This window comes from Phacochoerus africanus, chromosome 8, assembly GCF_016906955.1.
Source record: "Phacochoerus africanus isolate WHEZ1 chromosome 8, ROS_Pafr_v1, whole genome shotgun sequence".
In the NCBI taxonomy this organism is placed as follows: Eukaryota; Metazoa; Chordata; class Mammalia; order Artiodactyla; family Suidae; genus Phacochoerus; species Phacochoerus africanus.
In genome coordinates, this window is record NC_062551.1 from 37,801,879 (window position 1) to 37,873,967 (window position 72,089).

Sequence of the window (72,089 nt, forward strand, 5' to 3'; positions counted from 1 at the left end):
GAAGATACACAAATAGCCATAAGTGCCCAGAAAGATCGTCAACAGCATTAGCCATCAGAGAAATGCAAACCAAAACCACAATGGGATACCACTTTACACTCACCAGAATGGCTATAGAAAAAAAAAAAGATGTACAATAACATGGTATGGCAAGGATTGGGAGAAAACATACCTCATACACTGCTGGTAGGAATGCAAGATAGTGCAGTCACTTTGGAAACAATTTTCCAGTTCTTTAAATGGTTAAACAGAGTTACAATGTGATCTAGCAATTCCACTCCAAGGTATATATCCAAGAAAAATGAAAATATGTTTCTACACAAAAATTTGGTCATAAATGTTCATAGCAGCGTTATTCATGATAGCCAGAAGTGGAAAAAATCCAAATGTTTATTAATCAATGAACAGATACACAAAATGTGGTGTATTCATACAGTGGAGTATTATTCAGCCATAAAAAGCACTGAAGTGCTGTTACATACCATAATGTGGATGAACCTTGAAGACATGTTATGTGAAAGAAGCCAGTCACAAAGGACCACATACAGTCTGGTTGGATTTTTTTTTTTTTTTTCTATTTCTTAGGCCGCTCCCACGGCATATGGAGGTTCCCAGGCTAGGGGTCCAGTCGGAGCTGTAGCCAGCAGCCTATGGCCAGAGCCACAGCAACGCGGGATCCGAGCTGTGTCTGTGACTTACACCATAGCTCACAGCAACAGTGGATCCTTAACCCACTGAGCAAGAGCAGGGACCGAACCCACAACCTCATGGTTCCCAGTCGGATTCGTTAACCACTGCGCCACGACGGGAACTCCCAGTCTGGTTAGTTTTATATGAAATGTTAAAAATAGGTCAATCTGTAGAAAAAGAAGGTAAATTAGTGGTTTCCTGAGGATGGAGAAGATGGGTTGGGAATTAGAGTGGTAACGGTCAACAGATGTAGCGTTTCTTTTTGAAGTAATGATTTTTTTCTAAAATTGTGATGATGGAAGAATGACCCTGTTAATACACTAGCGGTCACTAGACTATACGCTTTAAATGGGTGAATTGCATGACAGATGAATTATATTTCAATAAAGCTGTTAAAAATACAAAAAAATGGCAAAAGACCTTAATGCATACCTCACAAAAGAGGATATACAAATAGTCAATATGTACATGATACAATGTTCAATATAATTATCAAGGAAATGCAAATTTAAGGCTTAATGAGATAGCACAATATACCTCCTAAAGTGCCCCCCAGAAAAACCCAACAACAGTAAAAAACAAGTGTTGATAAGGATGTGGAACAACCAGAACTCTCATTTATTGTTGGTAGTAATGGAAAATGGAATAGCTGCTGTATTTGAGTTCTCCAGAAAAACAGAAATTCACACACACACACACACATCCCACGATCTGCAGGGTGAGTCAGCAAGCTGGAGACCTATAAGTGCCCACTGTAGTTCCACAGTTTGCGTCCAGAGGTCTGAGAACCACGCGAGCTGATGGTATACTTTCAGACCAAAGGCCAGCAGGATCAAGACCCAGGACCATCCAATGTTTCAGATCAAGTCTGAAGGCAGAAAAAAGCTATTGTCCCAATTTGAAGGTCATCAGGCAGGAGGAATTTTCTCTTACTTGAGGGAGAGTCAGTCCTTTTTGTTCTCAAGCCTTCAACTGACTGGACGAAGCCCACCCACAGGGAGGACAATCTGCTTTACTCAGTCCATTAATTTAAATGTTAATCTCAACCTAAAACACCCTCACAGAAACACTGAGAATAATGTTTGATCAAATGGACACCCCAATAAATTTGATACATAAAATTAACCATCATGCCACTTAAGGAAATAATTTGGCAGTTTCTTCAAAAGTTAAGAACCTGCTTATATAGCCCAGATATCCAATTATCAGGTATTAAAAAGGATGAAAACATATGACCACAAAGTGATTTATACTCAAATAGTCATTTAAAGTTTATTCATAATAGTCAAAATATTGAAACAACATAAATATCCACAAATAAGTGAGTAGTTAAATAAATTGTGTGGGCAAAACTCCTATATACTGGGAATAAAAATGATGAACCACTGTTGCATGCAATAACATGGGTGAGCTTAAAAAACATTATCCTAAGTGACAGAAATCAAAAGCAAAAAAAGTACACACTGTATGATTTTATTTATATGAAACCGAGAAAAGGTAAACCTACAGTGGCAGCAGATCTATAGTTGCTAATGGCTGAAAGCAGCAGTTTGAGGGGACAGGTGACTAGGAAGAGGCATAGGAGAACCTTGGAGGGTGAAGAAAAAATTCGATATCTTTATTATAGAGGTGATTATACAACTGCATACACGGTCAAACTTATAGAACTGTATACATTAAACAGGTACTCAATTTACTTATGTAAATTATAACAATAAAATTAAGGTGAAAAAAGAAATGAATACTTTGGCTTCTCAGGTTGCCCTGTTTTCTCCATTGGTAACATTAACAAAACTATAACACAGAACATATTCTACCAGGATATTGACATTGGTACAGTCCACTGACCTCATCAGACCTCGATCAGATTTCCACAGTTTTACTTGTGCTCATTGGGTGTGTGTGTGTGTGTGTGTGTGTGTAAGTTCTACATAACTTTATCACCTAGGTTGATACATCCAACACCACCTTAAGACAGTGACCAGCTGCAACATCACAAGGGTCTCTCCTGTTGTACTTTTATAACCAGACTCTCCCCCTTCCTACTGGCTTCCCTTCACTCCTTACTTCTCCCCGATCCTTAACTCCTGGCTACCACTAATTACACCTCCATTTCTAAAATGTTGTCATTTCAAAAATGTTATACAGGCGTTCCCGTTGTGGCGCAGTGGTTGGTGAATCCGACTAAGAACGATGGGGTTGCAGGTTCAGTCCCTGCCCTTGCTCAGTGGGTTAAGGATCCGGCGTTGCCGTGAGCTGTGGTGTAGGTTGCAGACGCGGCTCGGATCCTGAGTTGCTGTGGCTGTGGTGTAGGCCGGTGGCTACAGCTCTGATTGGACCCCTAGCCTGGGAACCTCCATATGCCGTGGGAGCGGCCCAAGAAATAGCAAAAAGACAGAAAAAAAAAAGTTATACAAATGGAAGTGTACAAAATGTAACCTGTTGTGATTGGATTTTTTTTTTTTTTCACTTAGCGAAATTCTCTGGAGAGTTATCCAAGTTGTTATGTGGATCAGTTGCTCACCCCTTTATATACTGAGTCGTGTATGGTGTGGTGATTAGTTCCATGTGTCAACATGGCTAGACTATACAGCCCAGTTATCCAATCTAACAGTAGTTTAGGTATTGCAGTGAAGGTATTTTTAGATGTGGTTAACATTTACAATCAACTTTAACTAAAAGAGAATAACCTTGATAATGTGGGTGAGCCTCAACCAATCAGTGGACCTCCTTAAGAACAAAAACTGAGGTTTCTCAGAGAAGAAATTCTGGGAGTTCTTGCTGTGGTGCAACGGGATCAGCAGCATCTCTGGAGTGCAGGGACATAGGTTTCATCCTCAGCCCAGCACGTGGGTTAAGGATCCAGTGTTAAGTGGGTTAAGCAACTGTGGCTCAGATCTGATCCCTGGCCTGGGAACTCCATATGCTTCAGAGTGGCCAAAAAAAAAAAGGAAAAAGGAAAGAAAAATTCTGCCTCAAGACTGCTGCATTGGGAGTTCCTGTTGTGGCTCAGCAGAAACGAATTTGACTAGCATCCTTGAAGAGGCAGGTTCAATCCCTGGCCTTGCTCAATGGGTTAAGGATCCGGCATTACTGTGAGCTGTGGTGCAGGTCACAGACATGGTTTGGATCTGGTGTGGCTGTGGCTGGCAGCCACAGCTCCAATTAGACCCCTAGCCTGGGAACCTCCATATGCTGCAGGTGCATCCCTAAAAAGACCAAAAAAAAAAAAAAAAAGACTGCTGCATCAGGTCCTACCCGCGTTTTCCAAGATATTTGTCCCCCCCCCCCCCCCGCAAATTTTGGACTTACCATCATTCACAATCATGTGAACAAATTCCTTAATAAAAATCTTTCCCTCTCTCAATAAAGCATGTATATGTTTTCTGAAGAACTCTGGCTGATATACATGGCATAGTGGTATCACTGTTTGCTTGACTGTTCACCTGTTGAAGGATATCTGGGTTTTTTCTAGTTTTTGGCAATTGTGAATAAAGCTGCTTCAAAAGTTTGCATACAGGTTATTAGGGGAACACAGTTTTCACTCCTCAGGAATAAAGCCCAGGAATGGAGTTGCAGGTCATAAGGTAGTTCCATGTTTAGTTTTTTAAAAGAAACTGCTAAACTGTTTTCCAGAGTACCTGTAATATTTTACGTTCTTACCAGAATGTTTGAGTGAACCAGTTTCTGGACATCCTCACCAGCATTTGGTGTTTTCACTATTTTTTATTTCAGCAATTTAAATAAGTGTCAGCAATATCTCATTCTGGTTTTTAATTGACATTTCCCTAGTGGCTAATGATATTGAACTTTTTTTCCCCCTGATGCTTGTTTGTCACCCCTCCATCCTCTTCAGTGAAATGTCTGTTCATTTCTCTTCCCCAGTTTCTAATTGGATTGCTTGGCTTTTTCCTGTGGAGTTTTGAGAGTTCTTTATATATTCTAGACACTTGTCCTTTGAGGAGACTCCTCTCCAGCTGATCTGAACCCAAATATCCTCTGGGCCTGTGTGCGCTGTGGAACTTGTTTAACTTACGTCTTCGTTGCCTCCTGGAGTCTCAGCCTCTGCATGTGTTGCTCAGCACCCCGGAACAGGCTAGAGCAGAGCCCTGGGCCAATTTCTAGAGCTCTTTTTGTGATCGGGTCTTTCTCCTGGTCCTCCTTCCTTAAGGGAGGGCTTCTATCTCTCCAAATTCTGATCTGTTTCCTGAGCTCACTGACATGCTGTGATCTGCTGAAATTCTCCTCCGTGGAGTGTAGCCTGGGAGCTGCCTCCAGGCAGGAAGCCAGGGTGATGACAGGACCCATGCCATTTGTTTCCCTTTGCTCAGAGATCACAGTCCTGAAAACTGGTGTCTCCTGGTTTTCTAGTTGTTTATGGTGAGAAGATAAGTTTAGTCCCAGTTACTCACCCATCACAGGTGAAAGCATCAGTGTTGACTTGTGTACTTACAGCTGGTTAAGAACAGGGGAAGCACTGGGTTGTGCAGGTCTGGGGGTGTCTAAAGGTTTAGTGAGAAGGTGGATGAGTGGTACTAGCTTTCTCCCCCTCTTCAGAGCTCTTTGGAAAACCAACTGGATCATGTCTGCCACAAAAATGTGAAAAATATCAAGGATCAGAGCTGAAGATGCAGATTTTATCTGGGCATGCTGGTCTTGCAGCAGAGAGGAGAGAGATTGCAAGGGCATGGCAAGACTCTTAAAGCCTCTGTTTTCAAGTGGTACATATCACTGTATACCCACATTTCATTAGCCAAAACAAGTGACATGGGGTTAGGGTATATAATCTCCCATAGGTGAACCTGGTAGGGAGGAGAAGCAAATATTTTCATAATGAACAGTCTGCTGCACCAGTTCCCCAATCCCTTTTGTGGTTTGTGCTTTTTATGCCCTGTTGAAATAGTTCTCTAACTAAATGTCATAAAAATATTCTAGGTAGGGAGTTCCCTGGTGGCTCAGCAGGTTAAGGAACTGGTGTTGTCACTGCTATGGCTCAAGTTGCTGCTGTGGCACAGGTTTGATCCCTGGCCCAGGAACTTCTGCATGCCATAGGGCAGGCCAAAAAAAAAAAAAATTCTCCTATATGTTTTTTGGAAGACAATATTTATATTTGTAAAAAAATTTTTTTCAGTTCTGTCCTGTACTTGTTCCCTAGACTATGTGTGTCCAGACATATGGAGAGTTAAAAGCCTGACTTGCTCTCTGCAGGATTTTGAAGATCAGGATATGGGCATTGCTTTTAGTTGTTATGTGTAGACAAACAAATGCATAAATAAATAAAATGCAGTTATAAATATATTTATATTTATCTACACATATCAAGTCACATACATTTGAGCCAGATGGCTAAAGTCAAAATTAAAAAGCCCTGGGAGTTCCCATCGTGGATCAGCGGAAACAAATCTCACTAGCATCCATGAGGATGCTGGTTTGCTCCCTGGCCTTGCTGAGTGGGTTAAGGATCAGGCATGGCCGTGAGCTGTGGTGTAGGTTGCAGATGTGGCTTGGATCTGGCATTGCTGTGTCTGAGGCATAGGCCAGTGGCTACAGCTCCGATTTGACCTCTAGCCTCGGAACTTCCATATGCCTAAGGTGTGGCCCTAAAGAGACAAAAAAGATAGAAAGAAAGAAAGAAGGAAAGAAAGAAAGAAACAAGAAAGAAAGAAAAAAGCAAGCAAGCAAGAAAGATGCAGGAAAGAAAGAACGGAAAGAAAAATTAAAAAGTCTTGAAGGGAAGTCCAGCAGATCTTGGCGACAATCCAGACTCCCCCTTTTACTGATCCCTCTGAGTTTTGGCAAAAACTCATGAGAACTTTCCTCTGGGAAAACATCTCATAGTAAAGTTGGGGAAAGGGAAGGAAAGGCGGAGGGGAGGCCTGAGGATCAAATGAAGTCCCTTTTGTAAATTGGACAGCACAGTGCAAAGGTGGAGGTCCTATGGATTTCACACGATTTCTGTGGGCAGGAGGCAGATGTACCCAAATTCCAAAGTCCCTCTGAGATGCCTTCTCCACACGGCAGCCAGAACACTTTTGCAAGAGTGTCCGTCAAAGCACATCTTCTTCCTTGAAGCTCATCCGTGACATCTCATCATGTGTTGAATAAAATCTGAACTTTTCATGAAGGATGGACTTCGAGGCCTTGTTCCACCTAGAGCCTCATCTCCAGACACTGCCCCCTTCACACTTTGTGCTGAAGCCTCAAGGACATTTTCTGTTTCTCAAACACCCCAAACTCTCCCCTGTCTCGGAGCTTCTAGAGCTGGGCACCCTTTTTCTTGGATCACCCCACTCTTCTTTCTGAACTGTGTCCACCTCCTGCCCATGACTGCTTCTGTCTTAGCCTGAAGGTTTTAGCCCAATACCCTCTCCTCTGTAAGGTCTTCTCACAGCCTCCCCTGCAAGGTCTCGGCCTCGGATTCTCTCTCCTTTTTTTTGCCTTTTCTTGGGCCGCTCCCGCGGCATATGGAGGTTCCCAGGCTAGGGGTCCAATCGGAGCTGTAGCCTCCAGCCTGCACCAGAGCCACAGCAACGTGGGATCCGAGCCACGTCTGCGACCTACACCACAGCTCAAGGCAACGCCAGATCCTTAACCCACTGAGCAAGGCCAGGGAACGAACCCGCAACCTCATGGTTCCTAGTCAGATTCCTTAACCGCTGAGCCAGGATGGGAACTCCTCTCTCCTTTTTTTTTTCCTTTGGCTGGGCCCACAGCATGTGGAATTTTCAGGGTAGGGATTGAACCCACGCTGGAGCAGTAATCAGAGCCATAGCAGTGACAACGCTGAATCCTTAACCCAATGAGCCACCAAGGAACTCCTGGATTCCCTTCCTTGATGGCATTTATTCCAGGTATCCACTCCCCAGGTATTCTCTCGCCTAATATGTCTCTCCTCTGCCGGACCGTGAGCTCCATGAGCTAAGACCTAAGTGTGTGTGTGTTCCCTTCCAATCCCCAGAACCTCCTGCAGGACGTGAAGTTGCAAAAGGAAATTTTCTGATGTCTTTGGATGTTTTACCAAGTGCCAAAGTTTATTTAGTTTTAAAGGTTTAAGCTGCCCTCTAGTGGAGAATAGAAGCCAAAATTCAGGCCAGGCTTTTGTTCTCTGTTTCTGTCATTGGGAGCCCCAGACTCTCAGCTCAGAGAAGCGGGGACCTAGCATCTCTCCTCTCCCTGCCGTGGAGTGGATGTCGCGGGCTACCTGCCCACCAGGCCCACATGGAGATCCCCACAACGGCGGAAGGAGGGACCCGCCTCCCCCACGGGGATGCCTCCCAGGATCTGGGGCCCTCCCCACCCTTCTCCAATGTTCAGAATTTGCAGTCTGTCCTCAGAAACCCATTCACACAAATGTGCAGACACAGTCTAGTGTGGGACAGGGGGGCCACGCTGGGCTTCTGTCCCTCAAGGGTCAACAGCCTGAGCTGCACACTTTACAGTGTTTCTGTCCTAAGGGAACAGGTGGGCTGGTTTGAGTGGGGCAAAGGGCCCCCAGTACAGGCAGTGTTGATCCTAATTAGGTGACAGTATCAGTGATGAATCTGTGGCTCTGGGTCGCAGCGGGGGGCATGGGGGAGGTGTCCTCTGGGCAGCAGCAGCGGAAATAACCCAGACCCCGGCCACTTGACTCTAAACTTCAGCCTTTGGCTAATGGTATCATAATATTATATTTGTCCCTTTACTAAGCAACGTTTAGTAGAAGGTGCTAGCAACACAAAGACAAACATGACCAGGCACTTGCCTTCAAAGAACCCCAGACTCTGAGGCAACATCACGAGTAGAGTCAGCCTCCCTGAAATTGCAAACTGGTGGCTTACAGACGCATTTTATCTGGCTGACACAGTGCCTAAGTTTTTTTTTTTTTTTTTTTGTCTTTTTGCCATTTCTTGGGCCGCTCCCGCTGTATGTGGAGGTTCCCAGGCAAGGGGTCCAATCGGAGCTGTAGCCACCGGCCTACACCACAGCCACAGCAACGCGGGATCCGAGCAGCGTCTGCAACCTACACTACAGCTCACGGCAACGCCGGATCCTTAACCCACTGAGCAAGGGCAGGGACCGAACCCGCAACCTCATGGTTCCTAGTCGGATTCGTTAACCACTTCGCCATGATGGGAACTCCACAGTGTCTAAGTTTTTAAAAAGTAGTTGCCAACCTTTTAATATGGGAGATTTCTTATAAAAATCTAAATCTCTGGCTTCGCTTGGAAAAAACGTGACAACATGGGGTCCATTCCGATCACTTTCCATGGGACTTGCACTAATGTCCACTTCTCTTTGATTTTTATTTTTATTTTTTTGGTCTTTTGTCTGTTACCAGGAGAGTGAGGGCCCAGAAGCCAAGGGAGGAAAGACTGTGGTTGGTGTGTGTGTGTGTGTGTGTGTGTGTGCGCGCGCGCGCGCCTGCGGGTGCGCATGCTAGGCTGTCAATGTTGCAGCAGGTGCAGGGTGATGGAAGCCCAGTAGCAAACCACCGGCTCTTAAGAGAGGAGAGGAAAGCCGCTACCCCAGCACAGTTTGGCACTATCCAGAAAGTGTGGAGGCGGCATCTCAAAATTGCAACTAAGCTTTGGGAAATTTTTAGGGAAGGGCAATGATTTTGAGTCCCTGTGTAGACAGCATATAAGGACCTAATGGTGATAAAGAGAGTGGACCCATTACTAGCACTGAGTCAGACCAGATATGTCAGTTGATCTTGAGTTCCTAGCCAGGGATCCATTCCCTGGAAGATATGAGGGGAGATTCCATGGCCTCTACAAAGGATCCTATTCTGTTCCAGTTATGGGGATGTAGTTTCCCTTTTTTTTTTTTTTTAAATGCTGCAGCCACAGCAACACCAGATCCGAGCTGTGTCTGAGACGTAACACCACAAATCAGGGCAGTGGTGGATTCTGAACTCACTGAGTGGGGTCAGAGATTGAACCAGCATCCTCATGGATGCTAGGTGGGTTCGTTCCTGCTGAGCCACCATGGGAACTCCTTTTCCATCTTTTTTTTACATGACCATTTTAAACAGTTCACTTGTCAACTACAGCTATATGTCCATCACTGTGATGAATACCATTATGACCACAAAGTCAATAGAAGACACTCTCTAATGTTGAGGAGTTTAATGTCTAGTAGGTAATTCCTATAGAAAGCAAACAAACAAGCAAAAAAACTAGAAACCAAAATAAGGGTGCATGATCATGTTATAGATTGTGTACAAATGTACCACATGGGACATTGAAGTATAAAGAAAAGTTTTCCGAACCTTGGATTTCTCATATGTAGAAGGAGGAATTAATCCTCACTTCACAAATCTGTTATGAAGATTAAAGGTTATAACTATTGTTACAGCAAAGAGCCAGGTACATTATATACTCTTAATAAATGTTAGTCAAAATATTAAAAAAAAAAAGAGTGGAGATACAAAAAAGACTGGGAATAATGGATGCCACCCCACCTTAGGGCAGGTGGAAAGGAAGGCTGTGATGGGCTGCAAGTGAAGGGATTGGAAAGGAAGAATTAAAAAGCCCTTTCCAGAGTTCCCTGTGGCTCAGTGGGTTAAGGATCCAGCCCGGGTTGCTGCTGTGGCACAGGTTGGATCCCTGGCCCAGGGAACTTCCACATGCTGTGGGTGTGGCCAAAACCAACCAACCAACCAACCAACCAACCAACCAACCAACCAACCAACCAAAATCTTCTCCTTAGGATTAGGGGGAGGGCGCAGGGAAAGCAAACTCCCAAGATGTGTGCTCCTAAAAGGTCTCCACTTAGGGGAAAACTCTAAAACTTTCAATATAATCCATGCAAATATAAGTTTGGAAATGTAGCCTGTGTAATAAATGATTTGTCCTTAATAGAATTTGCAGCAGCACAGGTGTTTTTTTCTCTGACCCTGTGCTGCATGTTCTTTTCCAAGACTTTTCCAGAAGCATTGGTTTGGGAATTCTCTTGATGACTGAGGAAATATTCTATAATTGAACTACTGAAGAGCTATGCTGTCTTCAAGGCCAGGGAAGAGGGCTGAGGAGAAATCCTGCCCCTTGTGGGGTTTGCAGGTGGAAAGGTTAAATGGAGAATTATAAGAAAGTACCAATGCTAGTCTTGATTTTATTGTTGCGTGTGTTTTCACCTCCTGGTGCTCAACAAATATTTGTTCAGTGAACCAATAACCATAAGGTCAGACATTGTACTTGAGAGACAAAGAAATCTTGTTTCCTGGAGAAGCCAGCTGAATTAACTGCAGGTTTCTACAATCACCTCTCCTGGCTCCATTTTGTTTCAGCTGTGGGGGCATGAGAGACGCTAGTCCAAAGTTTTCCTTCAAGGCAGCAAGTGGAAATGTCTTCCCCGTGACAAATCTGTTATGACCATGCTCTTGGCTTTTGGTGGGACTCAAACCACCATGTTCTGGTAGCCTCCGCTGTCCCTGGCCACCTCAGCTCCTACTACTCATGGCCTGACAGAGGCATTAAAGGGTAGATGCAAGAATATGACTGGTTTCTAATACAAGTTGTGCTGGGTTAAATTGGGCATTGCTTAATTGATTGGCGGTTCCATTTGTTCATCTGTAGACTGGTAATAATTATATTTCCTGTCTCATCGGATGGCTTTTGAAGGTTGATTAAGATAAAGCAGATACAATATGCAGGAAAGTATCTTGAACATAGTACTCAATAAATGTTACCCATTATTACTGGAATTATAGTTATCTTTGATTAATAAGCATGGATAAAACATGCTTTTTATTTATTTTGCTTTTTAGGACTGTACCCGAGGCATACCAGAGCTTCAGCTGGTGGCATATGCCACAGCCACAGCCACAGCCACAGCAACTTGGGCTCCCCGCCAAGTCTTTGACCTACATCACAACTCATGGCAACGCCAGATCCTTAACCCACGTAGTGAGGTCAGGGATCAAACCTTCATCCTCATGGATCTTAGTCAGGTTCATTACCACTGAGCCATGACAGGAACTCCAAAACATACCTTTACATACTAGATATAACTTGACATTCTTTAAAAATATCTTCTATGTATAGGCAGTGAATGAAAGAGGGGAAGAGAGAGAAAAAACGAGAGAGAGGTTGATTTCTTTTTTTTTTTTAGGGCTGCACCCACAACATATGGAGGTTCCCAGGCTAGGTTAATCGGAGCTGTTGCAGCTGGCCTACGGCAGAGCCATGGCAATGCCAGATCCAAGCCGCATCTGCAACCTACACCACAGTTCACAGCAACGCCAGATCCTTAACCCACTGAGTGAGGCCAGGGATTGAACCTGCAACTTCATGGTTCCTAGTCGGATTTGTTTCTGCTGCGTCACGACAGGAACTCCCAAGAGATTGATTTTTGATGGTGAAAAGTTTGGAGCTGTCTAGTTCTGCTGTTAGAACTGCAGATGATCTGTGAGGTGAAGTGACTTGCTCAAGTTAACACCAGTAATAATGGCAGAAACAAGTCTAAACAGTGTTTTTTGACTCTCAAGTCAGTGCCTTTTCCGCTCTACTCCATTTCCAGGTATGGCTTGTTAGGTTTTCTCAAAACATCCCTAATTATGTCCTAATTCAACTTTGTGCAAGTGCCTTCCGCTCATCAAGAGCTTGGACCAGAATAGCAGTCCACCCGGCCAGTAGATGGCGCCAAGGCACTGTCACTGGGGTGGGTGGAGGCTGAAGGGGGCGGGGCTAGTATGGAAAGAGGACCACGCAAACTTTCTTTTAATTGGTCCAAGAGCCTCGGCACATTGTCCAATCGGAAGCGCCTGCGTCACCACCTTACCCGGCTGGGCGGCCGCCCGCGGAAATTTGAAATGGGTGACGGGTTGCTGGCCGGTGGTGACCTGGGGTCGGAGGCGATGGCGCCCGAGCGCACCGGCTGGTCAGCGGAGGAGCATCCGGCGCCTCTCGAGAAAGGTAAGCACCCACCGAGTCAGGCCAGAGGAGCCGCTGCCTTCAGCGGACCGTGTCAGCGGCGGCCGGGGGGTGGTGTCCGGACCCTCCGAGGGCGCTTGGGGCGTAGGCCTTCCGGACCCGGCTGGCTTGGGTGGCGGCGGTGGCTGGGCGAGGCCCCGACTCACTCTCTGGACGTCGAAGTCGGAGGGTACCCTTGGGCAGCTCCTGTCCTCCCTGCCCAATCTGGCCTCAGCTTCCTGAGGACCGGAGGGGGTTGGGTGGGGTTGCGAATTCCTACTCTGGCTGCCTGGGTGGGCCTCCTCGGCGAGTTTGTCTGTGCAGAATGGGCGCGTCTTTTTATTTGCATCCTAAAGGAGATTGTGAACTACACTCCCCTTTGGCGAAAGAGGAGAAATTTGTACGCTTGGCCTAGAACAGCTGCACTCTTACTTTAAGGGCAGATGACAGGCCTAGGGAGGGGAGCCAATTTGGGACAGTGTCTAAAGATAGAACCCAGGTCTGATTGTCACCTCTTACCTCTTCACGGAGATTCCACCCCACCCTCCACCCCCGATATTTTAAGCTCGTTCAGGTTTTGCTTCAGTATTTTCAGTTGTGTTGGTAGTGGAAAGAGTCCTGGAGAAAGAAAATATAAATGACTTGGAAAATTCCTCTACTAATCCCTCTTGTGAACTATCAAAAGTCACTTGGCTTCAGTTTTCCCATCTGGAAAACAGGCAATGGTGCTATGGAGTGGTAAAGATGAAGTGAGATAATGTGTGAAAAGTGATACTTTCAAATTGGCTCTAAAGGATTGTGCTGTAGTAAGATATTTTTGTTGTTGTTAAGATACACATAACATAAAATTTACCATTTTAACTCTTTTTTAAGTGTACAGTTCATTGGTATTAAATACATCCAGATTGTTATGCAGCCATTACCACCATCCAGTCCCATAACTCTTTTCATCTTGTAAACTGAAACTATTCCTATTGAAAAATAACGCTCCAATCTCCCCTCCTCCCAGTCCCTGGCAACCACCTTTGTACTTTGTTTTTATGATTTTGGCTATTCTAAGTACCTCAGTCAATGGAATTACAGAATATTTTTCTTTCGGTGTCTGGATTATTTCCCCCAGCACAATGTTCATGCATATTCTAGCACTTGTCATAACTTCCTTTTTTTAAGGCTAAATAATTTTTCATCATATGTATATACCACATTTTACTTACCCATTCATCCATCAGTTACTTCTATGTGTTAGCTATTGTGGATAATGCTGCTGTGAACATGGATGTACAAATATCTCTTGGAGACTCTGTTTACAATCCTTTTGGGTATATACCCAGAAGGAGAATTGTTGGGTCATATGGTAATTGTATTTTTAAATTGCTAAGGAACCACCATACCGTTTTCCACAGCGGTAATACCATTTTACCTGCATACCAACAGTGCATAAGTGTTCCTATTTCTCTACATCCTAGCCAACACTTGTTTTCCTGGTAGTTTTTCTTGTTTTTTTTTTGGGGGGGGGGTGGGGATAATAACCACCTAATGGGTGTGAAGTGAAAGTATTATTTCTTTAACAAACATATCTGTATGTTATATGAGGGGTATTGTTGTGGTTAACAACTGATTTGTTTAATTCACTTGATTGAAGTAGACATACAATTCTCACCTTCCCTTTTTAAAGGAGGTAACTGAGGCACAGAGATTGTCACACAGTAAGTAAGTAAGGTACTGATATCCTTGGAGGCTCAGGTGCATTGGTGTCTGTGAGCAGGAGACCCTTGTACACTTTGGTCATCTGTGGGGTCACATGATTCTGGTGGCCTGAACTGGGGCAAAGAATTGGAAGGAGGGAGAAAAGGAAAGAGAAATTAAAGGGGTGAGGAAAATGAAAGACTGCTGCTAATAACAGCCTCAGACACCCTTCCTGGAACCGCTGGAAAGGACTTTGCCAGTCTAAATGCCACCCTCAGCATTGTTTATTTAATGGTCGTTTTGTCTATTAAAAACATCTTATTCCACAGAATTAGATATGCCACTGGCCAAATAATGCCTTGTGAAACATAATTACATATAGCCCAGACCTAACACGATTAGCATTTTCTAATCCCTCCTTTAGCCACAGGCTTTGAAATTAGTGAGGAGGAACCTAGTAGCTTTGGTGAAGTAAGCCTTATGCATTATTAAGACTCATGCATGTTTATTCAGGGGCAGTGACACGCTGATCTTATAGAAAATAAAGGGGGGGGGTTCAGTTTGAAAGGGAGTGTAGGAAATCACCTCCTTATTTTAATGCAGATTTATGAAATTGTTTGGGGAGAGAAAATGACTGAAAGATATTTGACCATTGTAAGTTCTAGTAAGAATCATGGCTGAGTGATTTTCACTGAATTGAAAAACAACCCTCTTTCTTTGCCTCCCTGAGAAACCACATAGAACGGCAACAAAAACCTGACCCATGAAGGATTTTAAGTTCATATTGTTTTGAAGTAGAAGTTGGATTTTGAGACATTTTCAAATTTGGAAAACTGTTCTTTCCTGACAATGTAAAAAAAAAAAAAGGGAAGTAAAGCATCATGCCCAAATATTAGTTTATATTTTGTTTGGGATCTCTTTTTTAAAATTTTTTTTTTTTTGTCTTTTTGCTATTTCTTGGGCTGCTCCCGCGGCATATGGAGGTTCCCAGGCTAGGGGTCAAATCGGAGCTGTGGCCACTGGCCTGCGCCAGAGCCACAGCAACGCAGGATCCCAGTCGCGTCTGCAACCTACACCACAGCTCACGGCAACGCCGGATCCTTAACCCACTGAGCAAGCGCAGGGATCGAACCCGCAACCTCATGGTTCCTAGTCGGATTCGTTAACCACTGCGCCACGACGGGAACTCCTAAAATTTTTATTTTAAATTTTAATTTTTATTGTCTTTTTAGGGCTGCACCTGCAGCATATGGAAGTTCCCAGGCTAGAGGTCAGATCAGAGCTGCAGCTGCTGGCCTACACCACAGCCACTGCAATGCTGGATCCAAGCTGCATCTGCAACCTACAACGCAGCTTTCAGCAATGCTGGATCCTTATCCCACTGAGCAAGACCAGGGATCAAACCCTCATTCTCAGGGATACTCCTCAGGTTCTTAACCCGCTGAGCCACAAATGGGAACTCCCTTGTTTGGGATTTCTATGCAAGGATGTAAAAATAAAAGTAGTTGATAAGCATTGGAAGTGTCTGGGATAGTCGAGCCTGCCTGTTTTGTTATTTTTCTTAGGTTTGTTACAAGATGACGATTCATGCAGTGATTGCAGCAGTCACGATAAACCAGGTAGTAGTTTACAAAGTTTCGTGCCAGAAGGAAAAATTCATTTCCCAGAAATGTTCCAGACAAGTCACCTTTTGTTCTATGAGCGATTCAGAGCTTATCAAGATTATATTTTAGGTGAGTAGGTCCTCTTTTTTTGCTGCTTCTGTCTTTTACCAGTAGATTGTTTCAGTTCCTCAGACTGCCATTTGTTGGTTCTGAGAAAGTAGATTTAGGTGAATTTATTAACTTTATGCTGTCTGCTTTATGCAGTCCCAATTCTTACTGTGTTTAATTTGTTTATAGCTGACTGCAAGGCCTCTGAGGTAAGAGAATTCACAGCTGAGTTCTTAGAGAAGGTCCTTGAACCATCTGGATGGCGGGCAGTCTGGCACACTAATGTGTTCGAGGTGCTGGTTGAGGTAAATTTAATTCTGTTACTAAGACATTTGTCTTTGGCTAGAAACACTTTCTTTCGGACTATGATAGCCAAAGTGCTTATTTTTAATTAAGGTTTATGAGCTGATTGAAAAGAGCATGTTTTTCACATCTAATTGCCATGGTGTATGAAGAAGTATTCCCCACAAATTTTAAAGGCAGCTAAGGGGCTGCCAGGGAATTGAGGTGGTTTGTTTCATTGTCCATTTTCAAGGGGAAATGGATTATAAACCTGTGATGTGGGGGAGGTATTTGAGACCATTTGAAAAACAAAGAGGCTTAATTATAAAGTAGGTAAGGTTTGAATTAATTTTTTGCCTTCTTAGTTGTAGCTCATTAAAGTAGCTCAAACCAGACAGGCATTTAAAAACTAGCCTATTTTTTGCCCAACAAGTTTGTAGGTATGTGGTACCTCTTAATAGTGTGTCCCATAGCAGAAAGTAAACGCAATCTTATTCTTCAACAGACTGGGCCTTTTACATTAAATTTGCACTCCTAATTACAGCTGTGAATTTTTCTCAGTGTTTGTTAATTGGACCACAAAACCCCCTGTTAAACTAAAATGTAAACCAGAGAGTATGAATACAAGTTGCGGCTGTAGCTCCTTTAGGAAATGACATCACATCCTGCAGTGATTATGTACAAGGGCATGGTTTGCAAGCAGCCATGGATTTAAAATTTCGGGGTTGTGCTAGTATCTTTGGTTGCACTTCAGGCCTATTATTTTGGTTATGACAGTACCTGCCACTCCCCCACCTCAATTCTCTAAAAGCCGTCAAAGTCATTGTTTTAAAAGAGAAGTGTGCCATTCCTCTGCTTAAAACCTCTAATGCATCGCATTTACCAAAGACCTGGTGTTGGCTTGATGGCTTCTCATAGCACTAGTCACGCGTGAAAGCTGGGCTCCTTCCCAACAGTCCTGGTCTCCTTGCTCTTCCTCTCACCTGACCTCCTGCAGCCCCCACCTCATTTCCTTCCTTTGGCAAGAAACACTGCCTCTCTGTGCCTCCAACGTCCAGGCTTGTCTCTGCCTCAGTTCTTTTCCATCTTTCCTGATCTTCAGATAGCTGCTTCCTTTTCATCCTTTTCATTGCAGTGCAGAAGTGACTTCCCCTGACCCTCCCACTGAAGCCGGACCACCACCCCTGCTCATCATTCTCTGTCCCATACTTATTGCCATTTTGTTTGTTACAGTGTTAGCTCCATATGGGAACAAGCTACGCCTGCCTTGTTTATCCTTTACATTATGGAAGAAGGCACCTCACTCCCACTTCCTGCTTTAAAAAATTAAGCCTATGGAGTTCCTGTTGTGACTCAGTGGTCATGAACCTGACTAATATCCACGACGATGTGGGTTCAATCCCTGGCCTTGCTCAGTGGGATAAGTATCCAGTGTAGCCAAGAGCTGTGGTGTAGATTGCAGACACGGTTCAGATCCTACATTGCTGTGACTGTGGTGTAGGCTAGCTGCTGTAGCTCTGATTTGACTCCTAGCCTGGGAACTTCCAAATGCTGGACATGTGGCCATTAAAAGCAAAAAAATAAAATAAAATAAAATATAAAATAAATTTAATAAGCAGCCTGTAAGTAGTGTTTTCGATGTGTCTGAATTTTTATTTCCATATGTTAAGTCACACTATTTTAAATTTCAGGTCACAGATGTGGACTTTGCGGCCTTGAAAGCGGTGGTGAGGCTTGCTGACCCGTACCTCTGTGAATCTCAAGTGAGCACTTTTACCTTAGAGTGTATGAAAGAGCTCCTGGATTTGAAGGAATACCGGTTGCCCCTGCAGGAGCTGTGGGTGGTATTTGATGATTCTGGAATATTCGACCAGACAGCACTTGCAATTGAACATGTCAGGTAGGAAGAGAGGTTGCTAAAAATAACCTTGTGGCCAAAAGCTTTGGATGAAATGCAGTAATTCTGGTCTGTGTCATACCTGAATTTAAAACTCAAACTGTAAGAGTTCCCATTGTGGTGCAGTGGAAACAAATCTGATCAGGAACCGTGAGGTTGTGGGTTTGATCCCTGGTCTCACTCAGTGGGTAAGGGGTCTGGCATTGCCGGAAGCTGTGGTGTAGGTCGAAGACGCGAATCAGGTCCTTTGTTGCTGTGGCTGTGGTGTAGGCCAGCAGCTGTAGCTCCGATTTGACCCTGGGAACCTCCGTATGCCGTGAGTGCGGCCCTAAAAAGCAGTAAGACCACAAAACTCAAACTGTAAACTTGGTCACTGCAATATATTAAAATATTCAAAGATGGGGGAGTCTTTTTAAATTAGAAATTTTTTAAAAAATAGTAAAAAAAATTTCAGTTTCTGTTGGGGCTCAGTGGTAATGAACCTGACTAGGATCCATGAGGATTCGGGTTCGATCCCTGACCTCGCTCAAAGGGTTAAGGATCTGACGTTGCCGTGAACTGTGGTGTAGGTTGCAGACACAGCTTGAATCCCGAGTTGCTGTGGCTGTGGTGTAGGCTGGCAGCTGTAGCTCTGATTCGACCCTTAGCCTGGGAACTTCTGTATGCTTCGGGTGATGCCCTAAAAAGCAAAAATAAATAAATAAAATATATATATATTAAATTTTCATTTTGAGATAATTTCAGATGTAGATAAAAGTAGTACAAGGGATTTCTGTATAGCTTTCTCTCGGGGTCCCTAAATGTTAACAAAAGTTAGGGGTTTCTTATTTTGGTTTGCATATGTTTAGGAACTGTCAGAAGTTCTGGATGCTAAGGCTATAGTTGGATATACTTGAGTATAAGAGGAAAGGAAAGAAAGTGAAGAAGGTGGCATAGCACCGCCTGGGCACTGGTAAGACTGGCACACAGTGTTTTCAGGGAGGTGTCTGGCCAAGGAAGGCTTTTTCTCAGGCCATTTCCAGGACCCTTATGGGCTGTGAACATGCCTTTCAGCCGTCTTGGGTAGAGCTGTTTGCACTCGCACAGGCACATGCCTTGTCCCTTCAGTGGGAAGGAAAGCCCATGCCTGGATTAATAAGGTATACTTCTTTTCGTTTTTCAGATAAATTTTTTTTTTTGTTAGATAGCTCCTAATATAGATAGTTCTTTTGAATCTTCTTTTTATATTTACTAAGGAAGGCTTATTTTTGACCATTTAAAAATGGACTTATATTCGACTATGAACTGGAAGACTGGAGAATATAGTGGTCGTATTAATAATGTTGCTTGGTGTTTTGTAGTTCAAAAGGTATTTTCCAATTTCTATACCGTTAGTGACCCGGTTTTGCTGAGCTTACTATGATACTCTACCAAGAAGCAGAGTGTCTTAGGCTCTGATTCTGACATCTCATGGAAAATTTCTAATTGGGTAAAGGTATTTAACCATAGGTATCCAGTATTAGGTCAAACAATATAAATCTAAAGAACTGGCTTATATCCAGAACTAAAATAACTCCGTTATGTTTCTCTTACTTTAAAATCTGTTCCCCCGCAAAAAACGAGTTCTCTGGTGCCCTAGTTGTTAAGGAGTTGGCATTGTTACTGCAGTGGCTCGGGTTATTGTTCTGGCTTGGGTTTGATCCCTGGCCTGGGAACTTCTACATGCTGGGAAGGGGGGGGGAATCTGTCAACTGAAGCATGTGAAGGTAAAGGGATAATTGATGAGTTTAGGAAATGAGGAATCAGCTAATCACTTATGGGTATAGAAGTTGATAGAAAGACAAGTATCTGGAATTAGTAATGATATTATTTAAAGGAGAGCCTGGCTAAATTTTTTAGATTCTGGTTAGTGTCCAGAAAAGGTCAAATTATGAGAAGTTTTATTCAACAAATATTTGTGTCAGGTCCTGAGTCAAGGATGAGATTTGACTGGCACCCTAAACAGACACAGTAACATCACCAGGGAGCTATCAGTCTAAAGGTGGATGGTGAACCTTTATGAAATAATCACGTAAAGATATGTATGCAATTGGAAATTGCAGTGAGAGCTGTGAGGGATTACGGAGTGTTCTAAGACTAGGTCAGGTTGCTGTAATACGGTTATTTCCTGAGGAAGTGGTATTTGAACTTGCGTCTGAAGAGTTGGCTAGGTGAAAGTGGTTGTGGCAGAGTGGAGGTGGGGAACAGGCTCAGGAACTCAGTTTAAGGAGCTGAAAGGCCAGCGTGGTTGGAACAGAGTAATAGAAGAGACCTAGGAAGCCAGCTTAGAGATTATAGGAGTCAGAAGATACAGGGCTTTGTCAGCCAGTGAATCAAGAGCAGTGGCAAACCTTTGAAGGCTTGTCTTTTTAGTGATCTTGGCCACTCTTCCTCTCATGCCAAAGCTTTAGAATGTTCCTATTACCCAGAATCAGATCAGGCTGTCTACTTTTCTGTTTCTCTCTCTTCTCTCTCTCTCTCTCTCTCATTAGCTTTGGAAGCATATTAGAATCTCCTGGGAATTTTCTTTATAAGAGTATTCCAACTAATATATGAAGAATGAAGTATTTTGCAGCACATAATAAAACAGAGGTTCTAGGCATGATTATCAATGGCTGCTACAACCATTGGTGAGACTCTGATGGAGAACTTTGCAGCAGATGGATCAGACTGACTGTTGATCATTCTTGACCTCATCATCATAAGAGATGAGCAGGTATCTTGTGCTTCCTGATGAAAGTACACTATACCTACCTTGAAGTATTGCCAAAAAGTCTTTCCTAAAGATGATCAAGTCTAGCTCTTGCTATCAGTTTGCTAGAAATAAAGGAAACAGAAGAACATGTGAAAGGATTCCATGGGGATGCAATCAGTAAAATTCAAGTGTGGCAAACTGTTAAATTGCAGGAGTTCCCTTTGTGGCTCAGCAAGTTAAGGACCTGATGTTGTCTCTGTGAGGGTCTGGGTTTGTGTTCCATCCTGGCCTTGCTCCGTGGGTTAAGGATCTGGTGTTGCTGCAGACTGTGGTGTAGGTCGCAGATGCTTCTCCAATTCAATCCCTAGCCTGGGAATTTCCATATGCTGCAGGTTCGGCTGTAAAAGGGGGGAAAAATTGCAGGATGAAAGAGAGGGAAGGATAATCTGTAGAGTAAAAGTGATTTGATTAAATTCCATGTCTGACCCTTGTTTGAATCCTGATTTGAACAACCTGACTGTAAAACAACAACAACAAAAGAGATAATTGGGGAAAATTGAACACTGACTGGATACTTGGATATCAAGAAATTAAAACTTTAGATTTATTTTAGAGGTACATAGTAAAAGTTAATGAGTGGTACGTCAGAAATTTGCTTTAAAATAATCCAGTGTCAGGATGGTGGGGATAGGAAAACAGAGAGGTAAGTGGGTAGGGTAGAGATAAATAAGCTTCCCATGAGTTGATAATTGTTGAAGCTGGGTGATTGGTACATGGAGTTCATGATGCTACTTGCTCTTGTGTATGTTTGAAATTTTCCATGATAAAAAATTTGTTAAATCACTTGGGGAGCTTTATAAAGGTCTGGATCCTGTACACTCTCTACGCCTTTCCCCACCCAAAAGAGTCTGATTTAATGGTCTGGGATAGCTTGCAAATCCATTTTTAACAGCTTTGCAGGGGACTCTAACGTGCAGCCCGTGTTGAGAACTACTGCTTTATATTATGTCCCAGGATGATCTCATCTTTTGCTTCAGCGCCATCAGTATGCTGATAACTTCCAGACTTATGTCTCTAGCCCTGACCTTTTCCTTGAGCTCTGGACTTGTACATTTATCTGCACTCTTGACATCATCCACTTGGAGTTCAAATAGGCATCTCAATCTGAACATGGCGAAAACTATTTTCAACCCTAAACTTGTTTCTTCTCTCCCAGTCCTTTCTATTTTAACAAATGGCACCACTTTCCACCCAGTTACAGTTGGTCAACAAATTGTTCTGATAAAAAGAAGGTCCTGTTGGAATAATGTTGTAGAAAAACTTCTTTATTCAGTCCAGAGAAGTTCTCGTGTGACTCATGACTATTGAGCCTAACAAACACACAGTCTTTTTTTTTTACCATAGTTGATAGAATTGTTTTGATTTACCTTTAGCTCTCACCCCTCCAAAACCCCAACGTTTTAAGCCAGTGATTAAATTTGAGGGATGCTAATTTCCTTTTCAGGTTTTTTTATCAAAACATTTGGAGGAGTTGGGATGAAGAAGAAGAGGATGAATATGATTATTTTGTCAGATGTGTTGAACCTCGATTGAGATTGTAAGTATTTATTCATTTTATTTTATTTTTTGGTCTCTTTTAGGGCCATACCCACGGCATATGGAAGTTCCCAGGCTAGGGGTCAAATTGGAGCTGCAGCTGTCGGCCTACATCACAGCCACAGCAGTGCGGGATCTGAACTGCATCTGAGACCTACACCATAGTTTGTGGCAACGCTGGATCCTTAACCCGCTGAGTGAGGCTGGGGATCAAGCCCCAGTCCTCATGGATACTAGTTGGGTTCGTTACTGCTGAGCCACGATGGGAACTCTGAGATTGTTAAGTATTTATTAGTGGCCTTATACATGATGGGAAAAAAATAGCTATTTGTGGTTTAATTTCACTTGTGGTATGTGTGGGTGTGTGTGTGTGTGTACACTCCAGAGTCCTACAGATGGAAACAGCCTGATATACAAGGAGTATAACCCATGGACAAGTTATTAAACTTGTACAAGTTCAGAGAAACCTACTTTTATCTATTTTTTTTAACTTTTCATTTTTTTACTTAATTTTTTTCAGTTTTGGCTACCCTGAGGCATATGGAGTTCAGATCTGAGCCATAGTTGCAACCAACTCTGGATCCTTTAACCCATTGTGTGGAGCCAGGGATTGAAATTGCATCCTGGTGCTGTAGAAACACCACCAATCCCACTGTGCCACTGGGAACTCTGAGAAACCTACTTTTAGTGTTTCTAAAGTCTAAAAGCAGAGAATTCAAGAACATGTAAGTTAATAACTCACTTGTAAATTTGAATAAAACTCAATTGAGCCAATATGTTTTAAAAAATTTGTTAAATTCAAAGACAGTTCTTTGAAAACAGTGAAACTAATTGAATTATAGGAGATATTTTTCTTTTTGGCCACTGTGTACAGCAGCTTGATGTGGGATCTCAGTTCCCAGACCAAGAATTGAACCTGGGCTAGGCCACTAGGGAGTTCCCTAGGAGAACTTTTTTTTAAAAAAGAATACTTTTAAAGACATATGGCTTAAAGTTTCTATAGTAAAACATACTAGGCTACACAGACTAACCTCAGAATGTTTTGTCAAGTTCTTATCCTTAAATCTTATTTGATAAATAGATGAAAATATTAAATAGTTAATGGTGAATAAAAATTTCCTAAATACCTAAACACACCTAAACACATACCTAAATAAACAAAATACAGAAACACATTCTTCTGATTTATCATATTTTGGTAGGGAAAAACCCTTCTGTTATAAAAATACCCCCAAATTAACCATGCACCTCAAATAGCTGTCCTGCAGATTTTGTTAAATGTGGCATTCAGTCTTCCACTAGATGGTACTGTAAGACCAGGTAATTTTTTGGTGCTTATACGTGTTAATTCAACAGGCAGTGCTGCAGTAAGAATATATTTTAGACCTTGCATGCCCCCCCTTTCCAAATTTGTAGAAGGTAATCTTTTTCCCTATGTAAAAGATGATTTGGTTATATAAGATAAGGCAGTAACCCTTTACATTTGTGTGGAACCCAATTCGATAAGTTGCTCTTAGTTTAAATAGTAAATAATAAAGAATATGTGAGAGTCTAATTAATGGTTCTACCTGGTTTAGAATTTTGCATGTCTAATTTTTCAGCTTTTCATAAATCGGCTATGATTTCTATTTAGTCTTTCCAATTTTTTTCATTGTGCACTTCCTAGTTTCCCATAGTGTATTCAATAAAATGCCAGAATTTCAATAAGCTTGCATATTTTCTAGTTTTGATACACTTGCTCTTAAAGAGCAATGATTGGTTTTGATTGAAGGGGAATGTAGTGGTAGATGAATATCGTGTATCTGGCAAATTTGGTCTTTACTTGGAAAAACTGTATTTTGATTTGACAGCCTTACATGTTCAAACAATAAGAAATGATTTACATACACATCTTGTACATCACTGGCAGATGGGAAAGCATAATGGAGGAATTGTTCTCTGTTATGGAGAAGAAACCATGGTACTTAATGGGGAAACTGGAATGTTATCAAATATAGGCAGATTCTTTGAAAGGTCCCTAGGCTAAGACAGGAGTAGAGTTTTATCCACAGGCAAGATTTAAATGGAATCAAACCATATTGTTTTGATTTTGCTCTGTGAAGTAAATATTTTTCCTGTCTAATTCAACACACTGTGCTTCAAAGCTTATGGGTCTGAGACACAGATGTTGGTTCATTACTTTCAGACTATGAGGCATCAGTATAATGAGAAGAAATAAGCTGATTGGCATGGATATTGGAAATGCTAAGAAACTTATTTTGAAATTTGAGTCTTAATCTTCATAACTTAATAGACCTGATCAAGCAATCAGTGGTTTGGTCCCCAATTTCTTGTTTGCCAAGTGGATTTCTAGAATATCTTTAAATGAGTACGGATTAACCAGAGCAGACAAAATCCTTGCTTTTCAAGCTTCACCTAATTCATATACTTGAAAAGTGGAGAAAACCGTTGTTTTATTCATTTTAAATATTTAAATATTCACTGCATTTTGATGTAAATTTGTTTAGGATGTAGTTCTGTTTTTTCCCCCTTTATCTGTTTTAGAGCATGATGAAGTTAAGAAGACATACCTAAGACATATCTAAGTTCTCAACCTTGGCTGCACATTAGAATCCCCCAGGGAACTTTAAAAAACAAACAAAAAAACGCTCTGCTTCTAAAAACCAATTGGATTGGTCTGGATGGGAACCTGGGCACCTATATTTTTAAAAGCTCCCCAGTGATTCTAACATGCAGCCAAGGTTAAGCAGCTGTGGCCTGATTGAGTGTACTTTTAACTGATAAATAAAGCAATTATGTTAAAGCTACAGGTAATGACAATAATATTGCAGTTTATTTTTAGATCCATTAATTTCATATACATTAACTTGATTATTCATGAATTATTACATCTAGAAGTACATTTTTGTTCTGTCTATATATTTGAGAAGGTATATAAATAATAAACTTTTAATGCCAATAAGGGTGTCCAATACAAGGTTATTTTGTTTTAATCACTCTAGTAATAACAACTTATTTTTTTTCTCAGAATCTCAAAGGCTTATGTTTTTGAAAAACTCTAGCAATATCCTGAGGGAATACTCAGCATGATTTTGCTCATAATTTTTTTTTAAAGTCTGTGGGAATGATAGTTTATTAAGCTACCTTGGGTCGGCTTATGCATGTGGTAGTCACAGATTGGGCCTTGAGAGGCTGACAGCAGTATATGGATGAGAGAGCAACAATTAGTGATCAGCTGTATGCACATTTGCCTCTCAAAGCAAGAATGTCTTTGAGGTCAGTGATCAGTCTTTTCGTGTTTCACTTGAAATCTGACACAATGTCTTCTGTTTCAATCGAATGTTCTTTTTTTTTTTTTAAATGGTTGATTTACAATGTTCTACCTGCTCCATAGTGTTTTTTTTTGTTTTTGCTTTTTTTTTGTCTTTTTGCTATTTCTTTGGGCTGCTCCCACGGCATATGGAGGTTCCCAGGCTAGGGGTCGAATCGGAGCTGGAGCCACCGGCCTACGCCAGAGCCACAGCAACGCGGGATCCGAGCCATGTCTGCGACCAACACCGGATTGTTAACCCACTGAGCAAGGGCAGGGATTGAACCCTCAACCTCATGGTTCCTAGTCGGATTCGTTAACCACTGCGCCAGGACAGGAACTCCTCCATAGTGCTTTAAATACAGGGAAGGACTAGGTGATTTGAATCATTTTATATTTTTGATCCTCTAAATGTGGTCATTGTAAACATTGTTATGAAACTGTTTGGGATACCTTCCTCCGCATCCCTACTTCCAAATCACCCTCTGCCACCTAATTATTGATTTGAATCTAATATATGGAAAATAGTTTCTCATTAAGTAATGATTACAAATTGTACACCATGAACTTTCAGTGTTTCAAAAGCACAAATGTGGAGTTCACGTCGTGGCTCAGCAGAAACAAATCTGACCAGAAACCATGAAGTTGCCGGTTCGACCCCTGGCCTCTCTCAGTGGGTTACAGATCCAGCATTGCCATGAGCTGTGGTGTAGGTCACAGATGCGGCTCAGATCTGGCGTGGCTGTGGTATAGGCCAGAAGCTACAGCTCCGATTTAATTTGACCCCTAGCCTGGGAATCTCTATGTGCCTCGGGTGCAGCCCTCAAGAGACAAAAAGACAAAAAAAAAACCCAAAAAACAAAAAAACAAAACACAAATGCTTGGATCTGAGGGGAAAATAGCAACTCCTCAAGAGGAAAATTAGTGATGTTAATGAAGTGGTTTTTAAAACTTTCAGTAGCTTCCACCTATTTAGAAAGATTTAACATGTTCCTGAGTTTTATGCCGTAAAACACCTTTCTTATGGGTGTTAGCTTCACAGTTTTCCTAAGCATATCCTCACTGTTACATGGGCTTTCTTAATGATGGGACAATGTGTCTGAAAGGCAAAGAGATTTCAGTTTGCTTTTAAACTTTCAGGCATTATGATATTCTTGAAGACCGAGTTCCTTCAGGACTTATTGTTGACTACCAAAATCTGTTGACTCAGTGTGAGGAGAGTTACAGGAAATTTTTAAATCTGAGAAGCAGTCTGTCAAATTGTAACTCGGATTCTGAGCAGGAAAACATCTCCATGGTGGAAGGGTTAAAATTGTATTCAGAGATTGAACAGTTGAAACAAAAGCTAAAACTCATTGAAAATCCTTTGTTGAGGTACGTATATCTTTGTCATTCTTAACTAGTTGGCATCTTTTCTAACCAGCTGTGTTACTGAGAACTGACAGGTCTGCTTGGTTGTTTTTTTTGTTTTTAGATATGTATTTGGTTATCAGAAGAATTCTAATATCCAAGCGAAGGGTGTCCGTCCAAATGGTGAGAAGATCACTCACGTGGTATCTTCCACTGTGACAACGGGTCTGCTGCAGTCCCTGCTCAGGGACAGGCTTTGTCCAGAGCCTTGTAAGGAAGAAATAGAAATTCAGGTAAAAGTAGGGCTTCTTGCTCCAGGTAGCTTTTTTCCTTTTGATTTACCTCAGGCTTTCTTGAATTCTGCAGGGTATTCACAGGCGTTTCCCAGAGCTGGTTTTCTGTGAAATGAGAAGTAGAGAGAGCTCTGCTTTTCCATAGCACTAGTCACTTATCAAGCATGCAGTGGGCTCAGTGCATAGCCAAGGAGCTACCTACATATGCAGTTTTGGCTCCTTTTTCAAAGTGAAACATGAAGGCACCTGGAGTAATGCTCAGGTTGCATTTGGGGATATATATTTGCAATATGTTGTTGTTGTTTTCTAGTTCCATAGTGATCCGTTGTCTGCTATAAATGCCTGCTATGAGGGTGACACTGTTATTGTTTGTCCTGGCCATTACGTGGTACATGGCACATTCTCCATTGCTGACTCCATTGAGTTGGAAGGTGAGTATGAAGAAGACACAACCAAACTCTTGCATGATATGCTTAGGAAAACCATAAATCTCTGATCTTGTTGAAGCTCCAAGAACTTGATTTCAAATGAGTTGCCTTGAAACGTTAAGGGCTGTTGAAACATACAGGGGATTGACTCAGTGTTTGAGCAACTTGAGGTATGTTTCTTTGTGGCATTTTAAGTGTTGGGAAGATGAAAATAAAGAGAAAAAAGACCATTAAGAAGAAGCATATTTCCAGATCGTAGGTGGTTGATGAAAAGGAAATCTAATTTCTAGAATTAAAAAAAACACTCCCAGCAATATTATTTTAAAGTTTCGTACTTTTAAATTTGTTGTCACTCTTACTTCATATATGTTGTGGTTATGTTGGTGCATAGTTTTTGTTTTAAATTTAGCTTATTTTTGTGAGAAGTCTAGGTCCAACTTGAAATTAGACCAACAAATTCTAAAGTGTACTTTTAGAACATTGATGTTGAAAGATTCTATTAAAAATAAATAAGTTTATAGCAGTTATAATCTTTTTTTTTTTAAGAGCCAGACCCGCGACATGTGGAGGTTTCCAGGCTCGGAGTCAAATTGGAACTAGCTGCCGGCTTACAAACAACCACAGCAATGCCGAGTTTGCAACCTACACCACAACTCATGGCAGGGCTGGACCCTTAACCCACTGAGCGAGGCCAGGGATCGAACCTGCATCCTCATGGATCCTAGTCAGATTCGTTAACCACTGATGGGAACTCCAGCAGTTATAATCTTATTGTACATTGAGAGAGAGTCCTAAATGTAGATTATTTTACACCTTGGTCCTCTGTGTTTCCAGAGCACTCCACATTTAGATGCACCTGCTCAACTCTATACCAAAAGAGCTTCAAGTTAGCAATAAGGCTTGTAGTGCAAAAAATTGTATATCATTATGGGACTGGTGCAGCTGTTCACAAACTGCTTAAGCCATGTTCTTTATCTTGTCAAAACTTCTTAATGGAAGCAAGACTGGGAGTTTAATGTCCTGCTGTTCACTAGCATATCACCTCGCCCCCTTTTTTGTTTTATGTATGTAATTTTTGTTCTTTTTCTTCTCCAATATTTGATATATAATAGATGAGTGCTTATAAATAACACATCTGCAGGATAAATCACTGCAATAAAAACACTTTATTTTTTTGGCATAGTGCAAACAGCATTGCTATTATAGATTGTGTGCGTAAGCATTCTTCCTAGATTGGTGAGGAAATTATAATGTAATTGCCAAAGTATCATAAATAACCATATAGAATTCTGAAAGTTAAGTGTAAAAATGACTAAATTTATGAGCAGAGGGCATTTCTGAAAATTTAGGAAATCCAGATGGTATCTCTAGTGTGAATATATGGGGTACTTGTTCATGAGTAAAATAAGTTTATCTGATAGCTTATCTGATCTACATCTATACTTATAACGAGTATGTATTGAGTACCTACTCTGTGCAAAGTATTAACGGAATAGGATTTTTCTTTCTTGTTTAGATTCACTTAAGTGATAGCTTTGTGTTTTAAACTGCTAAGAATATATAACTTTGTAACTTTGTTTATGTGATAATCTGTTTATTCTCAATATTGGCTGTTCTTTTCATATTTTAATTTTTCTAATGATAAGTGATGGTTATTATAAAAATGTGCAAAATATGTGTGGACACAAAGAGTCAGGCAAAAAAAAATAATTTACTTATAATCTAGTCATCCAGAATCCACACAGCATTCCTGTGTGTGTGGAGTCCTCTAGCATTCTCCAGTGCCCCTAAAGGCTTGTCTGTACTTTTTTCCCCCCTTTTTATGGCCACACCTATAGCATGTGGAAGTTCCTGGGCCAGGGGTCAAATTGGAGCTGCAGTCTACACTATAGCCACAGCAACACCATATCTGAGCTACATCTTCAATCTATGTTGCAGCTTGTGGAAATGCCAGATCCTTAACCCACTGAGTGAGGCCAAGGATCGAACCTATACCTTCACAGAGGCAATACCGGGTCCTTAACCCTCTGAGCCACACAGAACTCCTTGTCTGTACTCTTCAAACAGAAAACTTTATAGGTTTTGCCTGTTTAATGTAGTTAATTCTTTCATTTACTCAATTAAAGACTCAGCTTTAGGACTTCTCGTCGTGGCTCAGTGGTTAGTGAAACCAGCTAGCATCCATGAGGACCCAGGATCGATCCCCGGCCTCGCTCAGTGGGTTAAGGATCCAGCGTTGCCGTGAGCTGTGGTGTAGGTCACAGACACGGCTTGGATCCCTCATTGCTGTGGCTCTGGCGTAGGCTGGCGACTACAGCTCCGATTGGACCCCTAGCCTGGGAACCTCCATGTGCCATGGGTATAGCCCTAAAAAGACAAAAAGACCAAAAAAAAAACCAAAAACAAAACCCCTCAGATTTAGACAGAGTTATTTCTCACAGCTTTGTCTTATGTGGTTCTGTTTTACAATGAAAGTCAGACAAAGTTCTCCAGTTTTCTGATGCTCCAATTTTTTTTTTTCTTTTTAAGGCAGCACCTGCTGAATGCATATGGAAGTTCCCAGGCTAGGGGTCAAATGAGAGCTGCAACTGCCAGCCACAGCCATAGCAACATAGGATCCAAGCCATACCTGTGACCTACATCACAGCTCACAGCAATGCCGGATCCTTATCCCGCTGAGCGAGGCCAGGGATGGTACTTGCATCCTCATAGATAATAGCTGGGTTTGTAACCTGCTGAGCCACAGCGGGAACTCCCTGATGCTCTGCTTTTTTATAATCCTAATTCAGAGGTCTGGTCTGCATTATTAGTTTAAGTTTTGTAGAGAACAATGTCTTTACTGGTTTGAAATGTAAATTTTTCCAATAGCTAAAATTTTTAAGTCAGTTTGTCAGATTTTTAAGTTGATCTGTTTCAGAGAGTAAAAAAATTAGAAAATCTTGAGCAATGCTTAGGCTTTTTTCAGACCTAATTACATTAGAAAAATAGAATCTCAGAATTGGGAAAAAACTCAATAAAGGCTAAATACAGCTCTTTGACCCAGCTGTGAGTACTTAGGACTATTATCATTATCATTTTTATAGCAGTTTTATAAGTGAATTTAGTGTTGAAACTGGTATGAGATGGTTGATGGCGGGGTAGTCTTCTGATACATGGGCAAATTGAGGAATTGTTGCTATTGAAAATTGTATACTTTGGTATAAATTAAACAAGATATGTAGAGAGATAACTAGATTTTATTTAAATGCAGATGGGTTGACTGATGTCGAATATCATTTGAAGTCATTTGAAATAGACAAACCTATCATAGTAGTTTTGTGCTTAAGACATTTCCCCTTACCCGTCTTAAACGTTCTTGCTTTCTTCCTTAGGATATGGCCTACCAGATGATATTGTCATAGAAAAGAGAGGCAAAGGAGACACTTTTGTGGATTGTACGGGTGCGGATGTTAAAATCTCAAGCATAAAATTTGTTCAGCATGATGCTGTAGAAGGAATATTAAGTAAATATCTTTATATTTCATTTACTGTTTGTTGAGGCTTTGAAGGAAAACTTTACTTTCCCTGGAAGATAGAATTTAATAAAATACCACTCTTGAGTAGTATGGAAGGCTGATTATTTATTTATGTGCATAGCTGGATGACTTAGGAAGCTTGCTCTAAAGTGAAAAATTGGTTAGGCTATTCTTGAAAATTGTTAGTTTAGTATTTGTTTCTGTGTGGTCCTATTTTTCTTTTCAAACATTCTGGTATCATTCTTGATATTCTTGACTTAGTCCTGGATTCAAACTAGCTATCTTCACATTGAGATAGTATTTGTTTACTAGGATCTGTATCCCCTGTCTTAAATCAGGCCTCCTCTTCTCCCTTCTAGGATACTCATGAAAATTACTTGCTGATACTTTTTTTGTAATGAGTAGTGCTTTTTTTTTTTTTTTTGCTTTTTAGGGCCAACTTTGCGACATATGGAGGTTCCCAGGCTAGGGGTTGAATCAGAGCTACAGCCTCGGAGTTCCTGTGGCTCAGTGGTTAATGAAACCGACTAGTATCCATGAGGACATGGGTTCGATCCTTGGCCTTGCTCAGTGGGTTAAGGACCTAGCATTGCCATTTGCCTTGAGCTGTGGTGTAGGTTGCAGATGTGGCCTGGATCCCGAGTTGCTGTGCCTGTGGTGTAGGCTGGCAGCTACAGCTCCAATTTGACCCCTAGCCTGGGAACCTCCATATGCTGCGAGTGCAGCCCTAAAAAAAAAAAAAAGACAAACAGAGCTACAGCCACCAGCCTACGCCACACCCACAGCAACATTAGATCCGAGCCACATCTGTGACCTACACCACAGCTCACCACAACGCCAGATCCTTAACCCACTGAGCAAGGCCAGGGATCGAACCCACAGCCTCATGGTTCCTGGTTGGATTTGTTTACTCTGTGCCACAATGGGAACTCACAGTAGTGCTTTTTTTTTTTTTTTAATATGATTTTTATTTATTCCATTATAGCTGGTTCACAGTGTTCTGTCAGTTTCCTACTGTACAGCAAAGTAGCCCAGTCACCCGAATAGTGCTTTTGAACTTGATTTTGCATTTTTGAGATCAAGGCATTTTTTTTTAAGAATTCTGCTTTTAGATTTTGGAAAATAACTCAAAGTCGTCATCGTTTTATAAATTACGAATTTGTAATTCCAATAACAGAGTTTAAAAGAGAAGTATTTAGACTGTATCTAGTATCAGCTCTAGGTTATTTCTAATATTGGAAAAGATATATTCCTTCTTAAAGCATTTGATTACACGTTTTCATCATAGTCATTCATCGTGGCAAGACTACATTGGAAAACTGTGTTCTGCAATGTGAAACTACAGGAGTCACTGTACGAACATCAGCAGAATTTTTAATGAAGAACTCAGATTTATATGGTGCCAAGGTATGATAATCTGTTATCCTTTGGGGAAGTAGTTTAGGTTTATGCTGTAAATAAGTAAATAAAATGTGAGAAAATACGTTAAAAAAAAAGAACTCTTGTTCTTTTTTAAAGAGGTTCAGATACTTACATGTACTAAGTTGGCCAAACTCAATTGTAGAAGGTTCTTCTTACTTAGCATTTTCAAAGCAGAGATTAGGAAGAATATAATAAATCTCAGTTATCTGTCGTACCTCCCCCCCCTTTTCTTATTGTCATAACTTTAAAAGAAATTAGACTCTTAGAGTTGTAACTTTGTAAATGATGTTGTAGCAGTTGAAGTTTGGTTGCTTTTTTTAAATTAGATTTATATTTTGAGATAACTGTAGATTCACATGCTATTGTAAGAATAGAGAGAGAGCCTGTTTGTGTACCTTTTACTAGTTACCTCTAATTTAATATCCTCCAAAAATATAGTACAACATCATAACCAGGATAGCATTGATTCAGACAGGTTGAATATTTTGATCACTATAAGCATCCATCATCTTTCCCTTTTATGGTCATATCTACTTACCTGTCCTTGTGACACTTGGCACAGTTCTCTGGAGCTCCATCCAGGTTGTTGCATGTACCAATAGGTTCTTCTTTTTTTTTTTTAATTGTTGAACAGTGTTCTGTGTGTGGTTGTTCCACAGTTGAACTATTCACCTGTTGAAGGACATCTGAGTTGTTTCCAGCTTTTGGCTTTTGTCAATAAAGCTGCTATAAACAGTAATGTACAGGTTTTTGTGTGAACATTGTTTTTAGTTTTCTGTGGTAAATGCCTAGGAGTGCAGTTGCAGGTCATATGATTAGTTGCATGTTCACTTTTGAAAAGAAACTGCCAGGAGTTCCTGTCGTGGCACAGTGGTTAACAAATCTGACTGGGAACCGTGAGGTTGCAGGTTCGATCCCTGGCCTTGCTCAGTGGGTTAAGGATCCAGCATTACCATGAGCTGTGGTGTAGGTTGCAGACGTGGCTCGGATCCCCGTGTTGCTGTGCCATAGGCCAGTGGCTACAGCTCCGATTTGACCCCTAGCCCGGGAACCTCCATATGCTGCGGAAGTGGCCCAAGAAAAGGCAAAAAGAAAAGAAAAAGAAGAAAAACTGCCAAACTATTTTCTAGAATAGCTGTACCATTTTATATTCCCACTAGCAGTACGATCCAGTTTCTCCATATGCTAAGCAGCATTTGGTACTTTCACAGCTTTTAAATTGTGTGTAGTTTTAATTTGCATTTCCCTAGTGGTTAATGATGTCAAACCTTTTTTCATATACTTATTTGCCATCCTTATCTTCAGTGAAATGTCTGTTCATGACTTTCACCCATTTTCTTTTTCTTTTTCTTTTTTTTTTTTTTGGTCTTTTTTGCCATTTCTTGGGTCGCTCCCGTGGCATATGGAGGTTCCCAGGCTAGGGGTCTAATAGGAGCTGTAGCCACCAGCCTACGCCAGAGCCACAGCAACGTGGGATCCGAGCCGTGTCTGCGACCTTCACCACAGCTCAGGGCAACGCCGGATCGTTAACCCACTGAGCAAGGACAGGGATCGAACCCGCAACCTCATGGTTCCTAGTCGGATTCGTTAACCACTGCGCCACAACGGGAACTCCTCACCCATTTTCTATAAAAATGTTTTTTCTTTTTTACTGTAGAGTTTTTAAGTTCTTTATATATGAATCTCCAATTGGGTATGTGGTTTATAAATATTTTATGCTCATCTGTAACTTGTTTTTTTCATTATCTGCACATGGGCTTTTACAGAGCAAAGTTTTAAATTTTGATGAAGCCCAATTTATCAGTTTTTCTTTTTATGGGTTGTATTTTTTCTATTAAATGTAAGAACTCTTTGTCTAGCCCTGGAGTGTAAAGATTTTATAATTTACATTTTACACTTAAAGTCATGATGTATTTCTGAGTCAGTTTTGGTATAAAATGTGAGTTTTAGGTCAAGGTTCATTTATTTGGTTATGGATGTCCAATGGTAACTGTACCATTTTTTGAAAAGTGTCCTTCCTCCAATAAATTGGTTTTGTATTTTTGTCAAAATTAATTTGAGTATGTTTGTGTGGGCCTTTTTAAAAAAAAAAAAAACAACAAACTCTTTTTTTACTCTTTTTTGGCTGCCCTGCTGTATATGGAGTTCCCAGGTCAGGGGTCAGATCTGAGCCATAGATACAACCTCAGCCACAGCTGTAGCAATGCTGGATCCTTAACCCACTGTGCTGGGCCAGGGATTGAACCTGCATCCCAGCATTCTCAAGAGGCAGCCAATCATTGCACTACAGAAGGAACTCCTGTGTGGACCTGTTTCTGAATACTCTATTCTGTTCCACTGATCTCTGTGCCTATCCCTCCAATACTTTCGCTATATATTAAATTTTGAAATTCTATCGACTCTCACTTGTCTTTTTTTTCTTTTTCTTTTCTTTTTTTTTTGGCTTTTTAGGGCTGTACCCGCAGCATATGGAAGTTCCCAGGCTAGGGGTTGAACTGGAGCTGTAGCTGCCAGCTACAGCCACAGCCACAGCAATATGAGATCCAAGCCATGTCTGTGACCTGTACTACAGCTCACAGCAACGCTGGATCCTTTAATCCACTGAGCAAGGCTAGGGATTGAACCCGTGTCCTCATGGATACTAGTCAGGTTTGTTACCACTGAGCCATGGTGGGAACTCCTCACCTGTCTTTTTAAAAATTGTTTCAGCTATTCTAGTTCCCTTGCCTTTCAGTATACATTCTAGAAAAATCTTGTCTATATCTACAAAAAATCTTGCTAGAATTTTGATAGGTCTTTCAGTAAATCTATATATCAGTTGAAGGAGAATGGGCATCTTATTTTATTTTGAGTCTTTCAATCTGTGAACATGGTATATCCCTCTGTTAATGCAGATCTTTTATTTCTTTCATTAGCACTGTGTAGTTTTCCACATAGAAGTCTTGTATGTGTTTTTTTAGGTTTGTACCTAAATACTTCATTGTAAGTGATAATATATTTTTAATTTGTTGTGCTTATTGCTAGCATATAAATACAATTGTTTTCATATTCATATCCCATGACCTTGCCGTACCTTCTTACTAGTCCTAGGAGTGTTTTTGTAGATTGCATGGAATTTTCTACATAAATATGTCATCTGTGAATAGAGACCGTTTATTTCTTCCTTTGCCCTCTGTAAGCCTTTTGTTTCCTTTTTTTGATTTATGGCACTGACTAGAACTTCCAGCAACATGCTGAGTAAGAGTGGTGAGAGGAGTCATCCTTACCTTGGTTTTGAAACTAGGGGGACTATATTCAGTATTGTACTATCAAGTGTGAAGTTTTTTGGGAAGTTCCCTTGTGGTGCAGCTGGTTAAAGATCCAGAGTTGCTACAGCTGTGGTGCAGGTCACAATTGTGGCTCAGGTTCAACCCCTGGCCCAGGAACTTCCACATGGCATGTCCAAAAAAGAAAAAAGTGTGGAGTGTTTTTTAGTTTTACTGAAGTGTGGTTAATTTACAAGGCTGTGATAATATTGCGGTACAACAAAGTGACCCAGTCATACAAGTATACACATCCATTCTCTTTCAGATTCTTTCCCACATAGATTATCACAGAATACTGGGTAGAGTTCTCTGTGCTATATTGCAAGTCCCCATTGGCCAACTGTTCTATATACCTCAGTGTGCATATGCTAGTCCCAAACCCCTGGTCTATTCCTCTCACCTTTTGGTAACCATAAGTTTTCCAAAGTTTGTGAATCTGTTTGTGTTCTGCAAATAAGTTCATTTGTATCTTTTTTTTAAGATTCCACACATAGGTGATATGATGTTTGTTTTTCAGTCTGACTAACTTCACTTAGTATGATAGTTTCTAGTTCTATCCGCATTGCTGTAAATGGCATTATTTCATTCTTTTTCAAAGCTGAGTAATTTTCCATAGTATATATGTCCCACATCTTCTTTATCCATTCCTCTGTTGATGGACATTTAGGTTGCTTCCATGTCTTGGCTATTGTAAATAGTGCTACAGTGAGCACTGGGGTGCATGTATCTTTTTGAATTATGATTTTTCCTGGATAGATGCCCAGTAATGGGATTGCTGGATCATATGGTAGTTCTATTTTTAGATTTTTGAGGATCCTTCATACTGTTTTCCACAGTGGTTGTACCAATGTACATTCCCACCAACAGTGTAAGAGGGTTCCCTTTTTTCCACACCCTCTCCAGCATTTATTATTTGTAGACTTTTTGATGATGGTCATTCTGGCTGGTGTAAGATGGTACCTCATAGTAGTTTTGATTTGCATTTATCTAATGATTAGTGATGTTGAGCACCTTTCCATGTGTTTTTTGGCCATCCATATGTCTTCTTTGCTTTTTTTTTTTTTTAGGGCCACATATGTAGTATATGGAAGTTTCCAGGCTAGGGGTCAAATTGGAGCTGCAGCTGCCAGCCGCAGCTACAGCAATGCAGGATCCAAGCCATGTTTGTGACCTATATCACACACAGCATATAGCAATGCCAGATCATTAACCCACTGAGTGAGGCCGGGGATCAGACTTGCATCCTCATGGATACTAGTCAGGTTCTTACTGACAAGCCACAACGGGAACTCTTGCCATATGTCGTCTTTGGAGAAATGGCTATTTAGATCTTCTGCCCATTTTTTGATTGGGTTTTTTGTTTTTTTTGATACTTAGCTGCGGGAACTATTTGTCTATTTTGAAGATTAGTCCCTTATTAGTTGCTTCATTTGCAAATATTTTCTCTCATTGTGTGGGTTTTCTTTTTATTTATGGTTTCCTTTGCTGTGCAAAAAAAAAATTTTTTTTCTTTGTAGGGCTGCACCTGTAGCATATGGAAGTTCCCAGGCTAGGGGTTGACTCAGAGCTGCAGAGCTGCAGCTGCTGGCCACAGCAACAGCCATAGCAGCTCAGGATTTGAGCCACGTCTGCAACCTACACCATAGCTCGTGGCAATGCAAGATCCTTAACCCACTGAGCAAGGCTAGGGATTGAACCTGCATCCTCACGGATATTAGTCAGGTTTATTACCACTGAGCCACAATGGGAATTCCTTTATCCTTTTATTTTCATTGTGTATTATTCTGTTTGAAGTGAATTATAGGAGTTCCTGATGAAGCTCAGTGGGTTATGAACCCAGCTAGTATCCATGAGAATGTGGGTTCAGTCCCTGGCCTCGCTCAGTGGATTAGGATCCAGGGTTTCCATGAGCTGAGATCCAACTTCTAGCCTGGGAACTTTCATATGCCACACCTGCAGCCCTAAAAAAAGAAAAAAAAAGAGAGAAAGGAAAAAAAAATTAAGTGAATTTATAGATAGTGTGTAGTTTGGTCTTTTTTTTTAATGATTTTTGTTTTTTTTCACAGTCTTTTTTTTTTTTTGTCTTTTTGCCTTTTCTAGGGCGGCTTTCACGGCATATGGAGGTTCCCAGGCTAGGGGTCGAATCGGAGCTGTAGCCACTGGCCGACGCCAGATCCATAGCAACGCGGGATCCAAGCTGCATCTGCAACCTACACCACTGCTCGTGGCAATGTTGAATCCTTAACCCACTGAGCCAGGCCAGGGACCGAACCCGCAACCTCATGGTTCCTAGTTGGATTCGTTAACCACTGCGCCACGACGGGAACTCCCCACAGTCTTATTTTTTAATACACTTTACCAATCTCTGTCTTTTAATTGGGGAGCTTAGGTCATTTACATTTGATGTAATTAATGTAAGTCTTTATTTGGCAATTTTTAAGTGCTTGTCTGGGTATTATAGTATATATGTGCATAACTTACCACTGTTTACTGATGTCATTTCAGCAGTTTAAGTGAGGTATAGTTACCTCCCTCAGCATTTCTTTTCTTTCCCTGTCTATAATGTAATTTTCTTCAATATTTCCTCTCTATACGTCTAGAACCACATTAGATAGTATTGTTTTTAGTTTAAAAAGTCAAACATGGGAGTTCCCTTTGTGGCTCAGTGGTAACGAACCCAACTAGTATCCATTAGGGTGTGGTTTCTATCCCCGGCCCTGTTCAGTGGTTAAGGAGCCAGTGTTGCCATGAGCTGTGGTATAGGTCGCAGATGTGGCTCGGACCCTGCGTGGCTGCGGCTGTGGCGTAGGCTGGCAGCTGCAGCTCTGATTCAACCCCTAACCTGGAAACTTCCATATGCCACAGGTGGTGTGGCCCTAAAAGAAAAAAAATAAAAATTCAAACATAATTTAGAAACTCAAGAGAAGGAAACCTATTTTATTTACTCATATAATTTTTCTTACTGAGTATTTTCTTCCTTTTTGATGTCCTAAGATCTCCCCTTTAATTGTATCTTTTTTGTTATGAGGCTTGGTCTACTGATGACAAATTCTCTTCATTTTCCTTCATCTTAGAATGTCTCAATTCCCTTCATTCCTGAAGAAGATTTTCACTGGCTATAGGATTCTAAGTTGACAGTTCTTTTCTTTCAGCCCTTTCGAATTTCTTCTATGTCACTTTCTTCTGGTCTCCATGGTTTCTGACGAGAAACCCTCATTTGAATTTTTCCATAATAAATAAGGTGTTGTTTTTCTGTAACTTCTTTTAAGATATTTGTTTTTTGTTTTTCTTTTTTTCCTCTATTCCCCCCCCCCACATCCCTCCCCTTTGTTCTTAAGCTTTCACAATTTTGATTATGATGTATCTTATGGATTTCTTTGAGTTTATCCTGTTTGGACTTTTCTCACCTTCTTGAATCTGTAGGTTTAATATCTCTTACCAAATTTGGGAGTTTTTAGCCATTGTTTGAATTTTTTTTTAGCCTTACCTTCCTTTTCTCCTCCTAAGACTCTGTTGACACAAATTTTGAATCTTTTGTTATTGTCCCACAAGTCTATGAGGTTGTGTTCACTTTTCTTTTTCAGTATATTTTCCCTGTTGTTCAGACTGGATAATTTTTATTGTTATTTCTTCCATTTTACTGATTCTTTCTTTTCTGCTATTGTATCCCTTCACTGAGCTTTTTATTTCAGTTATGGTATTTTTCAGTTCTAAAATTTCCTTTTGGTTCTTTATACTTCTGTTTCTTTACTGAGGCTTTCTATTGTCTTGCTCAGCCTTCTATTTTTCATTTGTTTTAAATATTTTTATAATTGCTCATGAAAGCCTTTTTTAAGTGGCTTTTAAAGTTATTGGCAGCTAATTCCTACATCTCAGACATCTTGTTTTTGGCTTCTATTGATTGTCTTATTCAGTTTGACATTTCGTTGCTTGGTATAACAAGTGATTTTCAACTGTAACTTGGACATTTTGTATTATATTATGAGATTCTGAATCTTCTGTTTTAGGTGGGCTTCTCTTACACCACTGCAGCAGGGTGTAGAGTGGAGGGTAGTACTTTGTTACTGCCAGGTGGAGGTTGAAGTCCAGGTACCCTCTTTGGCCTCCACTGACATCCAGGTTGAGTGGGAAAGCTTCTTGTTTCTGCTGGATGGGGGGTGAGAATTTCCGCTTTCCACATGTCTCTATGACACTCTGGCACATGGCAGTGGCCTTGTTACCGTGGCAGTGGTTAAAGTCCAGATCCTCCCCAAGGCCTGCTCTGACACCACCTGAGTAGGGAAGAGGTGAGGCCCCTTGTTAAAGGTCAGGTGGGGGTACAAGACCAAGCTCGCTGGGTAGTCTCCACAGGGAGGGAGCCTTGTTATCAGCTGGTGGGGATGAAAATCCTTGGCCTACCCCAGTGTGGGTGTTGGGGTGCCTGGTCATGGCCTCGAGAGGGTCGAAGTCTCCTTTGGAATTTGCTGGCATAGGTTGGGGGTGAGCCTCAGGTTTTTTTCCTGTGGTGTTTGGTTAGAATAGAACTGTTATTGTTTCAAAGTTTTCTGTCCTTCCCAACTGCCTGTTCCTTTTACTGGTGAGAACAGGCTTTAAAGAGGCATTCTGGTCTGTCTGTCTGGTGTTTATGGATTGCAAATTTCTTTAGCTTCATGCCTGAGAATATCAGATGAAAAGAAAACCCAGAGAGTGCACCACTGTTTTTGTGTCACTCCTCAGGTGTAGAAGTGTCTGGCTGGTCTGCCTTCTTTACTGCATTTTTCAATCTTTCTATGTTTGTTTTATATATATTGTCCATGCTTTGTACTTGTTCCATCATCTTAGAAGTGGCAGTCTCAGAGTTCCCATTGTTGCTCAGTGGGTTAAGAACATGACTAGTGTCCATGAGGATGTAGGTTTGATCCCTGGCCCCGCTCAGTGGGTTAAGAATCCCGCTGCATGCTGTGGCGTAGTTCACTGATACAGCTCAGATCTTGCGTTGTTGTGGTTGTGGTTGTGGTGTAGGCCGGCAGCTGCAGCTCCAATTCACCCCTAGCCTGATAACCTCCATATGCTGCAGGTGCGGCTGTAATAAAAAGAAAAAAGTGGCAGCCTCTTCAGTTCTTTGTAGTTACCACATATTCGTTCAGTTCATAGTATATTTTGTATATGATTGTCCCATTAGGTGGCTGCTGATTTATTCTTCTAAGTTTTTCACTATTCTTGATAATTTGCTATTTAACTATTTTGTTGTATATGTATTTTTTAGTGTTATGTCTGTTAAGTCTTTTTTTTTTTTTTGTACATAACTACAAATTGAAGATCTTAGCTGAAGGCCCATTTTGTAGATATTTTTACCTGTGTAAAAAGAGTTATATTGGTGTGTAGTGGACCATCCCACTACATACATGTTTTAGTAATTGCTAAAGGGGGAAGTAATGAATGTGTTCTCATGGCATACTGCTATTCTTAGGGAAAAAACTCAATGTACACGCGATAGATATGTCATAAATGGTTACTAGCAACTCATTCCAAAAATGATTTTATAAATAGTTTTAGAGGTTTGAGTGAACCATTTTTACTTACCAGAGTGCCTAGCATGGCATTAGGATATGGTGTATTCCTAATACTATTACACTTTTTTGTTGGTACCATGTGGTGCTAAGGGACATTTGAATTTGCTACTAATTTAACAGGTGTGTGGCCATGGGGACATTAAATGTTTTAACTCATAGAAGTGATTTTCAAGTTAGGTTGGGATATCTTTAACCTGGTGTACTTTAAAAAATACAGGGTCTTATTTCTATCTACAACCTAACAATATTTTACTAGAGTTGAATACTGTTCTCCAACCAATTGAGTATTTCTCAGAGGATGGTCATTTTTATTAGTAAGTGCATCTTTCAACATGATTGTTAAATGACTTTGGGGTTAGCAGAGTCAGAAGACTGATTTGTTCAGAATGGAAGAGTGTTAAACAGTAATCAAGTGTTGATACTCTGAGCCATGGTTTTGTGTGTGCGTGTGTGTGGTATTTGAAAATGGTAAATGATAGACAACTTGCTGGAAATGAAACAAATGGGAATGTTGGTTAGGAATTTCTAATGAAACTTTCTATAATCCACTTTACATTTGCACTGTGTCAAAGTCTAGGAAGAGATTGTAATAAACCTTCTTTTATAGTCCTGCCTCTTTAAAACTGATTGTCACTCCCTTAAAATGTAACTTGTAGGGTGCTGGTATCGAAATATATCCTGGGAGTAAGTGCACCCTGTGTGACAACGGGATCCATCACTGCAAGGAAGGCATTCTCATTAAGGTGAGCACCTGCCGAGACACCCTCTTTCCAGGTTGGAATGGTTTTACCTAAGAAATAATTATGTTTTATTAAATTCCCATTTTGGATTCTATTGGGTTTTGGTTTTGAAAAGCATAAACAGTATATAAATCTTTATCATATAAGTAGTTGGTGGTTGATAGTCTTTTGTGAGGATTCTTTGCTGTCTCTAGATCTGCAAAAGTGACAGAGGACTGCTGTGTCCCTCAGAGCTCAGACTGCGCTACCACATATTAATAAGCATAACTTTCTATTTTATTTTTAGATTAGCCTGAAAAAAAGTGAGAAGCTTTTTAAAGCAGGCAGTGTTGAATGTACCAATTTCTTAAAACGTTTGTTTTCAATGTCACAGGACTTCTTAGATGAACATTATGACATTCCCAAAATATCCATGGTGAACAACGTCATACATAATAACGAAGGTTATGGTGTTGTCTTGGTAAAACCTACAATTTTCTCTGACCTGCAAGAAAATGCCCAAGATGGAACTGAAGGTATGCTATATTTAGTAATTTTCAAAACAAAAACCAGATCTGATTTACTTTATTTCACCATTAAATTCTGATCAAAGATCTGATCTTCTCTTTAAAAAAGAATAGCTGGCATATGCTTGGGCACAGAGATAGAGAGGCCTAGTAAAGCTATAACATTATGGGATCTCAGAGTGAAAGAAACTTTGTAGATCACATAGTTCAGCTATTTTTTCAAAACCTTGATGTGTGGTTTCTGTGGTCATGCAGTTCCCTTCTTATCATGCTTGGCTTTCTGTGAGTTTGTAGAGTAAGGATAAGCCTATGATGGCAATGCTGGCTCCTGCTGGCATTTGTTCAGGATGGAGGCAGATAAATGAGTGTGCCAGGTTGACGACTGCATTTGTGGAGGGGATCAGAGTTTGCCTCTATTTTTTATTTGTAGAAGTAAATGCTTCCTTGTCAGCTCTCTTTCTTGGGAACAAAGCTGAGCTACTCAGTGAGAAATTCATGAATTTCAAGCCATGACCCAGATCATTATGAAATCTCAGTCACAGAGAGGTATTATGCATTGTCATGAGTGGAGAAAGTTTAAAGGACGATAAACAGTCCTTCATGCTTCAGGATCCATTCTGGCTATCTGTTCTTTTTCTCCTTAGTTCTCTAGGTCAGAAGTGCAGGTGGGCTTGGCTAGGTTATCTGCTTAGGGTCTCACTAGGATGAAATTGAGGGATCAGCTGGGTAGGCTCTTATCTGAAAGTTCTGTGGGGAGAATCTCCTCCCAAGCTCATTTCTGTTGTTGGCAGAATCAATTTCCTTGAGGTTGTAGGACAGAGTTCTTGCTCTCTCTCTCTCTTTTTTTTTTTTTGCTGGCTGTTGACTGGGGGTTGCTCTCAATTCTTGCCTCATGAACCCCTAAGCAAAAGAGAACCTTCCTAAGCAAATCTCTCATGCTTTGAAACTCTTCATGCTTTCCTCTTCTTCATCCAGTCAGGGAAAACCCTACTATTAAAAGGTTTTGTGATGAGGTTAGGTACACCTGAATCGCCTCCTTTTTCTTAAGATAGCTGATTAATAACCTGAATTACATCTGCAAAGTCCCCTTGCGATTGCTATTTAATGGTCATGAACATAACACCAGGGAATAAGCATCATGGGGCCATCTAGACTTCCTCCTGTCAGAATTCTGGCAGTTACTTTAGTGCTGTAATTAGCTGCTAGATTGGGAGTTCCTTTAGGGAAAATAGCACTGTTTTATTTATCTTTGCTTCTAGCTCCTAACACGGTGCTTAGTGTAATAGTAAATGTCCAGGAGATGTCTTCTGAGTGAATGAAATTCAAAATAGGTGGTCCTGGAGTTCCCGTCGTGGAGCAGTGGTTAACGAATCCGACTAAGAACCATGAGGTTGTGGGTTCGATCCCTGGCCTTGCTCAGTGGGTTAAGGATCCGGCGTTGCTGTGGCTCTGGTGCAGGCCGGTGGCTACAGCTCCGATTCGACCCCTAGCCTGGGAAACTCCATATGCCGTGGGAGTGGCCCAAGAAATGGCAAAAAAAAAGACAAAAAAAAAATAGGTGGTCCTATATGAGGGTCACGAACCTTGGTATGAACTGAAGACAGCTGCTCGTTGAGATTCTTAATGGCAGAGAGTTTATAAACTCTAGTCAGGTGACAGCAGGAATCCTTGGCAAAAAAAAAATCTTGAAAGCTCTGATAGACTGTGGGAGGAGATATGTTTTAGTTGGCTAGTTTGTATATTTAACTATTTGTTAAAATTTTTTTGTTTTTTCAGAAAACAAAGCACTTAAAATTCAGATAAGCGGAGAGGCAGATGTAGCTGAAAGAGTGGATCTAGAAGAATTGATTCAGTGTGCAACTGGCAAAATGGAGCTTTATGCAAGAGCTGACCTTTCTGAGCAAGGCGAAGGCAATTATGAAATTGTAAATGAACTAGTTGCTGCCTCCACACAAAAAGGCCAGATGAAGAAAAAAAGGCTGAGTGAACTTGGGATCACTCAAGCCGATGACAACTTAATGTCGCAGGAGATGTTTGTTTCAATTGTGGGGAACCAGTTCAAGTGGAATGGGAAAGGCAGTTTCGGCACATTTCTTTTCTGACCACTATGATGTAAATAGATAGCAAAATATTGGATTTTTGCACATGCTGCCCCAAGAATCACTGCTGCTATCGTACTTTGCTTCATGTCCATATTTTGTGTCTGATATATTCAATTGGGTATGAGTGAAATGTAGATTTATTTCTGTCTGCAGATGTTGTACATAAAACACTCTTGACAAGCAGGATCATACAAACACGTAAAATAGAAAATATTTGGAGATTTCTTCTCTGGAAAGTCTTGCTTTCTCAAACACATAGTTCTCATGTTAAGCCTTTTAATAACTTTCTAGTAAAATACACTTTAGCACTTCATAGAGAAGGAAGAGAGGGAGGGAATGCAAGGTGAGTGTACAAATATGCAATATGTTGTCCAATGTGCAGTATTCTTATAGTTGTCTTTCTATCCCAATTATAACGAGTCTAATATCCATGCTGTATTTGCAGAATACTTGTGTTAAAAGCTTTTGTGATTGGGAGGTTATCTGCCTAATCAGACTTATTACTGAGAATCTGAGTGGGATGCCTTTTTATGTTGAACTATGTAATAATCAAAATAGCAGTAGATAGCGTGGCAAGTTTGAAACAGAAGTGAAATGCATTATTCAGAGCTAATGCATACATAGAGCATTCTTGCTGTCGCTGAATATGAATGATTAAAAAGAAGGTGCTTTTCTTTCACCATAACAGTATTCTGATCAAATTTCTTACATGGTCAAAGTGATTACCTGTACAACCTACACCAGCTCTGTGTGCTTGGTATTATATTGTAAAACACAGCTTTTAAAATATTTATATTTTAAAAAAGTATATGTGACATTAATATTCCTACTGATTAAAATTGTAATGATGAAATAATAAATTGAATCTTGTTATATTTTCCAAATGCATCATGGACATGTGCCTGTCGTAGCATGTGTCATCCTTTGAAGTACATATAATAGTTTAATGTTTCAGAAAGAGTATTAAAATTTTTCCTCAGCGCAGTTGTGTCTTAAATTTCAATAAATTGTAATTCTTTTCAGATGCTACTAAATGTAGAAGGATATATGTTAGATTTTTTGTTTGACCATTGAAAGGCATTTTTCTTTTACTCTTTAAACCTATTGCAAAAGTAATGCTAATTAATTCTGCATTGGAGTTCCCGTCGTGGCTCAGTGGTTAACGAATCCAACTAGGAACCATGAGGTTTCAGGTTCGATCCCTGGCCTTGCTCAGTGGGTTAAGGATTCAGCGTTGCCGTGAGCTGTGGTGTAGGTCACAGATGCGACTCAGATCCCACGTTGCTGTGTCTGTGGTGTAGGCTGGTGGCTGCAGCTCCAGTTGGACCCCTGGCCTTGGTACCTCCATATGCCACGGGAGTGGCCCTAGAAAAGGCAAAAAGACTAAATAAATAACTAAATAAAAATTCTGCATCAACTTGAGCCAAGCAGTTATTTAAGAACCATTTACTCAAAACAAAACAAAACAAATCAAATTGGCTTTCTGATTGAATTTCCATTTTTATTTTTAGTTTAGACTGTGTATTTTCTTGTAACTTGCTACAGTGTCAAGAGAATGACAGGTAACAAGGTAAGGAAAATTAATGCCTTCTTTGTTCCTTGTTAGAGCATGATGGTTTTTCAGGTTACATTTCTATCTTAGTTTAAGTCTAACCTTATATTAACTTTTCAAATTACAAGTTAATAATGAATAGGCCTACTGTATTCTTATTTAAGTTACATAGTGTACATATTGCCTCACTGGGGAGAGTTGAACATCTCAAATAACTTAGTGCAGGGGGTATAGAGAGAGCCCTGGAGGGATGTAGATTTGACATTTGAGTGAAAGCACTGATGTGGAAAAAAGACCGTCCTGTCCTTATGGTCTACCCTTAGTGTGACCTTGAATTTATGGTAGGTAGCAAAAGCTCTGTACCTTGACTTGAGTATTGCTCTTTTGAGATTCTCTAGAATATCTCCTTCAGTTTCTTATTCTGTGGTTGTGCCACAGATGAATATATTTTCATTCATCAGCCAGAGGTCATTTGATCTCAAGTATGTATACCCTACTTTTCTAGAACTTCAACAACTTCTAAGAGTGAAATATCCACTTTCTAGATTTGGCTCTTTAAGGGACAACTGAAGAAGATACTTATATATGTAACTCTGATGAGCACCTAAGGAGTAATCCCACTTATGTTTCTTTATAATTCTATTTGCTATTTCTATTTTTATTTCTTTCTAGGAAAGAAGGTTCCACTGGCTTCCCTGGAAGATGGGATGAAATTGATAGGCCTTGATGCAGATTTTATGCATGGCATTTACCTTTATAACATTTTATTCTGTGAGTTAAGAATTTTTATATGTATACATGGAATTTTTAAAGTTGTAACGTGTTAAAAGTGAACATTCTCTGCTTTTCCCAATTCTCACTATTAATGGAAAAAAAATACATCCTTTAATTTAAAAAAACCAAAAAAACACATGGTATAGTAATGCTCTGAAAATTACTTTTGCTATTTTCCCTTAACCTATTATAGAAATCTGTGCCTGTGCATGCAGATCCACCCCATTCTTTTTAATGATTGTGTTATACTTCTTTGTCAGAATTCCTTCTTTTGTAAGTGATAAAAACCTGACTTACACAGGCTTATGAGGATTGGTTCCTGGAACTAGGAGGTCTGAAGATTGGAAGCTGATTTGGGGCATGGTTGGGTAGATCCACCCTTTTCGTTTTGCCTTTCCTGGTATTGGCTTCATCCTCAGATTGGTTTATTTTGTGTTGTCACAAAGATGACCTTCAATAGCCCCAGTTTTTGTGGTCTCAGAAGGGAGAGAGACCTAGCACTTAGTTGGCTCTGCTATCTTTGTACTTATCCTTTGGTTAGTCACTGTAAATCTGAGGGCTGCTGTATCTCTTCCCATTGAATCACATTCCACTTCATGGAATAAGCCTTATGACTGACTCTTTCTCCAGGTGGTAGAAGAGTGGTTTCTAGAAAAAAGGGGACTTCTGTTACTAGAGGAAGAGGGAAGATCTGCTTGGCAGGCAAAAACATGGATGCCTGCTAGAGATGGGTGATTCATAACAACCTATTCCCCTGCATTTGATGGGTACACAGATTTCTAGTTTTTCATTATTACAAATAGATACACATAAAAGGATGCTCGTGCAGTAATTGTGATTTCTCTAAGATTTTCTATGGTTGGATTATTGGATGAAGACTTTTTGGGTTGAGGATTGTGGATTTAAATTTTGATAGCTATTGCCATATTGTCCTCTTAAAAAAAGAAAGAGCACTGGTTTACACTCCTATCAAACAGTGTATGGGAGTGCCTGTTTGCGTACTCTGATAACACTAAATATTGTCACTTAAAAAAAATGCTTATGGAGTTCCCGTCGTGGCTCAGTGGTTAACAAACCCGACTAGTATCCTTGAGGACACGGGTTTGATCCCTGCCCTTGCTCAGTGGGTTAAGGATCCGGCGTTGCCGTGAGCTGTGGTGTAGGTTGCAGACGTGTGGCTATGGCGTAGGCCGGTGGCTACAGCTCCGATTCAACCCCTAGCCTGGGAACCTCCATATGCCACGGGAGCGGCCCAAGAAATAGCAAAAAAAAGAAAAGAAAAGAAAAGAAAAAGACTGAAAAAATATTTTGACTTGTGTTTATTAGATTTTCATTTAAAATTTTTTTTTTTTTTCTTTTTTGGCTACCCTGTGGCATATGGAGTTCTGGGCTCGGGATCGGATCTGAGCTGCAGTTGTGACCTATACTGTGGCTGTGGCAACATCAGATCCTTTAACCCACTGTACCAGGCTGGGGATTGAACCTGCATCCTGGCACTATAGAGATATCACTTATCCCATTATGCCACAGTGGGAACTCAGAGATTTGAATTTTATCATTATATTTTCATATATCTATTTTCCTGAAAATTGTCTGTTCATATCCTTTGCCTATTGTTCTATGAGTAGTTTGGCTTCATTATTGATTTATAGGCAATTTATATAGTGTGGCTTTTAATCCTTTAATATTATAGATATATATGTATATATGTTGTATATAATATATAATACACATGAACACATACAAAAAATTCTTGAAGAATTCCATTGTGGTGAGGTGGATTAAGGATCTGGTGTTGTCACTGCAGCAGCTCGAGTTGCTGTTGTGTGGGTTTGATTCCTGGCCCAAGAATATCCACATGTTACGGGTGTTGGAGGGTCTGAGCTTTATTTATGGTATAGTCATCCTTCATATCCACTGCAGGGGGATTGGTTCTAGGAATCCCTGAGGTACCAAAATCTGGGGATACTCAAGTCCTTTATATTAAACCTCATATTAATTATGTAGTATTTGTACATGACCTATGCACATCCTCACACATACTTTAAATCACCTCTAGATTGCTTATAATACCTAATGCAAGTGTTGTGTAAATCGTTGCTGGCATGCAGCAAATTCAAGTTTTGCTTTTTGGAACTTCATGGAAATTTTTTTTCTTAAAGTTTTTGATCCACGGTTGCTTCTATCTACAGATGTGGAATCCACAAATGTGCAAGGCCAACGGTATTTTGTTTTACTTAAGTTTTAAATATTAATGTATAATCAAATCTACTTTTCTGAACCTTGCGACTGGTTTCCATAGGGCTTGTCTACTGCAAGGTTATAAAAAGATTTTATGTTGCCTTCTAGTACTTTAATAGGCTTTTAAAATTTATATTTCTAATCCATTTATAATTTGATTTTATGTATATTATGTAGAACTCTTTCTCTAAATGGTTAGTGAGTTCTCTTGGTATTGAATATTGAACAGTTCATTTTTTTACCCACTTAATTTAAATCATACTAAATTCTCATGTTTGGGGAGTTCCTGTTGTGACTCAGTGGTAACGGACCTGACTAGTATCCATGAGGATGTGGGTTCGATTCCTGGCCTTGCTCAGTGGGTTAAGGATCTGGTTTTTGTGGTGAGCTGTGGTATAGGTTGCAAACACAGCTCAGATCCTGTGTTGCTATGGCTGTGGTGTAGGCTGGCAGCTGTAGCTATGATTTAGCCCCTAGCCTGGGAACCTCCATGTGCCAAGGGTGCATCTCTTAAAAAAAAAAAAGAATCGTGGAGGCAGCCCTATACATACTCTGTACAAGGGTCCAGATCACTAGCACTCAGTTTGGATTATCTAGAACTGTTTTCCAGCCATCCTGTCTAAGCAAGTTGTTTTTCCTACTAGGGACTTGAGGAAAATGTAGCTTAACTCCTATTCCATTCTTATTTTTCGAAACCTTGGCTATTAAGCTGCTTTTTTTTTTTTTTTTTTTAATTACTGTTTATCAGCCTTTTTTTTTTCAGCGCCGCACCCATAGCATGTGGAAGTTCCCAGGCTAGGGGTTGAATCAGAGCTACAGCTGCTGCATGAGGCCAGGGATTGAACCTGCATCGTCATGGATACTAGCTGGGTTCTTAACCTGCTGGGCCACAACAGGAACTCCTCATTGTGGTGTTAATTTGCAATGGCCTCTTGATTAATGAAGCTTAGCATCTTTTCCTGTGCTTAGTTGCCATTTCTAGTTCTTTAGTAAAGTGTCTATTCAAATCTTCTGCCTACTTTTTTCCCTTCCAAATCAGGCTGTCTTATTGACTTATAAGGTGGGGGTTTTTTGTTTGTTTATTGATTTTAAATTCTAGATACAAGTTTTTAATCAAATATATGTTTTGCAAGTATTTTCTTTCTGCCTGTGGTTTGGGTTTTAATTTTCTTAACAGTACCATTTGAGCAGCAGAAGTTTAAATTTTGATCCAGTTTATCAATATTTTCTTTTATGGTTCATGCTTTTTATGTCTTATCTGAAAATCCTTTTTTCTTTGATTTTCTTACCTTCTTTTGGATGAGGGTTTTTAATTTTTTTAATGTATCCATTTTATCTCTGCTATTAGCTTATTAGCTAGTTATATATGTTATATACACATAAATTTATATATATAAAAGTTACATATCTATATTATAGATAAGTATAATAATTACATATTATATATATGTATATATCTATATTACATATAGATACATAATTTTTTTTTCTCCCAGTTAGGCTCCAGGTCAATAGTTCTCAACCAGAGGCAAGTTTGGCCTGCTATCCCCACTTCAAAGGGACATTTACCAAAGCCTGAAGATATTTGTGATTGTTACAACTGGGAGTGGGATGCTAAGGTATTTATTAGGTAGGTCAGGGATGCCATTAAACACCTTACAGTACTACCCTCACATCATGGAATGACATTTTGGCTGAAAATGTCAATTGTGCCAAGATTGAGAAACCCTGCTCTAGGATGGGGTTCAGCAACTTTTTCTGTAAAGGAGCATATAGTAAGTATTTTATGCTTTGTATGTGTGCTCTGCCTACGTGGTCTTGTATCTCCTTTCACCCACCCCTCTCTAATATGTAAAGAAAAAAAATCTTAGCTTCCGAAATGTATAAAAGTAAGTAGTAAGAAAGATTTGGTCTTGCGACCTGAATTTGCTGATCCTGCTCTAGGGTTTACAGTATACATAAACTATCTTCAAGGAGTTCCCGTCCGTGGCTCAGTGGTTAACGAACCCAACTAGCATCCACGAGGACAGGGGTTAAGGATCCCTGTCCTCACTCAGTGGGTTAAGGATCCCGCGTTGCTGTGAGCTGTGGTGCAGGTCGCAGACACGGCTCAGGTCCTGTGTGGCCGTGGCCCATAGCTGCAGCTCCAATTCAACCCCTAGCCAGGGAATGTCTATATGCTGTGGGTGTGGCCCTAAAAAAAAAAAAAGATAAAATAAACTATCCTCAAGTATTTTATCACCTTATGTGTAAGGTCCATTTTCTCCTTCTATCCTTTGTGCTATTATCAAACATTTTTCTCTTACATATGCTATAAGCCCCTCAGTATTTGGCTGTTGTTTTTGCTTAGAACTATTAATCTTCAAAAAGATTTTAAAATATGTTTTTCATATTAATGTATTTACCATTTCTGGCATTCTTTATTCGTTTGTATAGATCCAAACTTCTATTTGGCATCATATCCCATGAATAACTTTCTTTATCGTTTCTTTTGTTGTCAGTGAATTCTTCAGCTTTTGTTTGTCTGAAAATGCCTTTATTTTGTCTTCAATTTTGAAAGATGATTTTTGCTGCTTAGAGAATTCTAAATCGACAGCGTATCTCAGTAGTTACAGATGTTGCTCCTCTGTCACTTGGCTTGCATAGTTTCTGGCAAGCCAACTGCTATCGTGAATTTTTTTCTTCTGGCTGTTCTTAAGATTTTATCACCGGTTGTCAGCAATTTCATTACTCTGTATCTTTGTGTGGATTTCTTTGCTTATTCTACATGGCATTCCTTGTATTTCTTCATTGTTTGAGATTATTTTTTTCTGTCCTATCTTCTCTCTCTAGTTTTTCTTTCCTTGACTCTAATTACATGTATGTTTCTCGGTTGTGTTTTGTCCCTCAGGTCACTAATGTGTTATTCCTTTTTCAGTCTTTTTTTTTTTTTCTGTGTTTCACTTTGGGTGGTTTCTAGTGCTGTGTCTTCAAATTTACTGAAATTTTCTTCCACACAGTTTAAGCTGCTATTAATTCATCCAATGAATTATTCATTTCAGATATTATATTTTTTATCTCAAGATGATTGGGGGGAACCTCTTTATATTTACTTTCTCTCTGAAACATGATCATATTTTCTTCTACTTTCTTGATCATATAAGGTGTATGTAAAATAGCTGTTTAGTATCCTTATTTTATAGCTTTATCATTTCTGCTGCTTCCGGGTCTGTTTCTATTAATTGATTCTTCTCTTGATTACTGGTCATATTTTCCTGTTTCTTCACTGTTTGCGTCTTTCTTTCTTTTTTTTTTTACACTGTTTTGCGAAGCATGTCTTCAGATTCTTTTCCCATATAGACCATCACAGACTATTGGGCAGAGTTCCCTGTGCTGTATACAGTAGGTCCCTGTTGAGCTCACTCCACCACAGTGTGTATATGCCAATCGCAAACCCCCAGTCCATCCCTCTGCTCACTACCTATCCCCTTTGTTAACCATAAATTTGTTTTCGAAGTCTGTGAGTCTGTTGTTGTCTGCTTATTTTTGATTGGATCCTGGTCGCTATGAATGTTATGTTATTGAAATGTTGTAATTTGTTTATTCCTTTAAAGTGTTGGCTTGTTTTTGTTTGTTTGTTTGTTTTTGGAATGCAGTTATTTAGAATCATTTGAATCCTTTCAATGCTTGCCTGTAAGCTCTGTTTGGGCAAGTCCAGAGCAGCCTTTAGTGCTAATTTACACCTCCTCCCCTTCTGAGAAATCTATCTGGTGCCCCATGTATTATGAGGTCTTTTCACTCTGGCAGGTAGGAGTCAAGTTTTTTCCATTTATTCTTTTCTGGTGGCCCTTTCCCCAGCCTTGAGTAGTTTCTTCTCACACATAGTAGGTTGATACTCAACCAAAAAAGGGGACCCACTGCAGGTTTCTGGCGCTTTCTGTGCATCTCCTTTTCCAGGACTCTGCCTTCCTTCTGAGTGGCTTGGCTTCTAAACTCTGATTTCTGTTTCCTTATCTTAGTGAATCAACTGTGCTCTTTGCCCCTCCCTATACAGAGGCCTGGAAATTGCCTCCAGGCAGTAAGTTGGTCTAGTTGTGTTTCCCTTCTCAGGTATCACAATCCTCTGTTGTCTGATGTCTGGAAGACCATTGTCTCACACGTTTTGTCCATTTTTCTAGTTATTTAAGGCAGGAGGGTAAATCTAAAACTTGTTACTCAGTCTTGGTCAAAAGTGGACGTTTTCTTGATCCTCCAGGTTGGCACCATATCCAAAGGAAATGGGGGACTCCACATTAGTAGCCAGTTAGTAACCAGGTCATGTTTCTGAGTTTCACTAGCTTGTTTATGTTGAAGTCTTTAACTGGAATGGTTGGTATTTGACCATAAAAACATTTTTGGAGCATTTAAATAAAGGGGGCTGGGGCTAGGGTGGCTTTACAGGGCATTAAATCTTTAAGTTGAACGCATTCACATTTTAGAATCTTAGCCAAACCTAAACTGCTTAAATCCAAAATTAGGAGTTTTCTTCATTCAGACCTATTTGTGTGGGTGAGGTCAGATTTCATTGGTAAATAAAATCCTGTCTTATTAAGAGCATGTGTAAGCTCACCATGTATGCTTTTGGAGTTCAGCTTACTTTTAGGCCAGCTGGGCTGACAACTTTCTCACTGAAATAATCTTTGTGTATAGCTCTTTAAAGGCCATTTTGTATAAAATTGGACCAATTTAGCAAGCAATTAAAAACCAATTAGAATCTTTGCATTATTTTCATGGGAATCATAATGCATTGTGAATGTTCTTGCAAAATCAAGTATCCCTAATTTATAGTTAGTCCTCGAGCTAGAGGCAGCTCTCTAGGTGATAGCTGGTGATATTTTCCATCAAGGCTTTTAGGAATTCAGAAACTTTTATTTTAGAACTCTCAAACTTTCTGAAGGTGTTAGGCATACTAACATTGATGTGACTTCTGGTGCATTAATAAAGTGCTCCTGCACTTAGCTTTTCTTTAGTGCTTGCAAGATACCAAATGAGTTGCAAGGAAGATGAGCAGTTTAACACTTTCAAAGGTAATATTAAACTTTACAGCACTAGGAATCTATTTAATTCCCTTTCATTGCTTCTAAAATGCATTTCAAATCTGTTGTCATTGGTAAAATGCTCAGAGTCATTGGAGAATTATTTTTGACTTGGTGTTTATATCTAAAATTTGCTAGTGAAACAAATCCTCTCCACTCCTGGAGGAAATTAACATTTTGTCTTTTCAATATGGTATTGATATTAGGTTGGAGTTTACAGTTCCCTGGGGTCTTTCAATTTTATGGGTTTAGAAAGGCTAACTGATTTCATATTTCTGGTTTTTGGAAAGTCACATTGTCTTGGTCACAGTTTTCCCTCTAAATCCAACTTTCTATTCTTTGAAGTAACCATTTTGTTAAGCCAAGTCTCTGTAGTTCCCTATTACATAGATGTTGTCCATTAATTTGAGAAGCAGAATCAACGGCTGTAATTCTTTTTTTAATCAGTGTAAAACACATTTGTCCAGACTGTAATTGACGATTCAGCAATTGACAAGGGAGGGTTCTTCTGCCTGGCTCTGTGGAATGTAATGACTAATTTGCTGATAGCGGGATGCTGCGATGAGGGGAGGGGGAAATCTGCTCTATTGAACACCATCACCTAAAAGCCTTTCTGGAGGGGAGGCTGCTATGCACCGGTTATGTTAGGTAAGTGCTTACACTGTGAAATTAACTGCATAATGTCATATGGAAAGATCTGAAAATATTAAAGCAAATACTGACAATAGTAAAGCTAAATCACTTCTCTCAAGACAGAAATGTTGGTCTACAGGTATTTTTCTACAGTATGTATTAGAGCATCTGGGTGCTTCAGGAAAGAGATTGGGTCTCTCTCCACATCCAATTTGTGAATTTTTTAAGGATGTAGAAAATGGCAGGACTATAGAAGGCTCTCAGAAGATACTATTTTAGAGATCATGGAAGTGTATGAATATCTCATGTTTACCCAGCACCTTAGCTTCTAGAGAGTTTAAGGATAATTTCCATGGAAGATGAAGGTGAAATTATTTCAGGCTCATCACTCATGGTGTTTGCGGTGAATACACATGAGTTTGAGTACTGCAGTATATTACCCAGCCATTTCCAGAGACCAAGCATGTAGGGTCATTATTTTAGCCCCTTTCTGTTCTTTCTCCATGCCAGCTCTGTAAGATGACAAGGATAGGGCATTAGACAGACGATGTCTCTCAGCCCTTAGCTTTAGAATCACTTGGTCCACTTAAAAAAACCTTATGCCTAGCCTCCCCCCAACCCCCATCCTCACAAGATTCTGAATTAACTGGTCTAGAATCAGTTCAGGCATAGGTGATTTAAAAGAAGGAAGCTCCCATGTGGCTAAGCAGTAAGGAGCCCAACTAGTATCCATGAGGATGCAGGTTCTATCCCTGGTCTCGCTCAGTGGGTTAAAAGATCTGGCGTTGCCGTGAGCTGTGGCGTAGGTCTCAGATGCAGCTTGGATCTGGCGTTGCTATGGCTGTGGTGTAGGCTGGCAGCTGTAGCTCTGATTCAACCCATAACCAGGGAACTTCCATGTGCCACAGCTGCTGCCCCAAAAAAGAAAAAAAGAAAGGGAAACACCCAAGGAGATTCTGGTGTGCTATTAGGATTAACCACTGGTAGAGGGAAGATTATGCAGTAGGAATAATACAGCTTTGCTGACATGCTTTGAGTTGATTTCAGAAGGGTTAATGTCTAAGTCTTTTCACTATTTATGATATGTCTGAGTATAATAACATCCCCCAGGGACTTATCTGTAGAGTGCTCTATGTGAGGCGTTCTGCTGGGCATTGAGAGAAAGTAAAGGATGTGTGAGGTCTAGCTCCTACGTCCAAGGAACTTGGATAGGGAAGTGGGGAAACTCCTAGCAAAACTCCCATGCTATCTCACATGAAGTGTCAAATGATCGGCGAAGGTATACAGACAAGGAGAGAGTGCTGCAGCCTGGGTGGTAGTGTGACCAACTCACCAGTTTACCGGGGGACATTCCTGGTTCTAGTTCCATGTCCTGGGAAACCCTTCCATCATCCCACAGTGTTTAAGGCTTCTTGGTAGTCATTGGAATATGTCTTAAAGGGGCGATTTAGGTCATGGTAAAAATAATAATTGCCTCTCTATTAATTCTCCACACACATGCCTCTTATGACCCAGCAGTTTTACTCTCAGCCATGTAGACCTGCAAGAAATGGATTCACAGCAGCGTGGTTCATACTAGCTCCAAACTGCCAACAACCTAAACCTCTACCAACAGGGGAATGGATACATAATTGTGGTGTTTTCATTGACTGGACTATTACATATGCCATGGGTGAATTTCCCAGATATGGTGTTGAGTGAAAGAAGCCAGACATATGGAGTTCTCATATGGAGTGGCATAGTGGGTTAAAGTTCTGATGTTGTCACTGCAGTGGCTCAGGTTGCTGATAACGGCGCAGTTTCAATTCCTGGACCGGGAACCCACACATGGCATGGGTGTGGCCAAAAAAGTAAATAAGAATCCAGACATATAAAATAGCAGAATCCATTCAATTCTATTTATAGAATTTTTTTTTTAATGGCAAGCCTAATCTATATGATAGAAGAAAGAGTAATTGGTTATCTTTGGTTGGGAGCTATTCTACAGGAAGGGAGCTTGAGGAAGAACTCTGGTGTGCTAGAGAGATTCTTTTATGATCTTGGTGGTGGTTACATGGATTGTGTGTGTGTGTGTGATTTCATCAAACTCTTCACTTGAGATTTGTGTACTTTATTGAATGTATTATTTCTCAAAAAAAATTTTTTTTTGAGTGCTACTATTTCTTGAGTGCTGCCTTTGTGCCCTGCACAGTGTTAAGCATTTTAATCCACACAAGAATCCTGCCCAGTGTGGGTATTGGCCACTTTAAGTATTAGGCCCAGAAAAGGTAAGGGAATTTCTCTTGACTACTAAGAAAATATTTCTCAAGGAGCATTTCAAGAAAGAGCAGTGCTGGAGTTCCCGTTGTGGCACAGTGGTTAATGAATCCGACTAGGAACCATGACATTGCAGGTTTGATCCCTGGCCTTGCTCAGTGGGCTAAGGATCTGGTGTTGCCGAGAACTGTGGTGTAGGTTGCAGATGCAGCTCAGATCCTGCATTGCTGTGGCTGTGGCATAGGCTGGTGGCTATGGTTCTGATTAGATCCCTAGCCTGGGAACCTCCATATGCCACGGGAAGTGGCCCTAGAAAAGGCAAAAGGACAAAAAAAAAAAAGAAAGAAAGAAAGAGCAGTTCTGTCAGTGTTATCTGTCAAAAGGACTTGTGGTGAAATAAGTTTGGAGGGCCCTGTGTCTGAAAGCGTTCTGTGTACCCCTTTTCCTGTGGGGTGCATGTGTCAGTGTGCATCGTGAATTCCCAAAGGATGGATGTGTGGGAAAGGGGTAGAATAAGCAGCATTTCCCAAACCTACTTGATCACAGATATTTTTTTGGGGGGTAGGAATGTTAGGGAAGTTTCAGAAACCCTTCCCTCTGCCATTTAAGCAAGGGCCCTTCCTTGGGAAAGATTTCCAGCTGTGGTGCCGGGCTGTGCAGGGAAGCAGTAACAAGGAAAGCCAAAGGAGTCCCCATCATGATGCAGGGGAAACGAATCCGAATAGGAGCAATGAGGTTCGTGCGTTGCCTGTGGCTGTGCTGTGGGCTGGCCGCTTACAGCTCCGATTGGACCCATAGCCTGGGATCCTCCATATGCTGCGGGTGTGGGGCCTTAAAAAAGCAACAACAACAACAACAAAAAAGGAAAGTATCCTAAGAGTCTTATTGTGGTCATGAGGACTTGGAGGGGAGAGGAAGGGCTTTAATTAGGAAACTTCACTGTGATCTCAGGGTGAGTCAAAAAGGTTTCAAGTTGGAGAGCATAGCAGTCATGAGGGCATCACCTATAGCAACTGCCCTGGGGAACCTGATATCAGGTCAATAATAACTTCCTAAGAAATGTTTCACTTTTATTCTCAAAAGTCTGACAGGCCCTGTTAGATCTGAAGTCACTACCTAGGAAATTTTTTTTTAGTCTTGACTCTTTTTCATTACCATTTAACCTATTCTCAGAGTCACCAGTTTTCTAATGGAATGGGCCCAGGACTTTGGTCCAGATCTCCCATCCCCTGGGCAGGGCTGGTGGTTGTAAATGGAGCAGGGTGGCGAGAAAAGGTGTCGGGAGGCACCTTTTTGGGGAAAATCTTGTCTCACTGTCTACACTGAAGAGCAGGGGAATTGGGGGGCCAGGATGAGGGGCTCCTGTGTAGGTGGTCACTTTTGGCTCCTCCCAAGGTTAGCGAACCTGCCCTCTGAGCTGCTGGGTTACAAAACTGGTCCTCTGGAAAGGTTATGAAGAATAGAACTCAAGATGTGTTGCAGGAAACAACTTAATCTAGTGGGAGGAATGGAGAATTGGGGAGCAGAAGATCTGGACCCCAGACCTGGATTTTCTGCCGCCTGGCCCATGTGGCCTTGGGCAAATCCCTTCCCATTTCCCAGATTCCCCCACCTGTGGAATGGTTCCCATCCTGCCCCTTTCACACGTTCACCAGGACAAAGCCAGAGGACGTCAGTGCCAGGGCTCTCTCCTTATGTTACTTTTTTGATTAATTCTAAACCTTTTCTTTCTCCCTCTCTCTTTTGGGGCAATTAAGTGCCCACTGACTAATTACTAGTGATGATGTTATTCCATCCTCAGTAAATGTTGGCTGGCAGTTACTATGTTCCAGGCACTGAAGGAAGAACTTGGGGGACAAGTTGGCTTGTGGGACAATTGTTAGTGCCTTCTTTTGCGAGTGTGAGCCAGTGAGCCTCAGGGATGTTAGGCTGTCCACCTTGGGTCACACAACTGAAAGTCCAGCTTAGAGCCGGCTGACTCCAGAGACTGAACTCTTAACCCTTTTATTGGCTTTGCTGGGACAGACCTGACGATATAAACCGAATTTGGGGTGCGGGAAAGAACTGTAGCAAGGACCCCATACCCCACCTAGGGACCAAGTGGATGAGCCAATTGAGACTCCTTCCCCCCCTTTTTTTAATTGAGGTATCGTTGATACACTATTACATATGTTTCAGGTATACACCATAGCGATGCATGATTTTTAAACATGGTCCATTTATAGTTATTATAAATATTTTAAACACAAAATTTATAGCATTATAAAATATAGTTATTATAAAATATTTCCCTTGTTTTACAATATATCCTTGAAGCTTATTTATTTTATACATAGTTGTTTGTACCTCTTAATCCCCCACCCTATACTGTCCCTTTCCCACCTCCCCTTCCCCCATTGGTTTGTTCTCTGTGAATCTCTTTCTTTTATATTTGCTAGTTTTTCATTTTTAGCTTCCACATATAAGTGATATATAGTATTTTTTTTCTTTGTTTGACTTATTTCACTCAGGGTAATACCCTCCAAGTCCATCCGTGTTATTGCAAATGGCAAAATTTCATTCTTTTTTATGGCTGAGTGGTATTCCATTGTGTCTATATAAATATATCACAGCTTCTTTATCCATTCATCTGTTAATAGACACTTAGGTTGCTTCCATATCTTGTAAATAATGCTGCTGGGAACACTGGAGTGCATCTGTATGGTTTCTTTGAGAAATGTCTTTTCAGGTTTTCTGCCTATTTTTAAAATTGGGTTTTTTTAATGAGGATTTTTAATTTTATTTTTTCCATTATAGCTGGTTTGCAGTGTTCTGTCAGTTTTCTACTGTAGGTGGTCCAGTATATATTCTTTTTTTCTCACATTATCATGCTCCATCATAAGTGACTAGATGTAGTTCCCAGTGCTATACAGCAGGATCTCATTGCTTATCCATTCTAAAGGCAATAGTTTGCATCTATTAAGCCCAAATTCCCAGTCCCTCCCAATCCATCCCCCTCCCCCTTGGCAACCACAAGTCTGTTCTCTAAGTTCATGAGTTTCTTTTCTGTGCAAAGGTTCATTTGTGCCCTATGTTAGTTTCCAGATATAAGTGACATCATATGGTATTTGTCTTTCTCTTTCTGACTTACTTCACTTAGTATGAGTCTCTAGTTCCATCCATGTTGCTGCAAATGGCATTATTTTGTTCTTTCTTATGGCTGAGTAGTATTCCATTGTGTATAAGTACCATGTCTTCTTAATCCATTCCTCTGTCTATGGACATTTGGGTTGTTTCCATGTCTTGGCTATTGTGAATAGTGCTGCAATGAACATGCAGGTGCATGTGTCTTTTTCAAAGAAAGTTTTGTCTGGATATATGCCCAAGAGTGGGATTGCTGGGTCGTATGGAAGTTCTCTGTATAGATTTCTAAGGTATCTCCAAACTGTTCTCCATAGTGGCTGTACCAGTTTACATTCCCACCAACAGTGCAGGAGGGTTCCCTTTTCTCCATACCCCCTCCAGCACTTGTTATTTGTGGATTTATTAATGATGGCCATTCTGACTGGTGTGAGGTGGTATCTCATGATAGTTTTGATTTGCATTTCTCTAATAATCAGTGATGTTGAGCATTTTTTCATGTGCTTGTTGGCCATCTGTATATTTTCTTTGGAGAAATGTCTATTCAGGTCTTTTGCCCATTTTTCCATTGGCTTGTTGGCTTTTTTGCTGTTGAGTTGTATACGTTGTTTGTGTGTTTTAGAGATTAAAGCCCCTGTCAGTTGCACCATTTGAAACTATTTTCTCCCATTCTGTAAGTTGTCTTTTTTTTTTTTTAATGGTTAAATTGGGTTATTTTTGAGCTTTTTATGTGTTTTGGATATTAACCCCTTATCATATTTGCAAATATTTTCTCCTATTCAGTGGGTTATCTTTTCATCTTGTCCATGGTTTCCTTTGCTGTGCAAAAGCTTTTAAGTTTAATTAGGTCCCAATTGTTTATTTTGCTTTTGTTTTCTTTGCCTTAGGTGACAGGTCCAAAAAATATTGCTACTGTTTATGCAATGGGGACTCCTTTTTAGCATGCCACTCTCTGTTCCAAGTCATATCACCAGCTTATCCTTAGGAAAGTCGCATATGGGCATAAGTCTGAGTTTTCTGCTAATGGTGAAAACTCAGAAGACCAAGGCATAGGGGGTTTAAAATGCTGATTTTCTGCTTTTCATCTTTAGGATATGGACTCGAGTTTCTAAGTATCTTTTTTTTTTCTTTATTTTTTTTATGGCCACACCTGCAGCATATGGAAGTACCTGGGACAGTGTGGTTGAAGCGGAGCTGCAGCTATGGCCTATGCCACAGCTATGGCAATGCCAGATTCCTAACCCACTGAGTAAGGGCAGGGATCAAGTCCACATCCTCAAAGAGACAACGTTGGATCCTTAACCCACTGAGCCATGATGGGAACTCCTCTAAGGGTGTTTTTTTGAAACCATTGGAAAAATCTGCAGTCACTGGTGAGGTAGGCAGGACTCTAGACCCTGCACGGAGGTTTAGAAGGTTAGGAACAGAAAGATAAATTGGAAGTTGCCACGTCCGGCTGGTAGGCTCTAAGGCCTCTTTTTGCCCAACAAACAGTGCAAGGGATATTCCAGAGGGGGCCTATAGCTCACCTCTTCCAGGTGGGGTCTTGCGTGCGATGACTCTGCCCTGCTGCCATTTATTAAAAAATTCCATCTTGGGGAGAAGCACTTTCCTACCTTAGATTTTTTTATAACAAGGAAATCTGTCAGTTGGTGCTGCAGATATTAGGAGAGTGAATAAACTGACCCAATTTATTTTTTTTAAAAGGTTGCGAAGATGAAATTGATGGAATGAACAACTCAGTTGTCTCAGTCCAATTTACAAGGTTTTGTTTTTTATTTAAAACAGAGAGATGTAGTTAGATTAGATATTAAAACACAAAAACAAAACTAAACCCCCAAATTTACTAAGTCCAAAAACAGCATAGGAGATAAATGGCAACAGCCTTCAGCCTGGAATGAGTCCACCTGGAGGGAAGACGAGGTGAGCCAGAGAGAAAGTCAGTGCCTGTGTTGTGAGCTGGGCAGACCCCTCTTGCCACCCTGCCCAGCTCCTGCCTCCTGCTGTGTGAGGTCTTGTGTACCTGGGGAGTGTGTGTATTTTATATGGGGGAGAGGGGGAGGGGCTGAGAATGTGCTAGTTCTGCATTTCTTTTTTTTTCTTCTTTCTTCTTTTTTGTCTTTTTAGAGCTGCGCCCGTGGCATATGGAGGTTCCCAGGCTAGGGTTTGAATCAGAGCTACAGCTGCTGGCCTACACCACAGCCACAGGACCACAAGAGCTGAGCTGCATCTGCCACCTGCACCACACCTCATGGCAATGCCGGATCCTTAACCCACTGAGTGAGGCCAGGGATCGAACTCACGTCCTCATGGATACTAGTCAGATTCATTAACCACAAAACCATGACAGGAACTCCATTTCAGCATTTCTCAGTTTGATCTTCAGACCGTTCCTGTATCGAGATGTTTCTAGGTATTCTTTATTAAAGTATAGCTGATTTACAGTGTTGTGCCAATTTCCACCGTACAGTAAAGTGACCCAGTCATGCATATATACAGATATTCTTTGTAGCAAAAAATAGGCGAGTAAATTTAAACATGCCTTTAACATGTTAATGACTCTGAAAGATCCCACAGAAAAGTGTCTTGTCAGACCCCCAGAGGAGGATTATGCTGCTTTTCCTAAGATGTCTGGCCACTAGCTCTTTTTCAGAATTCTTGTCAACATGTTCTACCACATCAGTGTCACTAACAGCAGCAGGAGGAGTTCCCGTTGTGGCTCAGTGATTAAGGAACCTGACTAGGAACCATGAGGTTTCGGGTTTGGTCCCTCATCTTGCTCAGTGGGTTAAGGATCTGCATTGCTGTGAGCTGTGGTGTAGGTCACAGATGTGGCTTGGATCCCACCTTGCTGTGGCTCTGACATAGGCCAGCAGCCACAGCTCCAATTAGACCCCTAGCCTGGGAGCCTCTGTTTGCAGAGGGAGCGGCCCTAAAAAAGGCAAAAAAACAAAACAAACGAAAAAGCAGCAGACGGCATCATATGTGCCAGCATTTGCTGAGCACTGACTACTGTGCTAAGTATTTCCTCTCTTTTCCTAAGGCTTTGAGATAATGTGAGGATTGCTTCCTTTACAAACTAGAGATAGCAATAGTGTCTACCTGCAGGATTGTAAAGAAATTACTGCCAAGATTGCACAGCTGACGTGGAGTAGGTACTGAGATCTGAGTTCAGAAAATAGTGCCAGGGAGTTCCCTGGTGGCCTGGCAGTTAAGGATCTGGTGGTGTCACTGCCATAGTGTGGGTTTGATCTCTGGCCTGGAAACTTCCATATGCTGCAAGTGAGGCCAAAAGAAAGAAGGAAGGAAGGAAGAAAGAAAGAAAGTAAATAGTTCCTGATGATCAACAGGCACATGAACAGATGCTCAGTATCACTAACTATTAGAGAAATGCAAATCAAAACCACAATGACGTTATCACCTCACACCAGTCAGAATGGCTGGTCACAAAGGTCACAAACAATGAATGCTGGAGAAATGCAAACTGGTGCAGCCACTGTAGAAAACAGTATGGAGGTTCCTCAAAAAACTAAAAATAGAGTTGCCATCTGATCCAACAATCTCATTCCTGGGCATATATTCAGACAAAACTCTAATTTGAAAAAAATACATGCTGGGAGTCCCTGTTGTGGCTCAGCGGGTTAAGAACCTGACTAGTATCCATGAGGACACAGGTTCAATCCTTGGCCTCAATCAGTGGGTTAAGGATCTGGCATTGCTTCGAGTGCAGCTTGAGTGGCTTGGATCCAGTGTTGCTGTGGTTGTGATGTCGCCCGTTGCTGCAGCTCAGATTTGACTCCTCACTTGGGAACTTCCATATGCCACAGGTGCAGCCCTAAAAAATAATAAAATAAAAATTAAAAAATGGTACAAATGAACTTATTCACAGAACAGAAATAGACTCGGAGACATAGAAAACAAACTTATGGTTACCAAAGGGGATTGCGGGGGAGAGAGGAGATGAATTTGGAGTTTGGGCTTACCATGTATACACTACTATGCGTGAAATAGGTAAACAACAAGGACTTACCTTATAGCTCAGGGAACTATACTCAATATCTTATAATATATATTGGAAAAGAATCTGAAAGAGAATGTGTATATACGTGTGTGTGTGTGTGTGTGTGTATAACTGAATCTCTTTACTGTACACTTGAAGCTAACACAACATTGTAAATTAACTATACCTCAGTTAAAAAGAAAAGAGTGCCTGGCATTTGGCCATGCTTCCTGTCCTGCCCACTCCCCAGCTGTCAGACTCTGACCTGTCATGACCTGAGGTTGCTTGGTAGGAACCTGCTCCTTGCAGGCTGACAGAGCAGCTGACTCTGTGCATGGTCATGATTCCGTGGCAGTGTATGGCCGAGAGCCCTTTGGACCTGTAGCCACGTACAGATCTTCACCGAGCCCTGTTCTACTCTAGTGCTGACAGCATTGTGGTGGGTATGCAAGAAGGGAGATTGGCTTTAAACTCAACCATCTCTAGTAACCAGCAGCCCTCAGACATCCAAGATGCGTGGGAAGTTTGCTGGTTCCCTGGAAGGGTTCCTGTTGCCAAGCCTCTCCCAAGGTCACAGATCCCTTCAAAAGAGCTGTGTTGGGGCTAAGCCAGGGGGAAAATAGCAACATCTTAGAAGAGTGCTGAACTTGGCTCTAATTGAGCTCTTCCTGGTGATTAGAATCTATTTGCATTTGTTTTCCTGCAGAAGGTTTTCTGTGCTTCCTCAGAAGACGCAGAGCAGAGCATCAAAGCACGGCTGCCTGTGCCGCTGAGGATGCTGTTTGAGCAAAATTAGCCAAGGCGCATTAGGCAAAGGATTAGAGACCTTGGGAGGCCAGTAGGTCATGTTCTGTGAGCTGGCTGCCTGCGGTCCTCTCCTCTTGGAGGCAGTAGTCTTGGTGGGGTTGGTTAGGATTAGCAGGGTAGGAAGAGAGAGACTGGGAAGATGAAAGGCTGCTTTGTAGTGCTGCATCTGCTCCCATCAAAGTGCTTACAAAGCCTTTGAAAACATTAACTCATTAAGCCTCCCTTGTCTTGGTCTCCTTCACTGGGAAGCCACCTTCGCAGACCCCATTAGGGAGCCCAGAAACAAGGTGGTGGGCACTCTTCATTGCCGTGGGCCGTGGCTGTGGTGCACAGGGTGTGTGGCAGGTTTTTGACTCCAGAGATTTTTTTGAAATCCCTCATTCCCAAGGGATGTATTTTAAAATTCTCCAAGAGCGTTTTTGAGTTCAAGGTTGGTTGGTTGCTTATTGACTTGGCAATCACTTAGGAGTTGCTTGAACATTGGACTAAACTTTGAGCATGGCTTCAAACCCATCCCTAAGTGTTTGCTCTACAATTGGTCTCCCCATTGTCTCTGCGTGGATTTGAGAAGACGAGGCGAGAGACCCTCTGGGCTTCATGGTGTCATCTGCTGAGAATAAACGAGTGGTCGCATGTGAGCTCCCATGCAAAACCCTCCCCCAGAATCAGCATGGTTGTCTCCAGATAAATGGTTAAGATCAGGCACCTTGGTTTTGCTAAGGAGAACTATCCCTCCCTCTCATTGGATGCTTTCTTTCGGGGGATGCTCATTGTAGATTTCCGATGTGCGTGGAATGTGCCAAGTGCATCCTTGTGATGCAACACAACCTCGACCTTTGTTTCTGGCAGTCTTCCAAACATTATTATCACATTAAAGATAAGCAATAGGAGTTCCCGTCATGGTGAAGGGGAAATGAATCCGACTAGGAACCATGGGGTTTCTGGTTCCATCCCTGGCCTCGGTCAGTGGGTTAAGGGTCCGGTGTTGCCGTGAGCTGTGCTGTAGGTCGCAGATGCAGCTCAGATCTGGCGTGGCTGTGGCTGTGGTGTAGGCCGGCAGCAACAGCTCCAATGAGACCCCTAGCCTGGGAACCTCCATATACCTCAGGTGCAGCCCTAAAAGGACAAAAGGCAAAAAAAAAAACCCAAAACAAAACATAAGCTATAGTTACATTTCACATCACATCGAGGATGTTAATTTGGATGAAACTGGTGGCAAGTGGGCATAATGCAAATTGTCCGGCCATCTAGGGTCACATGTGGCCTGAGACTGACATACACAAGGACGTCGGAAATAAAAAATTAAATTGCAACAAAAGAAATGAAGATGCAAAGTAATGAGTGTTTTACTGTGTGAAAAGCTGCATATGCATATAGGGCTGTGGAGGGCTCAGCCCTATAAGGGGTTGGCCTGTGGAAATGTCCCCACAGTCAGGCCAGGAAGACTTCTGAGATAGGGGAGCTTGAGTCATTCTAGGTCCTGCCAAGTTGTCTGGACCCAGACTCTTAACTTTCATCTGGAAAATGGGAATATTATTACCCCCTTTGCTGTGATCTTGGGAGGCCCTTCCTAGAAATCCATCTGTGGATCGCTACGCACCCCCCACACTCCCCAAAGCTTGGTTCCTGAGCAGAGTCACTGAAGAATAAAAATGGTGCAAATTTGCTCTTTCCAAGGATGGTGCTTAATCCACATCCCTGCGCCTGGATCTCTGAGGCTCCTCTGGTTCTGTCCCCTCAGACAGCTCTGCCTGAGCCAATGAACAGAAAGGAGCTTCCTGGAAGGATATGTGGTAGGAGATCAAAAGGCTCAGAACCTGTTTCTTCTGCTTTGTGCAGTCGCTGGCTCTTTTTGCTGGTTACATCTGTGCAAATGACTTCAGATGTAATCTTTATGCAGAAAACTCTCAGAGATGGGTCTTTAGCTCTGACCTTTCTCCTAGAACAACAGGAAGAACAACTCTGCAGGGATGCGACATTATTAGCAAGAGAATAAAACTCCCCCTATCCTGAGGGGCTGCCTCCTGTCCTAGCGCCCCCACCCTGCCCTGCCCCCTCTGTCCTAATCCCATTCATTCCACCCTGAAGCGTTCCCCGCAGGCCTCCCAGCCGTGCTCAGTGTCGTTGTCTTGGTTTAGGCTTCCCTTATCTCTTGCCTGTTGCATCCCTCCCCCTGAGGGGTCCCCGCACTGCCATGCAATGTCATACAAACTCAGAAGCTTTCAGGGGCCCCAGCAGGTCACGCAACGTGTGAAGCAATAGGGTTTGATGAGAATGAGGTAGGAGGTAGATGGGCCCCTGGGCTGAGAACAGCTGGGGCTTGTTCGGCTGAGTAAATTGGGTCTTGCTCCCCTTTGATACTTTAAGGAGAAAGTTAATGGTAGGAGCTGAGCTCTACTGGAGGAAGAAAAAGACAAGATGACCATATCAATCGCTCTGGGGGTCAAGGAGACCTCCCCAATTACACATATGCAGAAACACTTCTAGGGATCAAAAAGGGAGAGGGCTCCAGGACATCCATCCTGATACCTTCCCAGAACCCTTTGCTCTGGAATCCATCTTGGCCAAAAGAGGTGCACGCACTTCGGGGAGGGCCTTGGGTCTGGGCAGGCGTGAGAAATAAGATAAATGGCCAAAGGAAAACAAGGACCTGGAAGAACTGTCCTATATAAGTGGTTTAAATCATCTCTCTGGCATGTTACTGGTTCAGGGGAATGCCCGCCATGCACGCTCCTCCTTTGGGAGCAAATTAACTGCTTAGCTTCTGCCTTAGATAAACAGACAGCTTCTCTGTGTGCTCTCCCACGTGTTCTATTGTGTTTCTAACAATATGTTTTACACTTAACCTTTACAGTCTTTGCCTCCTTGAGAATATTGGAATCATTCTTGCTTTCAACAGGGGGCAAGAATCAGGGCAATTCGGCTCTTAGCCTCTAGCTAGTCTGGTGGCTAGGATTCCTGTCTTCACCTGGGCTGCCCAGGTTCAAGTCCTGAGCAGAGGATTAAGATCTCACTCCAAGCCATCCCTCACTGCTGTCTCTCCGAGATTAAGAATGGGAGCTGACTGCCTTTAGATGTGGTCTTGTTAGGCTGCCATCTCCTCTGCCCTACGGCTGTCTGGGTCCTCTCATCATGCCTGCTCTAGTCTTTAGGTGCCAAAAAGAAGTGTCTTTTGGGATGAAGCTTCCCAAAGCCACCAATGGTAGATCCATGCAGCTGGAGAGCTGGGGGCTTGGTGGGATCTAATAACAAGAGTGCCTTGGAAAACATAGGTTTGGGTCCATTTACTGTTCTCCCAACGTGCCCCTCATAACCTCTGCCCTGATGCCGGGCTTTGGACTCAGCTGGAAGTTGACCTTCTCCAAGAAGTCTTCTCTCTTCTGTGTTAAATTAACCTCTCTAAGCCTCCACTCCCTCCTCGGTCGAAAGAGCATAAAAGCTTCCCTTCAGAGTTCCTGTGAGCATTACAAGACAGGTGGCGTAGGCACAAGCACTTTATTCCCATCAAACACTGTGCGAGTATAAGGCTTTGTGGTTGAAAGTAATGGCTGGATGGCCACAAGGTCCAGCCTCCCACCCGGGCGTGCAGTCAGAGACTTCTGCACTGACAGCGGGTGCTTGAATGCCTCCCATGGTGGGGAGCTAAGCGTCTTGCAAGGCATTCAGCTTCATCATTGGCTGCCTCAAGTTAGAGGGTAGAAAAGACCTCTTTGGGACAGATGTGAATCTTATTTTTCACCTTGATGCTGTGTGCTGTGTATAACCATCAAGTTGGATCCCTTCTGCTTATAGGGAGGTTTGTGTGTGCTCCTTCGGGCCCTGCAAGCCTCTCCGGGATGGAGAAATCACCTGGAGATGTTCTCTGTGTTTGACACAGGAAGCTTAGCGGTGGAGAGGAATGCTGGAGAGGTATAGGGGTGCAGGCTGAGGGCTGGGCATGTAGGGTAGGGACACTGGAGTGTCTCTGGGGGAACAGCTAGCTCATCATTCCTCTCTGCTCTCAGGCTGCTGAGGGTCAGCCATTCATGTTGTGCTCCAGCCAGTCTGGTTTCAGGTCTGCGCTGGCTGCCCCACCTCTGTTGGAATTTAGGGTAATATGGGGCAGGGGAATCAGATATGATAATCTAATATTTTTCTATGTGCCCTTTCTAGGAATAGGGTCTGTAATTCTATTATCCAGTTGACTAGAGGGGAAAATTGATTTCAGGGGTGTAATTAATGTGCCTTCCAAACACGGAAGGGATCTGGAGAGAAGACCACTACTTAGTCTTAAGAGGGGACTTTCCCCTGGAATTGAATTAGGAAACTCATGAGATAATGATGAAAAGCAAATTTAAGCCAAAGGGTAGGATAGCAATTTGTCCCTCTGTTCAGGTGACTTCTCAGGAGTGGAAAGAATTGAAGGCAGCCTCAACCTCAAGGTAAGATGCTCAGAGTTTGCACACCAGTGGACCACAGAGGCATTTGAGAGTGTTTTAAGATATCTAATTAGGAATTAAGAGAAAAAAGAGCAAAGGCATTTAGATAAGAATCAAAATTTCCATTTTCTTCTAAAAATCTAGAGGACCAGGCCGTTCCTGTCGTGGTTCAGTGGTTAACGAATCCGACTAAGAACCATGAGGTTGCGGGTTTGATCCCTGGCCTTGGTCAGTGGGTTAAGGATCTGGCATTGCCATGAGCTGTGGTGTAGGTTGCAGACTTGGCTTGGATCCTGCGTTGCTGTGGCTCTGGCATAGGCTGGCGGCTACAGCTCTGATTTGACCCCTAGCCTGGTCACCTCCATATGTCACGGAAGCGGCCCAAGAAATGGCAAAAAGACAAAAAATAAAATAAAAATCTGGAGGGTCAGGTGGTGACTCGGCTCTGGCACTTTGGGAGCTGAGAGACAGTGGGTCCCTCCATCCATCTGACGCAGGCTCCTCTCACCTCCCTGATGAGGGGGGTGGTCGGGTGTGAGACGTGCTGCCCTGTAGGAATTAGAGCTGAGACTCTGCACTTCACAGCCTCCCTGCTCGCCTGAGTCCTGCCGGGAGATTTTACATGTGGCCCATCAGGACTAAATGCTGGTGGAAATTCCTTATTTAATTTTCCCAAGGTAGGAGGCATGGAGCTCAGAAGGGACAGAGAAACTAAAACAATATACAAGATGCTCCACTGTGTCAAATGGAAAATTGTTCTTGGGTTTACTCTTTTGTTCCCAAGGTGATACTCAAAACTATTTTCGTTGTTTTTATTGTTTTTAAGAGCCCTTAAGAGAATAGCAGCTTTCCAGTAGTTTGGGAATAGCAAGCTCATGGATTGTTTTTCTGCTAACTGTGTTGTCAATGACAGACTGAGTTGTTCCTCCCTCTAATGACACACATCAAGGACCTCTAGCCAGTTAATGTCAATAACTGAGTCGATATGGAAAGTCTTTTTTATGGTACCCAAATGCAGACAGATGCTTGATAACTGGATCGTCGAAACTGTGCTTGTGGTTGAATGTTCCTAATGTGAATTTGGATTTTCTAAGTAGGTTTGTATATCTTTGGATAAGTCCATTATGTCAAAGAGCTGGGTGGATTTAGATCTTTAGAACAATGAAAGCAATGAAAGCATCTAACATGTCCAATTAGTTGTCTTCAGAATTGAATTATAAAAAAACATAAAGCAAAGCATTTCAAAACGGAAATATTTTCCTTGTCCAGAACTTTTCCTTAAAAACTTGAACTTTAATGGATGTTCAGAGATATTCATTCATCCAAGACTTATTGAGCACCTACTATGTGCCTGGCACTGTGCAGGGAACTGCAGACGTGTGGACGAAGCTGGGGCAGAAAGCTAGTTGACTTTGCCCACTACCAACAGGTGAGCACTGTCATTTTGACTGGTCAACAATTATAATTATTTTTTGTTTTTTATTTTTTTAAACAATTACATTTATCAACAAGTAAAGCCTAATGTATTCCTAAATTAAAGGACTTTCTGTGTGTATCTACATCATTGTCTTTATTGTTGTTTGTTATTCCGATAGATGGATGAATCCTAGTCTATTTGGTTACTCTTTGATGAACATTTGGACTATTTACAGATTTTTGCTATTTTATAAAAATGTAACAGTGAACCTGCTAAAGTGAATGTCTGTGCCCCTGTGTCACTGTGTACTTGCCTGATTTTTTTTTTTTTTCCCCTAGGGCTACACCTGCAGCATATGGAGGTTCCCAGGCTAGGGGTCGAATCACAGGCTGTAGCTGCTGGCCTACACCACAGCCATGACAGATCTGAGCTGTGTCTGTGACCTATACCACAGCTCATGGCAACACCGGATCCTTAACCCACTGAGCGAGGCTAGGGATTGAACCTGCGTCCTCAGGGAATCTAGTCAGATTTGGTTCCACTGAGCCACGACAGGAACTCCTGATTATTTTCTTAAGATGGGTTCTCAGCCTTGGTACCTCCGTATTACTGACATTCTGGCCTGGACAGTTCCTTCTTGTGGGCCTGTCCTGTGCACAGTGGAATGTGTAGCAGCATCCCTGGCCTCTTTCCACTAGATGCCAGTAGCATCTCCCCACTGCAACAAACAAAACTGTCTCCAGACATTGCCAAATGTTCTGGGGAGGAAACTGCCTTTGCTGAGAACCAACCACTGCCTTAGAATAAATTCCAATCACTAGAAATTC

At 41.4% G+C, this 72,089-nt stretch overlaps 1 protein-coding gene across 1 annotated transcript; it reads left to right on the forward strand.

Annotated features, from left to right (window-relative positions):
• Nucleotides 1-12,461: 12,461 nt before the first annotated feature.
• SHCBP1 (SHC binding and spindle associated 1) lies at nucleotides 12,462-45,948 on the forward strand. Its single transcript, XM_047792523.1, has 13 exons — nucleotides 12,462-12,584; nucleotides 15,833-16,000; nucleotides 16,169-16,284; nucleotides 17,953-18,161; nucleotides 22,376-22,468; nucleotides 26,918-27,151; nucleotides 27,252-27,420; nucleotides 27,731-27,851; nucleotides 31,220-31,351; nucleotides 32,652-32,770; nucleotides 42,299-42,385; nucleotides 42,756-42,897; nucleotides 44,665-45,948. The coding sequence occupies exons 1-13, from the start codon at nucleotides 12,482-12,484 to the stop codon at nucleotides 44,988-44,990; spliced, it is 2,019 nt and encodes a 672-aa protein (XP_047648479.1). The 5' UTR covers nucleotides 12,462-12,481; the 3' UTR covers nucleotides 44,991-45,948.
• The last annotated feature ends 26,141 nt before the right edge of the window (nucleotides 45,949-72,089 follow it).

Excerpts from the sequence above, each read along its gene's own strand:
- SHCBP1 (XM_047792523.1), top strand. The coding sequence starts at position 12,482 with ATGGGTGACGGGTTGCTGGCCGGTGGTGACCTGGGGTCGGAGGCGATG. Across the intron at positions 22,469-26,917 it reads GTTGAACCTCGATTGAGATT|GCATTATGATATTCTTGAAG; the intron begins GTAAGTATTTAT and ends TTAAACTTTCAG. Across the intron at positions 32,771-42,298 it reads CAGATTTATATGGTGCCAAG|GGTGCTGGTATCGAAATATA; the intron begins GTATGATAATCT and ends TGTAACTTGTAG.